The 72,089-nt window shown below is 46.8% G+C and overlaps 1 protein-coding gene and 1 long non-coding RNA gene across 8 annotated transcripts in view; both read right to left on the reverse strand.

Annotated features, from left to right (window-relative positions):
* ppip5k1a (diphosphoinositol pentakisphosphate kinase 1a) overlaps positions 1-11,419 on the reverse strand; it is a 173,860-nt gene extending 162,441 nt beyond the window's left edge. For all 7 annotated transcript variants that reach the window (XM_070864956.1, XM_070864960.1, XM_070864958.1 and 4 more), the window contains exon 1: positions 11,348-11,419. The gene's annotated coding sequence lies outside the window, so the exon portion shown is untranslated. The remainder of the gene's footprint in view (positions 1-11,347) is intronic.
* A 9,835-nt stretch (positions 11,420-21,254) lies between these two features.
* On the reverse strand, positions 21,255-32,961 carry LOC139234064 (uncharacterized). Its single transcript, XR_011588262.1, has 3 exons — positions 32,841-32,961; positions 30,310-30,526; positions 21,255-27,453 (listed from the first exon to the last, which is right to left on the reverse strand). It is a non-coding gene; the product is annotated as an uncharacterized lncRNA (long non-coding RNA).
* Positions 32,962-72,089: the final 39,128 nt, after the last annotated feature.

Raw genomic sequence — 72,089 nt, forward strand, 5'->3', positions numbered from 1 at the left:
TGTTGCGACCAGTGATCAGGATGTCATCTTAAAACACCACGGTGCGCGGAACCGATTTCAGCAGACTCTCCATGTTCCTCTGGAAGATGGCCACAGCCGAGCGAATCCCAAAGGGGCATCTGTGGTATATGAACAATCCTTTGTGCGTATTGATGCACGTCAATTTTTTTGAAGGTTCAGCCAGCTCCTGTGTCATGTAAGCAGAGGTTAGATCCAGCTTGGTGAACGACTTCCCCCCTGCTAGCACTGAGAACAGGTCATCCACTTTGGGTAGTGGGTACTGGTCCTGTAACAAGACTCGGTTGATCATTACCTTGTAGTTGCCACAGATTCTGACCGTTCCATCGCTTTTCAACACCGGAACAATTGGATTGGCCCACTCGTTGAACTCGACTGGCGATATGATCTCCTCTCGTTAAAGTCTGTCCAGCTCGATCGCGACTTTCCCTCGCATCATGTATGGAACTGCTCGGGCCTTGTGACTAGATGGATCTGCACTTTGGTGCCTGTAGGTCTGGCCTCTGCAGGCGTGTAGGCCCTGCCATGTACAGTTCTGCCTGCTGAAGGTGTTATTTTATGCACAGTACTTGCCGGTGAGTTTCGATGCTGCAAAGATATCTGTTTAGTGTTATCGTTCATGGACATGAAAGCCTGGGCTATTGTGATGGCCTTGCTCAGATCTAGGGATTCGTCAGACAGCAGTTTGCGAAGAATGACCTCGTGGCCGATTCCAAGCACGAAAAAGTCCCGCAACATTTCCCCCAAAAATCCAGCAAATGCGCACTGTCCCGCAAGGTGTCTTAGGTCGGCAATATAGCTTGCCACATCCTGGCCCTCGGAGCGACGATGCGTATAAAAGCGATACCTGGCCATTAAGATGCTCTCTTTTGGCTTGAGGTATTCCCGAACCAGAGTGCACAACTCTGCATATGTTTTCTCCGTTGGTTTCGTCGGTGCTAGCAGATATTTGATGAGGCCATATATCGTGGACCCGCAAACGGTGAGGAGAATCTTCTGTATCCAGCTCGTTGGCCACGAAATACTGGTCAAGACGCTCAACGAAGGCTTCCCAATCATCACTCTCAACAAATCTCTCAACAGCCATAACCGCATGAAAGTTCGTGATCTGTTACTCGTCGCCAATTGTTATGTTCAGAATGAATAACTCCACAAGACTGTGTGCTGCAAGCTCAAACCATTGTGACCTTGGTCTCTTTAATGTAACTTCAGAGTGAGGAAGCAGCATGGTAAGACTGCCTTTTATACCTGCTTGCCCGGGGTGTGCAGGTGACCCTTGGGTCTCCCACAGGTGCGCACCCTGGTGGCAAGTCTTACACATTAGTAAAGTTTACATACGTAACAGGAAAATTCTTATAATGGGATATCTAGTTAGTCTAACCATTTGACGGCCTCTCGGAGGAATGAGGTGTCTCTTACCACAGATCTCAGTGGGCAGGTTGATGTGACGTGTTCCATGGTCTGTGGGATTCATGGCCACAGTCGCACTTCGGGTCGTCCCTCACTTTCCACGTGTGGGACAGGTGGCCGCATCGTCCATGCCCTGTGCGGATTGGGTCGAGTGCTCGCTGCCCACGGTCCCCGAGGGAGCTCGAAGCCAGGGACCTCTGCTGTTGGCTCAGTGATGAGGAATTAGTTATTTATGTTGCCTGCATCCCATGATTCCCTCCATCTGGATACCGGGTTGATGCATGAACATTGGCTGCTGTTTCCCAGAATGGTGAAACAGTAAATGGAAGAAAATGGCAGAGAGTATATGCTCACTCAGCCAAAACTGGTGCAGCAGAGTGTAATGGCATCTTTACTTTACACTAACATGAATATACCATACATAGCACAAGCACAGGTTATGAGGTTTTACCTTTAAACTTCGGTAAATGAGGTGAAGGGCCAAGGTCCGTAGTGCAACAATAACAATTTGTATTTATATAGCACCTTTAATAAAGTGAAACATCACAAGGCGCTTCACAGGAATATTATGGGACAAAGAAATGACATGCCACAAAGGAGAAATTAGGGCAGGTGACCAAAAGCTTGGTCAAAGAGGTAGGTTTTAAGGAGCGTCTTGAAGGAGGAAAGAGAGGTAGAGGCCCGGAGAGGTTTAGGGAGGGAATTCCAGAGCTTGGGGCCCAGGCAACAGAAGGCATGGCCACCAATGGTTGAGTGATTATAATCAGGGATGCTCAAGAGGGCAGAATTAGTGGAGCGCCGATATCTCGGGGGGTTGTGGGGCTAGAGGAGATTACAGAGATAGGGAGGGGCGAGGCCATGGAGGGGTTTGAAAACAAGGATGAGAATTTTGAAATCGAGGCTTATACGAAGGCATTGCAGGCTAATACCATGGTTGGAAAGAGTATGATGGCACGGTAAAATGAAGCAGTGATAGCACCAAATTTTGGATTGTAAGAAGAGGGGAAAATGGGAATGTAAAGAGTTCCACAGTTCTGAGATCCTGGGAATGTATAAAGAGCAAAACACGGCAGCTGCTGGAAAACTGAGACAGCCTGAGAAAGTATGAGTCGGGAATAGTTCAAGTCTTGATTTCGAAACAATGAGTATGTCGGGAGGGCAAAAGCATGCAGAGTGATGTACTTGCAGCCTAGGAACGGAAACATTCCAAAGTTCAGAAGACCGCACAGAATAGTGTCAATGAGGGAGAGGATGAAACAGAAAAAGAGAGAAAAAGAAAGGGCAAGTGAGAGAGAAAAAAAGTGAGCGATGAGAGAAATAAAAATAAAGAGAGGGAAAATATGGAGGCTGGAGGTGAGTCACCTATTGGACAAGATTGTTTTTCAGGTGTGAGAAAGGGGTTGGCAGATTGTCCTCAAAAAGCAGGATTAGCCGTTGACAGCGAAGCAAGTGTTTATCGTTGTGACACTCAAGATCTGTCTTGCTTCCAATCATAAAAGACTATTTTTAAATACTTCAATTGCATTTGTAGGTTGAAAATATTGCAACAGGTTTAAAATGTTCCCCATACAGTGTGAAGACAGCCTTTTTTCCGGTATGTGGGGAAATACACACCTCCACTACGGTGTTAATGTCACTTCAAATAGCGTTATCCATCCCAACAATTATTCGTGCTGGCCAGCCCATGAGCGTGGAAGGGCATCGCCCAGTGTTTCAGAAGTGCTGCTCTATAGGTTCAAATATTATAATCGGGTAAACCAGTCAGTCAGTTTCTGTGCTGATCAATTCTAACGGGCAGAACCAGAAACGGAAACCGCTGAAAATAGCCAGCAGTTCAGACAATATCACCGGAGAAAACAGACAAGCTGTTGTTTCGAGTATGGATCCTTCCTCAGAACTCTTAGCGTACTTGGGAAGCGTGCCTTTGTGTTACCTGGTTTGGTCCCAGTCCAGTCTAAAGCAAAGCAAGGATACAACTGCTGCCCTGGCGCATGATTTCCTCTCGGAATATCTACACCACCGGGCCGTTAGCAAACTGGAGCTCGTGGAACACTCCGTGAATTTCTGATTTCACATATAAACTTTGCTCCAGCGTCTGTGATGCAAAGCGTAACACGACAGAGACCGGCCAGGACAGCGAGAGGCTTTATTTGGTGGCAGATTCTGTAAATTAAATGAAAGGCTAAGATTCACCAACCTGACGCCTTTTTTATTATTGCTAACTCGCATCACCCATCACCCCCTGTGCTCGCTGACCTACACTGGCTCCCGGTTACGCAATGCCTCGATTTCAAAATTCTCATCCTCGTTTTCAAATCCCTCCATCACCTCGCCAACCACTGCCGCCCCCACCTCCGCCCCTCCCATCGCTGACCTCCTCTAGCCCTACAACCCCTTCCCACCCCCTCCCGGGATTTCTGCGCTCCCCCAATTCTGGCCTCTCGAGCATCTCTTATTTCAATCACTTAACCATTAGCAGCCATGCGTTCAGCTATCTAGGCCCCAAAGCTCTGGAATTCTCTCTCTCAACCTCTCCACCTCCCTACCTCTCTTTCCTCCTTTAACACGCTCCTTAACACCTACCTTTGTCCAAGCATCTGCCCTAATATCACCTTATGTGGCTCGGTGTCAAATTTTGTTTGATAACGCTCCTGTGAAGCACCTTGGGACGTTTTACTACGTTAAAGGCACTATATAAACGCAAGCTGTTATTGTTGCTGCTAATTTTATTTTCTTAGTAAAACTGATTTGCAGCTTGATACACGGTCTGTTAGCTGTCCAGTCAGAGAGATCGGAAGCGTGCAGTGATAACCTGTACTATTACCAGCGTGTGTCTCATCAGTGAAAGGGTTCACTGCACACAAAGCAGTTTGCTTTCCCACATTACTTTGTGTATAAGGTCATATTTCTGTGTATAGGGATCAGGGCTATGGAGGTAGGTTATCGTGAAGGGCATAAGAAGTAGTATCTGTACAGCACCTGAACTGTAACAACAGCATGGAGTTTGTTAGTTATATTTCTAGCTAGAAGCTGTGTCAGCTGTGGCTCAGTGGGTAGCACACTCGCCTCTGAGTCAAAAGGTTGTGAGGTCAAGTCTTACACCAGAGACTTGAGCACAAAATTCTAGGCTGACACTCCCAGTGCAGTGCTGAAGGGAGTGCCGCACTGTCGGAGGGGTAGTACTGAGGGAGCGCCGCACTGTCGGAGGGGCCGTGTTTTGGATGTGACGTTAAACCGAGGCCCCGTCTGCCCTCAGGTGGACATAAAAGATCCCAGGGCACTATTTCAAAGAAGAGCAGGGGAGTTCTCCCCTGTGTCCTGGTGCCAATGTTTATCCCTCAATCAACGTAACAAAAAGACAGATTATCTGGTCATTATCACATTGCTGTTTGTGAGAGCGTGCTGTGCGCAAATTGGCTGCTGCGTTTCCCACATTACAACAGTGAGAACACTCCAGAAGTACTTCACTGGCTGTAAAGCATGAGACTTCCAGTGTTCGTGAAAGGCGCTATATAAATGCAAGTCTTTCTTTTACTACCATACCTTGTATCGTATTTCATCAATGTAGCTCCAGACACCCTGAGACTTTATTTCTTATCCAGTGTTCCATTGCATCGCACAATGTCAAAAGTGTCAGCCATGGGCTCAGTGGCCGATCTCTCACTTCTTGAATCAGAAGGTCATCGATTCAAGCCTTCCCCATTCCAGTGAGATAATCCAGGCTAGCACGACTGAGCAAGTGCTGCACTGTCGGAGGGGTCATCTTTTGCACAAGACGTTAAACCGAGGCCTCGTCTGCCCTCTCTGGACGTCAAAGGTCCCACGGCACTATCCACAGCAGGGGAGTTATTCCCCGATGTCCCGACTAACACCACTAATACAGATCACCTGGTCATTATCGCATTGCTGTGTGTGGGAGCTTGCTGTGCGCACATTGGCTGCTGCGTTTCCTACCATACAACAGTGACTACACTTCAAAAGTAATTCACTGGCTGTAAAGCACTTCGAGATGCCTCGAGGTTGTTAAAGGAGCTATGGAAATACAAGTTTTCTCTTTCTTTCATCAGATATTGTTCATTTCAATCCCGAAAATACATTGAGAAAAATCAGATGGAAACGTGTGAATACACAGCAGGTCCTTCAACATTGAAAGAAAAGGCAGGTCTGTGTTCAATAGGAGACTGTTTAGCAGCAGAAATCAGGACCAGAGAATCCAGGAAAGGAAAATCAGCATGATCTTAAAATGAGAGCTACGTCATTTAGGAGTAAATTATTTCACACAAAATGTCGTGGAAATCTGGAATAGTCACTGCCAGGCTATGGTTGCCAGGTCAATTGAAATTTTCAAGTCTGAAATCGGTAGTTTTTTCTTGTGTAAGGGATATCAAGAGATCTGGAGAGAAGACGGATAAATGCAGTTGAGGTACAAGTCAGCAACGATCGACTGAAGAGTGGAACAGGCTCGAGGGCTGAATGGCCTCCTCCTGTTCTTGTGTTGTGGTGAAGGGTTCCACCCGAAATGTTAATCTATCTTTAGATTTAGGAGTGACTCAATATCAGAATTTGCAGATGATACCAAACTGGGGGGATAGCGAGGAAGAATGAAATATAATACAAGACAACATTAGTAAACTTGCAGACTGGGTAGTTTACTGTCAAATGAACTTTAACATCGATACGTGATAGGAAAAATACAAAGATCACCTACACCTTAGAAAATAATTACATGGAATATACAGCCCAAAAACAGGCCCTTCATTCCAACCAGTCCATGCGCCTTTCCTCATCTAATTCTAACAACACATGCATACATACATACATACATATATCACCTTTAACTTTAGTGTAGTGAAACATCCCAAGGCGCTTCACAGAAATATTTTGAGACACAAAAATTTACACCGAGCCACATAAGGAGAAACTAAAGCAGGTGACCACAAAGAGGTCGGTCAGTTTTAAGGAGCGTCTTAAAGGAAGAAAGAGAGGGAGAGAGGCAGAGGTTTAGGGAGGGAGTTCCAGAGCTTGGGGCCTAGGCAACTGAAGGCACGGCCACCGATGGTTGAGTGATTATAATCAGAGGTGCTCAAGAGGGCAGAATTAGAGGAGAGCAGATATCTCGGGGGGGGGGGGGGGGGGGGGGGGGGGGGTTGTGGGGCTGGAGGAGATTACAGAGATAGGGAGGGGCGAGGCCATGGAGAGATTTGAAAACAAGGATGAGAAATTGGAAATCGAGGCGTTGCTTAACCGGAAGCCAATGTAGGTCAGCGAGCACAGGGGGGTGTTGGGCGAGGACGCGGGTAGCCGAGTTTTGGATCAATGCTAGTTTCCATAGGGTAGAATGTGGGAGGCCAGCAGGAGTGCGTTGGAATAGTCAAGTCTAGAGGTAACAAAGACATGGATGAGGGTTCCAGCAGCGGATGAGCAGAGGCAGGGGCGGAGACAGGCGATGTTACAGAGGTGGAAATAGGCAGTCTTAGTCATGCTGTGGATATGTGACCTCTAAGATGATAACCAAAAACCTTTGGGTCCAATAGCCTGTTTCTGTACTATGAATACTATGCAACACTATGTTTCACATTCTGATCAACTTCCTGCGCATTTACAGTAATTCCTGAGAGACAAGAGGATGGCTGGTGGAGGAAGTGCAAGAATGTCACACGGGCACAGCAGGGGACCTTCCTTTATGGTTATGGTTGAGCACATTGTTAGGACGAGGTCGGGCCGCAGGAGCGGCGAGAGATTGTAGAGGGACGTGATCGGGGCCCAGGAGAGAGCGCGAGTTTGGACCCAGAAAAGCCTAGGGCCCAGGGGCAGCAAGGGCCAGCCCACCCTACTGCGATATGTGTGCGCACTGGGTCCGTGCAGCAGAGCTGGTCTCCAGTCGTCTTGGGTAATCCTTGCCACTGGATAAAGGCCTAGCTTTGTCAAGCCCGTGTGGTGGCTTGACAAAGCTAGGCCTTTATCCAGTGGCAAGGATTACCCAAGACGACTGGTGTGCAACGGTCACCCCACGTTAAAAAAATCCACGCACAGGCATCTTCCACCCTTCAAGATTTCGTTCGGGACCTGGAATATTAGGTCCTTCATTGAAACACCTGTGAACTCATCCCTTTTTGGCGTGGAAGCAAGTCATCCTCGTTTTGAGGGACCGCCTATGATGATGATGATGAGAGGGAGCTTTACTCTGTATCTAACCCTGTGCTGTACCTGCCCTGGGAGTGTTTGATGGGACAGTGTAGAGGGAGCTTTACTCTGTATCTAACCCCATGCTGTACCTGCCCTGGGAGTGTTTGATGGGACAGTGTAGAGGGAGCTTTACTCTGCATCTAACCCCGTGCTGTACCTGCCCTGGAAGTGTATGATGGGACAGTGTAGAGGGAGCTTTACTCTGTATCTAACCCCCTGTACCTGCCCTGGGAGTGTTTGATGGGACAGTGTAGAGGGAGCTTTACTCTGTATCTAACCCCGTGCTGTACCTGCCCTGGGAGTGTTTGATGGGACAGTGTAAAGGGAGCTTTACTGTGTAAATAATTCTGTTGTACATGAACATGGAATGCTTGATGCTGACGTGGGGTAGCTAAAGTGGAAAGTGCCTCATTCCCTAGCACTAACGTCTCGATGAGCACAAAAATTTTTTTTAAATTCATTAATGTATTTTGACCTAAATTAAGCTGTAATTGTAAAATACAGTAATGCAGCAGTAGAGGTATAAACATTAATATCCAGATTTGAGGAGTTTGTTTAATGCGTCATACCCCGATTGTATTGTCATGGGTTACACAAGGCTGAGTGAAAGTTAGTGCTGTCCACTTTCCCTCAAAAATGCTGCCCTCTTTCAGCCAGGCATTGGGAGCAGGGCTTTTGTGTCAAACAATCGTGGTACTGTGCTGTGGTGTAGCTGGGGCCTAAAGAGCTGCCAAATTTGAAAGATATAATTAAAACTGCAAACGTTTGGAGATTGAAAAAAAAATGTAGGATACCGCTTATAAATTATCTTGATTTAAAGATATCTTCTCCTTAGGCAGTCCCCCAGAGTCAAGGATGACTTGCTTCCACACTAACATGAGTTCTAAGGTGACTGATGAAACCAATGCAGGACCTACAGTCTCTGTCACAGGTGGGACAGACGGTGGTTGGAGGGACGGGTGGGTGGGGGGTTTGGGTTGCCGTGCGCTCCTTCCGCTGTTTGCGCTTGGCTTCCACGTGCTCCCGGCAAAGAGACTCGAAGTTCGGCGCCTTCCCGGATGCTTCTCTTCCACTTTGGGCAGCCTTGAGCCAGGGATTCCCCGAGTCAGTGGGGATGTTGCATTTTTTTCCAAGGAAGCTTTGAGGGTGCCCTTGAAGCATTTCCTCTGCCCTCCTGGGGCTCGCCTGCTGTGACGGAGCTCAGATCAGGGTAGAGCGCTTGTTTCGGGAGTCTTGTAAAAATACCGTACTGATCGATTCACCCTATCCCTCTCTGAACCCGGCAATTTAATTTTGTGCTCGCTGAGTTGAGGGATACGACTGTAGGGTAATGGAATCGTTTTCCACTTCAAGCTCCCTGTGCCTCTATCAAGCAGGTTAAGTTTCACCAAATTCATATTATACAGGCTGTCTAATTTAATACCTTCCAGCACGAGTTGTCGGAGGGCAGTCTGTCATGTAGGGGTACATAAATAATCTAATAGCACTTCAATGTGGTGAAATCAGACCCTCTCCTAAAAAAAGATTTGTTTCACAACTTCAGAACATACCAAAACACTTTACAGCCAATGAAGTACTTTTGAAGTGTAGTCACTGTTGTAATGTAGGAAACGCAGCAGCCAATTTGCACACAGCAAGCTCCCACACACAGCAATGTGATAATGACCAGATAATCAGGTTTTTTGTGTTATGTTGATTGAGGAATAAATATTGGCCAGGACACCGGGGATAACTCCTCTGCTCTTCTTCAAAATAGTGCCCTGGGAGCTTTTACATCCACCCGAGAGGACAGACGGGTCCGCGATTTAACGTCTCATCCGAAAGACAGCACCTCCGACAGTGCAGCAGTCCCTCAGCGCTGCAGTCCCTCAGCGCTGCTCTGGATTGTCAGCCTAGACAATCCAATGTAACCCATTCTTTTCACAGATTTCAAAATGATGGAACTCATTCTCTCCCTCAGTCTTGGCCTCATCACAGCATCTACAGGTTTTTAAAACCAAATCTGTGTGTCACCTAATCATAACTTCTTCATTTGCCTTGCCTCTCTTCAACCTTGACGGTGTCCAGTACAATGGGTTTTAATCCTAAATCTAAATAATAAATAATAAACATGACCTTACCAGTGAATGTGATATCAGGGATGTGTACTGTGGTGTAAAATGGAACTTTTTAGTCAATTAAGATGCCTGCAATCTCATTCAGACTAACTGGATTTGTGAAGTCATTCCTAAGATGATAACCAAAAACTTAAAAAAATTAAGCACACATCAAAATCATCACTACAAAACAATTTATTTTCCTAGCATTAATACTGCGATGTGCAGCACCAAACTGAAGGTCTGGTGAGAGTCTAGCCACCTCCCCTTGACATTCAAAGGCATTACCATCACCGAATCCCCCACCATCAACATCCTGGGGGTCACCACTGACCAGAAACTTAACTGGATAAATACTGTGGGTACAAGAGCAGGTCAGAGGCTGGTTAGTCTGCACCGAGTGAGTCAGCTCCTGGCTCCCCAAAGCCTTTCCACCATCTACAAGGCACAAGTCAGGAGTGTGATGGAATACTCCCCACTTGCCTGGATGAGTGCAGCTCCAACAACACTCAAGAATCTCGACACCTTCCAGGAAAAAGCAGCCCACTTAATGGACACCCCATTCATCACCTTAAACGTTCACTTTCCCAGCATGACTGCTATGTGTACCATCCACAAGATGCACTGTAGCAATTCGCCAAGGCTTCTTCAACAGCATCTCCCAAACCCGCGACCTCTATCGCCGAGAAGGACAAGGGCAGCACCACCTGCAAGTTCCCCTCCAACCTGACTTGGAAATATATCGGCCATTCCTTCAGTGTCACTGGGTCACAATCCTGGAACTCCCTCCCTAACAGCACTGTGGGAGCACCTTCACCACACGGACTGCAGCGGTTCAAGGCGGCGGCTCACCACCACCTTCTCAAGGGGCAATTAGGGATGGGCAAAAAATGCCAGCCTTGCCAGCTATGGCAGTGAACAAATTTTTTTTAAATGCTCACTTACTGTTTATTGTTGAATTGGCAAATTGAAAGCGTCGATAAACAAACATTCAACAGTGCACCTTAAAGAAAAATCAACAAGTGCCCAAAACTTCACAACCGCAGGACATTTACAGACTGAATGTCTCTTTAAAAAAAAAATAAACTCTTTTAAAACAAACAAACGTTATTAAACTATTTGGCAGGGGCACCAGAATGATCGCTTCACTTGCTACGAGACTTCAGGCTGGCACAACCCCAGTGTTGCGAGGACGGACTCGTACCCGGTGCCACCATCATCTCTCCCAGTGCAGGACCCCCAATGGGAAGGGGCTCCGAAGCACAGGGGCACCTGCACCTCCAAATGGGGAAGGCCAACGTGCAGCATTTTGGACAAAGCCCTTCAATGCCAACAACAAAAACCCTGAGGTGTGACAGTGAGCTGGTGACAGTCCCCTCCTCACCCCAACATGGAGAAAGAAAGAATAAGACTTGGATTTATAGAGCAGGTGGGCCCCCCCCCAGCCCCTGACATCAGGGAGCAACATCTCAGCCCCCAGCATTGCACCCACAGACCAGGTGCAAACACTCTCTTTATCCCTTTAGAGAGGTTTAATAAATAACATAAAATGCTAGTTCAAAACAGAGAACACTGAGCCCAGTCATAAAGTCACCTATCAAAGCAAAAGACAGTCATTTTGAATGTGAAATACTCACTGCACGGCCGGGGAGGCTCATTTCCCAGTGAAGTTTGCTTCACTCTGTCTAACCTCCATCTCCCAGGCTTCACTCAGCCTTTAGGCCCCGGTTAGAAACGCCCCTGACAACCGGCCAGCCAACCCGCCCCGCCGCCGGAACTGGGCTGTCTGCTGATTGACAGCCCTAGGGGCGGGGCCCGTGGGGGGGGGGGGGGGGGGGCGGGGCTCGGAGGCCCAGGGGGCGGGGCTCGGGCGTCACCTGCCAATCACAGCGGGCGCTCACCTGCCGGGCAAAATGGGGAAACAGCGCCAACTCAACGTTCGGCGGCGGGCGGCCGTAACTGCACCCACAGGGCAGTGCAGCCAAGGTTCACCAGACTGATTCTGATACGGTGTGCGGAACTGCACAGAGAGAGGGTGCACTCCGCTGCCCTTAACAGGTGTTGCCTCAGGCTCCTTCCAGGGTGCTACATGGGACATCGCCCATATCTCGCCATCTGTAGTGCATCATCATCATCATAGGCAGTCCCGCGGAATTGAGGAAGACTTGCTCCCACTCTTAAACTGAGTCCTTAGGTGGCTGACCAGTCCAATACGAGAGCCACAGTCCCTGTCACAGGTGGGACAGACAGTCGTTGAGGGAAGGGGTGGGTGGGACAGGTTTGCCACACACTCTTTCCGCTGTCTGTGCTTGACTTCTGCACGAGACTCGAAGTGCTCAGCGCCCTCCCGGATGCACTTCCTCCACTTAGGGCGGACTGGTCTTTGGCCAGGGACTCCCAGGTGTCGGTGGGGATGTTGCACTTTATCAGGGAGGCCTTGAGGGTGTCCCTGTAACTTTTTCGCTGCCCACCTTTGGCTCGTTTGCCGTGAAGGAGTTCCGAGTAGAGCGCTTGCTTTGGGAGTCTCGTGTCTGGCATGCGGACAATGTGGCCCGCCCAGCGGAGCTGATCAAGCGTGTTCAGTGCTTCAATGCCTGGTCGAGGATGCTAATGTTGGTGCGTCTGTCCTCCCAGGGGATTTGTAGGATCTTGTATCTGTAGGATTTGTATTGCATCAAGCAGGTTACCAATGCCTATTTGCCCAAGCTTTGTGGTTAATCATTTCGCCACCCAATATTGTGATTTGCATCAACCACACTTCCACAGGAATACTAACCTGGGTTATTGCTTGCCAAGGCTAGCTATGTATCGTTGGTTTATACAAGTAACGGTCTGAGAGTGAGACGCAGAAATCAGACCTAACTGCAGGAATTTTAGCAAAAATACAAAATCAATGATTCTTTGAAATAAAAAAAACACCTGAATTATTGTACAATAAGCAGAACTTTGGCTAAGAAAACATTGAATGTTTGTTCAGTCTGTACCTGAAGGTTTAAAACATGATTTGAACACAAATAACTTGTATTTATATGCACCTTTAAAGCAGTGAAATGTCCCAAGGCGCTTCACAGGAGTATTATGAGATTTCATAATTTGTCACCGACCGCATAAGTAGAAATTAGGGCAGGTGGCTAAAAGCTTGTTCAAAGAGGTATGTTTTAAGAAGCGTCTTGAAAGAGGAGAGAGAGGTGGAGAGGTTTAGGCAGGGAATTCCATAGCTTGAGGCTTAGGCAACAGAAGGTTCAGCCACCAATGGTTGAGCGATTATAATCATTAAGTAATACAGACCAAAAGATCCGAGCTACAATCCCCTGTCTGTACGGAGTTACCATATATCTCTCTCACCACTCATCCGCCCCGACCTTCCCACTCCTTTGCTGTGCCTGGGTCCCGCCGGTGTTCCTGCCCACGCTTTAACCGCCTACCTGGGTCTTGATGACATCACCCAGTCACCCACCTCGAAGTCGTCACACACTTGGGACAACTCGCGCTGGAAGTTGTAGCGGAGGAGCGGTGAGAGATCGCGGCGGAAGTGCGGCGAATGTTTTGTAGTGGAGAAGCGACGAGAGATCATGGCGGAGGAACGGCGAGAGATTGTGGCGGAGGTGTGGCGAATGTTTGTGGCGGAGGAGCGACGAGAGATCATGGCGGAAGAATGACGAAAGATCGTGGCGGTGGTGTAGCAAATGAGGGTTCAGGGCCCAGAAAAGCCGTGGGCCCAGGGGCAGCCCGGGCCAGCCCACACTGCGATTTGTGCGCGCACTAGGTCCGTGCAGCAGAGCAGGTCTCCAGTCGTCCTGGTTAATCCTTGCCACTGGATAAAGACGTAGCCCTGTCAAGCCCGTGTGGTGGCTGGTGTGCAACGGCCATCAGACATTAAAAAAAATTCACGCACAGGCATCTTCCATCCTTCACGATGTAGTTCAGGACTGGAATATCGGGTCCTTCATTGAAACATCTGTGAACTCATCCCTTTTGGTGAGGAAGCAAGTCATCCTCGTTCGAGGGACCGCCTATGATGATGATGAAGCACTGACTAAGCTCAGCCAATTCCGAGTGGGATCGGGATCCTCTTTGGTCTGCACGCCTTCTTGTCTCCATTGATTTAACCGTTGAGAGGTTACCCACTGAACCTTCTCAAAATGGTGGAGAAACTCACCATCACCATGGAAACCAGTTGGCTCCAGGCTACAGATAATAATTATACGCGTTAGTCTGTCAAATTGAGGGAGATCCTGCTATAATTATAGAGCAGTGAAGGTTACAACGCAACACAATGATTGATTCGTTGGCGGATGGGCAGCACAGGCAACTGCTCATAGTTAGGCGGCAGATTTTAAAAGATGTTACAATGATGCTGTGAAATCACAAACCAATGAATGCATGGGTGAATAAATCACCCAGTTTTGTACTGAATCAACAGGGCAGGAAAACCCCAGGGCTAGAATCTTCACAACATAGAACAAGGCCATTCGGCCCACTGTGTCTGTGACGGCTCTCTAAAGCAGATGCCCACATCGTCCCATTACCATGCCCTTTCCTCAAGCCTAGTCATTAACTTATAGAATCTTAGAATAGTGCCGCAGAGAAAGAGGCCATTCGGCCCCTCGAGTCTGCCCCGGCTCTCTCGAAGAGCAATCCCGTTAGTCCCACTCCCCCCGCTCTTTCCCCATATCCCGGCAATTTTTTCTCCTTCAAATATTTATCCAATTCCCTTTTGAAGGCTACTATTGAAGCTGTTCCCACCACCCTATCAGGCAGTGCATTCCAAATCCTAACCACTCGCTGTGTAAAAATGTTTTTCCTCGTCTCGCCTCGGGTTCTTTTGCCAATCACCTTAAATCTGTACCCTCTGGTTATCGCTCCTTCTGTCACTGGAAACAGTTCCTCTTTAATTACTCTATCTGAACCCTTCATGATTTGAAACACCATGATTTGGCCTTAGCTGACCTCGCTCTCTGCTGGTGTGCAGTCCCACGGCCTCCTGGACCTCTCCCGTGTGAGCGTAGATAGTGAATTTCAGCCGTGTGCTTGACCAGTCGGCTACAACTCACTGCCCAGCTCCACATCTGAAGTGCAGCCACTTGGGTGAAGTATGAGAGAGAGAGAGAGAGAGAGAGAGTTGTCCTGTGGAACTGTACCCCAGCAAAGGACAGTAGGGGCAAGAGATTTAGATAGGTTAAGCGAATGGGCTAAGGTTTGGCAGATGGAATACAATGTCGGAAAATGTGAGGTCATCCAGCTTGTAAAAAAAAAAGTAAAAGGGAATATTATTTGAATGGGGAGAAATTACAACATGCTGCGGTGCAGAGGGACCTGGGGGTCCTTGTGCATGAATCCCAAAAAGTTAGTTTGCAGGTGCAGCAGGTAATCAGGAAGGTGAATGGAATGTTGGCCTTCATTGCGAGAGGGACGGAGTACAAAAGCAGGGAGGTCCTGCTGCAACTGTACAGGTATTGGTGAGGCCGCACCTGGAGTACTGCATGCAGTTTTGGTCACCTTACTTAAGGAAGGATATACTAGCTTTGGAGGGGGTACAGAGACGATTCACTAGGCTGATTCCGGAGATGAGGGGGTTACCTTATGATGATAGATTGAGTAGACTGGGTCTTTACTCGTTGGAGTTCAGAAGAATGAGAGGTGATCTTATAGAAACATTTAAAGTAATGAAACGGATAGACAAGATAGAGGCAGAGAGGTTGTTTTCACTGGTCTGGGAGACTAGAACTAGGGGGCACAGCCTCAAAATACGGGGGAGCCAATTTAAAACCGAATTGAGAAGGAATTTCTTCTCCCAGAGGGTTGTGAATCTGTGGAATTCTTTGCCCAAGGAAGCAGTTGAGGCTAGCTCATTGAATGTATTCAAATCACAGATAGATAGATTTTTAACCAATAAGGGAATTAAGGGTTACGGGGAGCGGGCGGGTAAGTGGAGCTGAGTCCATGGCCAGATCAGCCATGATCTTGTTGGGTGGCGGAGCAGGCTCGAGGGGCTAGATGGCCTACTCCTGTTCCTAATTCTTATGTTCTTATGTTCTTATAAGAGAAAACACAGACATAACACACACCTATCATGGATTGCGTTTCCGGTCGTGCATTCCTTGTCCTGACAACCCTCAGCAAAAGGACATTTCTCCGAACCCCTCCTCTTGGTGATGATCTTAAATTTATGCAGTCCAGTTACTGATAGACTGCTGTTAGATCTCTTAATTTCCAATGAAATACGAACTCCGATTGTAGTTTTAACTTCTTTATTTTTTGCAGACAGCAGTAACAAGTTCTTGGCTTTAAGCCAAGTCTTTGTCCTTCTGGGACCACATGGTCAAAATGGCTGTACTTATACCTGGATCAATTTACAGAAAAGAACTCGCCTTCTCTGACCTTATTGGCTCAATTAATAGTCTTTTAACCTTTTAATTGGCTCGCTATCCAAGGTCCTAAAATGTCAAGTTGATTGATGACTTAATGCAACATGCTGAACTGCACGTAGTCATTGGAGTCTGTGTTTTCTCAACTTGTCTAAATGCAGCCTGTTTGAATTCTCTATCAATCCCCCCTTTGATTCTTTCACAAACTGAATCATAAAACATAAGGTATCACTGGTTAAACATTCTACAAAATAATTTCATACATGTTAATAGAGTTTCCTTCTAAAATTTGTTGATGTGTTTCGCCACATGTCCGGACTAGTAGCTTCCACACAAATTTACACCAACCCGAGTTCCATCGTGGCCACAATGGAAGTCTGGTTTTAGTAGGTTAATTAACCTTATTCCAATTTAATCCAAATCAATATCTTAATTCAACCAGTAAACAACCTTCCCTTAAGCATAACATACCCCTGTGCCACGTACAGACGGTCTGCGGGGACCTGCTAGGTGTCTCACCTGCGGGACAGCAGCTACAGCCGCCTGGTCACAACAACATTTAATCAACATAAACAAACAATATAAAAGTAAAACAATTACAACAAATAGAATTAAACCTTCCACCAATGAAGTTCCTATTGAACCTAGCCATCCAGTGGCTCCACTCCACAAAGTGAATGATGGGGGTTGCTTAAGTTTTTCTACCTCCTTTTGGATATGCTCCGCTAAGTGGGTAATTTCTTCGGAGCTATCTGGGATATATGTTCAACACTCAGTTCCGAGTAGGGCGCAAGTACCTCCCTTTTCAGCCAGGATGTAGTCAAGGGCCAGTCTATTCTGTAGGGCTACTGTGCGGATTGCTACCATTTCTGCATTGATTTTAACTAGGGCCTCTGAGGTATCATTGGCTACCCGTTCCACAACGGATGCCATGTTAATGGATTCCCTTGCCAGTCTGGCGGTCCCATACCTGGGGATCAGAATGGCAAAGAACCTCTGTTTCTGTGATAGCTCTCTTAGGACGGTGTAAATGTTCCGACAGTGACTTTATGTGATACATATAAGGCACAATGTAGGCTAAATAGCAGGATCCCATCCAATTCTGGGGCAGCCAAGGATAGGCCTTGTGGCCAAACACCCAATAGGTGCCATTATATGCAATGAAGGTTAGCTGTTTCTTTGACAGCAACACTCTGGGGCCTGTCCAGGCTTTTCCATCTGTTTTATTCAGAATCCCCGTTACGTTAAAAATTCCCACATCGGCCCAGTTTGGACGGTTTCGTGGCTTGATTATATTATAATTCCGGGAGCAGTTACTATACCCCATATTTTGGCCTCCTTTGATGTTTCTAATCAGACAGACCGATTCCCCCGGTTTTCCTATTCCCGTTGTATTAGTGATAACAAAAAATGGGGGCCGTTTGGAATTATTGTAGCACGGTTGGTATCCCCCTTCAAAGGTAGTCAGATTGTAACCTACTGACTTCCATTTACGTGCCCAGTTTTCCGTATCCTGAAACGCATTGTCTGTTTTGTTTTGATTAATTATCCACTCAGCCATTTCCGAGATATTCAAGGGAACTGACCTCAAGGGAATCCCTCCCTTTGAGTGAATAGAAATATGCGCACACACCCAACAACTAGAAATGTTACCTTGTTTGGCATAAATGTATGACATATATAAAAAGGTATTTACATGTAATTCCCTTGCTACCCTACTATTTCCCTTTGGTGCAGAGGGTCGGCTAGTAAGAAGTAGGCCTATGCCTATAATACCTACAATCAGTAAATTTATACATTTTCGCAAAAAGTAATTGTCCTTATTAGATTTCAGCTTCAGTTACGGGTGCTCGTTTAACGTGTGAAGCGTGGATCCAGGCTTTCTTTCCTTGGACTTTAACAGCTGCCTGGGTGGTCAATAACACTTGATAAGGTCCCTCCCACTTGGCACCCAAAGGTTCTTTATGCAACTTTTTCACATACACCCAGACTCCCGGGGTGATGTCGTGTCCTCCTTCGGGTGGATTACCCCAAGCTGCTGATACCTGTCGGGAAACAGAACTACTAGCATTGGTTAAGTTCTGACAGTATGATAAAAAAGTGTCACTCATTAAGTGAACATCAGCTTTCCGTAAATCGATAGTTCCTGGCAGCGACATGGGTCTTCCTGTTATAATTTCAAATGGGCTAAGACCTGTAGTTCTGTTCGGGGTTGCCCTAATGCTACATAGCACTATTGGTAGTGCCTGGGGCCATGGTGTTTCTTCTTGGTGATATTTGGCAAGCTGTTGTTTCAGAGTTCGATTCATTCGCTCTACTTGTCCTGATGATTGTGGATGATAAGGACAGTGTAAATCCCACGTTATGTTCAGTAACCTACAGACTTCTTGGCAGACAGCACCTGTGAAGTGTGTTCCCTGATCTGAGTCAATGCTACTCGGGACTCCCCATCGGGGAATGTAATCCTTACACAAGACCTTTGCAGTGTGATTGGCTATGGCTCTTTTAGTTGGCACAGCTTCTACCCATCTAGAGAATCTGTCGACCATGACAAGAATGTTAGTGTATCCTTGGCATGAAGGAAGAGATATATAATCAACCTACAGATGCTGGAATGGTCCGACAGGGGCAGGGGGCCTCAGTTGGGGCATTACCGTGATGGGTCCAGAATTATTTTTCTGGCAGACCACACCGGTCTGTTACCAGCTGGGCATGTTTTTTAAATCCCCGACCCCACCAACTTTTCTGGAACCGTGCCGTTATCTGTTGTGAGGCCAAGTGTCCCCACGAGTGGATCTGTTGGGCTAAAAAAGGCATAAGCGCTTGTGGTGCGACTGGCTTGTCGGTAACTCTGTCTCCAGACACCATCTTCACATAGCTTAATTCCTGCCTCAATCCATGTCCATTTTTCCTCTCAGGAGCACTCACCTTTCATTGTTTGAAGGTCTCGTGTCAGAGTCCTGAGTGCTTTCAATCTGCACATCTGTGTTGGTTCTTCTGGAGGAATGCCCTGTGAGGTGGCATCTTTAGCTGCCTGGTCGGCTAGGGCATTTCCCTGTGCTTCTGTGGTATTTTCTTTGGTATGGGCTTACACTTCAGGATGGACACTTCCTGAGGTAATTGTATGGCCTCCAGTAAGTCTCGGACTTCTTTTCCATTTCGGATAGGTGTACCAGCAGCAATGAGGAATCCTCTTTTCCGCCATAACAGACCAAAGTCGTGAGCGACTCCAAAAGCATAATGCGAATCTGTGTAGACATTAGCTGCCTGTCCTTCTGCTATTCGACATGCTTCTGACAGGGCCCGTAACTCGGCCTGTTGTGCTGACGTTCCTGAGGGTAAACATCCTTTTGCCACTACCTCATATAAGGTTGTAACTGCCCATCCTGCTTTTCTGGTACCATTGTCAACAAAGGAGGAACCATCTGTAAACAGGATGAGGTCTGGGTTGTGCAGAGGCTCCTCTGCTGCTAAGGCTGCTTCTTCTGTTTCTTTTAAAATCGCCACGCAGTCATGCTCTTCACATTCTCCCCCCTCTTGCTCCCTCGATTCTGACATCGGGAGCATAGTTGCGGGATTAACCGGGCTGGCCCGGACGATATGGAGATTAGGAGCTTCCAAAACTGCTGTCCAGCGGGTCCATCTAGCTGCTGTCACCTGAGACATTCTATTCATAGACAGCAAAGCGTGTACAGTGCGGGGATACTTGACAATCAGCTTTTGGTCAAGGACTAGACCCGCAGTGATCATTACCGCTCGACATGTAGCTTCCATGGCCCTTAGGCAACTTCCCCATCCGAGTGCTACCGCATCCAGTTTTGCCGAATAATAGCCAATAGGTCTTTGCCGATCCCCATGTTCTTGTGTCAGTATAGCTGTCATATATCCTTCTTTCTCATGGACAAGCAGGGTAAATGGCTTACCACTGTCGGGGATTCCCAGAGCCGGTGCCGAACACAAAGCCTTTTTCAAACTCAGGAAGGCCTCTTGCTGTCCCTTAGTGAGGGTGATGGCTTCTTTAGAGGCACGTTTCTCCTTTAAAATATCATTCAATGGCTGAGCAAGCTGTGTGAAGGAGTCAATCCAATTTCTGTTAAAGTTACACAATCCCAAAAAAGACCTTAGTTCCTGAATAGTGGTGGGTTTTTTAGCAGCTCGAATGGCTGCAGTTCTATCCTGGGTAAGTTCTCTCTTTCCTTGTGAAATCTTTTGTCCCAGGTATACAACCTCTTCTTAGGATATTTGTGCTTTGTCGATGCTGGCTTTATGTCCTTTCAGCCAAAGTGATCCAGCAAAGCTCATAAATCTTGTTCATGCTGTTCTTCCGTGTTTGAAGCTAGCAGGATATCGTCTACATATTGGATCACTGTGGATGACAGGGGAGGTAATTCTCGCAAATGGCTTTGTAAAGCCATGTGGAATACCGTAGGGCTGTTGTGGAAACCCTGCGGTAACCGGGTCCAAGTATACTGTTGTCCTTGGACAGTGAAAGCAAACCACTGTCGAACCTCCGGTGCCAGAGGCACCGACCAAAATCCGTTGGCCATATCTATAACCGAGAAATATTTATGTTCCGGTTTGAGGGCATTAAAAATGGTGGAGGGATCTGTGACCAAAGGAGCTTTTTGATCAATACACTGGTTAGCTTTCCTATAATCGACAGTCAAACGCCAAGTCTCATTAGATTTCTGTACCGGCCACACGGGGCTATTGGAGGAGCTATGCGTTTTAATAAGCACCCCTTGTTTCTCCAATTGCTGAATAACCGGTAAGATTCCCGCGATGGCAGTTGGACTGATGGGATACTGTTTGGTGCATGGAGGCTTGGTCCCTGTAAATGACGCAGGCTCCATCTGGAGTAGGCCACAATCGTTCTTATCTTTAGCCCATATCGGGTGTTCCTTCAATTCTTCTTTCTTCAAAGTTCTAATTGACCATGCCACCCGACCATCCTCGAAATGCAACGATGAATCTACTTGGATTAGAACGTCCATTCCCAAAAGGGGTTGATCTACTGGGCCTATCCAGACCGGCGTGGTTAGTTCATGTGGACCCAGCCCTATAAGTACCGGTGTTGTCCTTTTAATTTACATTTTATGGCCTCCAACTCCATAGGCTGTACGTTGTCGAAATCTCGACCTCCGAAAAGAATGACTCCGACACTTACAGCTCCGGCAGAAGTTTCTTTAATTTACTTGCTAGCAAGGGGCAGGTTACACTCAGTCAAGGGCTAAGTGAACACCTCCGAAATGGTACAGTTTCACAAGATATTTATACAGTAAAACCCAAGTTATGGCCTCTCCCTGTGTATTGCTCTGTCTCACAGTCAGTGAATACAGATAAAGAGTTAATTACTATATCCTGGTCCTGACATGGTTTACAGATATTTCCTTTTGTCAGGGTTATCAGTTGGCCAGCCGGCCATTACTCCATGAGTCATAGGTAATGGGCTATCACCTGTCTTGTATTGTGTCAGGATTGTTCAATTTCCTGGTCAGTTTATCGTTTACATCAAAAGGATGAGGTCTCTACAAGAGATGGTGGCTGGTGGAATGGAGTACATAGGAAAGGTGGGGTGACATGGAACTCTTGTCATGTAGACAATAAGAGAGCACCATGGGGGGGGGGGGGGGTACTTGTCTCAGCATGACTTGTCTCCTAGCTGTCTGATGGCCATCAGTCATCTCAGACCAGGTTTAGCTGTTTATGCAAGCTGACTGTTAAAATGCAGAAAGTTCTGGAAAGACCAGGACTCCATTTTGATATATATTGCAAGGGGCACACCAATACCATATGGTATCAGCTTAGATAAAAATACATTTCCACATTCCCCCATTTTGTCCTTAACAAGGACAACTCAATCCATTCTGATCTTGTACAGTCTCTCCATTTCCATTTCCACACAAGAGCCTTCAGCAGTTGTTGCTACCATAACTCTAGCCATGGTCTCAGTAGGTAACATAGTTTCTCCCACCCTGGCACAGCAACACTTAACGACGACAAATAATAGATACAGGGCGAAGGCTATCAGCAGGAATATGATCAAACCCTGTCCCACAGATTTCCCCAGGGATCCTAACCATTCCGATGCCCAACCCCACAAGGTGATACCGTCCTGGCCAACTGTCTGTTTATACTCTATTACCCTTTTCCTGATGTTTTCAGCTAGACTGCCGATTTCTTCTGATTTATCTGAGATATACGTACAGCATTCTTCACCTATTAATGCGCATGTCCCTCCCTCCTTGGCTCGGAGATAATCTAAGGCCATACAATTTTGGAGAGCCACTGTTCGAATAGCTACCATTTCGTCATTTACCCCTTCAAAGGCTTGGGAAGTTGCGTTGGCTACTGTTTCGACTAAGTTAGCCAGTTCCCGTAACTGCCATTCGGTCGATGCTATTCCAGAGGGTGGCACCATTACCTTGAATATTCCGTTTAGCCACGTCAAATCCCGTTTAAATCTGTGACTTCCATAGGCCTCCCTTAGAGTCTTTACTGATCTGATAAGGGGTACCACATATCCTAAGTAACAGGACCCTGTCCAGTTGGCTGGTAACCATGGGTAGGCTTTATAGCCACAAATAAAGTAGGTGCAATTATAGGACGTCAGCTCCTGGTCCTTTCGCACTATCCCTACTCGAGTGGTCTCACCTTCCCACCCTTCACCTGGGGCTTTGTTATGGACCATTGTCCAGCCAACGGTTGCTATCTTTCTCTCAGTGGGATTAGTTGTGGCTTGCCATTTAATCACTTGCTGTGTCCCATTTCTGGTCCTTTAGTTTCATTACTCACTAGGCATATTATACCTTCAGGATTTTCTATTCTGGGAGTAATGCTTAGGAAGAGAGGCTGATGGTTATTATCATAATTGGGCTGGTACCATCCCTGGAAGGCTGTGAGTTTATACCCTGCCGACCTCCATTCTGTTTGCTCCTTCGTTTCTGGCCCCTTAGTTAGGTTTGTCCTATTTTGCACTGTCAACCATTCTACCATTTCTGATTCGTTAAAGGGGACAGATCTCAGGGGAATACCCCCTTCGGAGTGGACAGGTGCATGGGAACATATTCAACAACTCGACAAGTTTCTTTCTCGAGCATACCTATGACTCAGTGCCATAAATACGTTTACGTGCAATTCCCTTCGGTGGCGGGTCTGTACCCCTGGTGTAATCAATAATGCGAAGTAGAACCCTGTCAAGCCCAGCACCATCAGTCCCCATAGTCCATACAGTTCCTTATTCAGTCTTCCTTTTTCTGTTCCTCTGATTCCTTCGTCCCTTCCTCCTGGTCGGGTGCCCGTTTGCAATGGGATGCGTGGCTCTATGTTGGTCTTTCCTTTACCTTGATTGCAGTATTGGTCGCCAGCAAGACCTGGTATGGTCCTTCGAATCTTGGCTGTAGACTGCTTTTTCTTTTAAAAATCTTGATGTAAATGAATTCCCCTGGCTCCAGGTTATGACACTTCCCTTCCGCTGGCTTGACTTGGGCTTCCTTTACCTGTGAATGAAAGCTGGAAATACATTTGGTTAGTGCAATACAATAATTCAACATATTTTCCTCCATTTTGTGGATGTCCATCTGTTTTGCAGTAAATGGTGCTGTAAAAGGTAGTCGTTGGGGACGTCCCATAACTATCTCATGCGGTGACAGGCCTGTTGTTCTGTTGGTTGCAGATCGCATTACCATCAAAGCTAAGGGCAGCAGTTCTGTCCATTTCAGTCCAGTGTCATTGCATAGTTTTGCCAGCTTATTTTTAAGCATTCCATTATATCTTTCAACAAGTCCAGCTGATTGTGGATGATAACTGCAATGAAAACGTTGATTAATCTGCAAAGTTTTACACATTTCTCTTATAACCGTTCCCGTGAAATGTGACCCGTTATCACTAGAAAGCTTAGCAGGAATTCCGAAGCGCGGTACGATTTCCTTTAACAAACATTTAGCAACAGTAGTGGCATCGGCCTTTTTACATGGAAAGGCTTCAATCCATCTAGAGAACACATCTACAATAACTAATACATACTTGAATCCCATACACATAGGTAATTCAATAAAATCCATTTGTAAATGTACAAAAGGCCCCACTGGATTTGGGTGGGAGGCAGATTCTACTCTTTCCGTCTTACCCGGATTCATTGTCTGACAGGTAATACAATTTTCACAGATTTGTTTTGCAATTGCCGAAATACCTGGTGCATACCAAGTTGCCAAAATATAATCTGCCAATCCCCCTTTGCCTGCATGTGTGAATGTATGAACACATCGGGCAATCCATGGAAGTAAGGATCTGGGCGCCACCACACGGCCGTCGTGGTGAACCCATATTCCTTCTGGATTTTTATAACATTGATCCTTCGTCCAGGTCACCACCTCCTCCGTACTGGCCTGTGTCTGAAAGGCCAGCACGTCATTAATAGTGGGTGGCGGGTCTGAGCAATTATTTTTCCTTAGTGGGAACAATGACACCTGCATCCCCCCTTTTCAATGACACCTGCATCCCCCCTTTAACAATGACACCTGCATTCCCCCCTTTTCAATGACACCTGCATCCACCCTTTTGACAGAGCTGCTGATTTAGCTGCATTATCAGCTCTGGCATTCCCAAGTGCCACCTCATTCGACTGGCCTGTATGTGCTTGGCATTTGATAATGGCAAGTTTGAAGGGGCATTGAATGGCTCGCAGGAGATTTTCCACTTGTTCTGCATTTTTGATAGTGATTCCTGAAGAAGTCAGGTACCCGCGAATCTTCCAAATTTGTCCATAGTCATGTGATACCCCAAAAGCATACCTGGAGTCAGTGTAGATATTAACTGTTTGTCCTTCAGCCAGAATACAGGCTCGAGTTAACGCAAACAATTCGGCTTGTTGGGCTGAAAAGGAGTCTGGAAGAGAGGCTGTTTCGACAACATTAAACTGGGTTACAATTGCATAAGCCGCTCTAGGTTGGCCCCTATCATTTCGTAGGGCTGATCCGTCAACATAGTACACGAGATCAGGGTTACACATTGGTACATCTGTTAGATTGATACGTGGTTTAGTCACTAATTCGGTTACCATTTCACATGAATGGGGTTCGCCGTCGTCTTCCGTGGGGAGTAGAGTGGCTGGATTTAAGGTAGTGCATCTTTTGATGATAAGGTTCGGATTTGATAACAGTTCGACCTCGTATTTAGTGGTTCTTGCGGAGGTTAGGTGTTGGGTGGCACATTTAGTAAGTAAAATCTCGACAGAGTGTGGGATATACAAAATGGTCTGATGATTTAGAGTTATTGTCTGAGCCTGTTGCATAGCATAATAAGCTGCTGCCAATGAAGGAAGACATCCTGGTAATCCGCGTGCCACTGGGTCTAGTTGGGTACTGAAATATGCTACCGGTCGCTGCCTGTCCCCATGTAACTGAGTCAAAACAGATTGTGCAAAACCCGACTTGTGATGCACAAATAAGTTGAATAGCTTAGTGTAATCTGGTAATCCCAAGGCTGGTGCTGAAGTGAGGGGCTGCTTAAGACTCTGGAAAGCATTCCGGGATACTTCATTCCACATCCTTTAAGCATTGTGAGAATATAGTAGATTCATTCACAGCTCGTAGGTCATGGACAAACCTCCATTTGTGTGGGCTTCTGAACTGGACGAATCTGTGTGTTACACGGACTTCTCATTTATGCTTATAGTGATTCCCAGATCACAGAATGTAAAGTACTTGTTTTCTAATTTTATTAAAAGGCTTCCAAACCCAAGATTTTTCCAATATACCCAAAATGTTGATTAAGGAGATCACCTGAAATATCTCAAAATCCCAATTCAAATATTGTACTGCCATTCTTTATCTAAAAAAAATCCTCTTACTGAGCTAGAAGCTTTTGTACCAAGATTTTACACCAAGGACAATGAGAGTGTACTCCCCCAGCCTGCACCTCGAGAGACCCACAAAGGCTTTTTTTTAAAAAAAGGCATTACTACTTTTAACCACCGGGACCATGTCTCAACAAACCTATCCTTTGTGCATTTCCTAGCTCCGTAACCTCTCATCCGAATAAATCCACACCTACGCTTCTAACTTAAAATGTCTTAAACTTCCCACATGCGGGACAACACTATGAAGGGTTAAAAAACTTCACTTTGTTTGAAAAAGTGAGTGGAGCTAAAACAAACAGGCAGCTCCACAACCTTTCCAAACAGGTTTCCAGACACAAGAAAAAACAGAAGCACTCTCATTCAAAGACAAGACATTCACAAAAGTCTCTCTCCATTCAATAAAGCTTTTTTTTTGCTAGCTTTATTTTTTTTTTTGAATCCATAAGTCACTATCAGGTTCTCTTTTTTTTTTACATTTGATTTACTTCCTCTGTTAATTTTACATGGGCTTGAAGAATCGGAACCCAGGCCTTTTCTATTACTTTCCTTTTTTTTTCTACCTGGATCTCTGTTTATAAGACACTCCTCTAGACATGTTGTTCTCTCTAAATTAAATGAACCATCGGGTGGAAATGGCCTGTTTTCACCCTTAGTCCACTTTACCGGTTTTTGTTTCTTTGGTCAATTGAAGACTGACCACAATTCTGGAGCATGACATAGGCTGGTGTGCCTTTTGTGGTGTTTTAACTTGCTCTGGCACCCATTCTGGATGATTAAGATTTTCCAGTTTCTGATCTCACAATCCTTTCGGCCAACCGAGTTCTCTACGCCCACTTCTCCTGGCCTTAACGTGGCCTGAAAAGGCTCTTAATTCGGGCTCAGTCTGGGTGTGTGAGATATGTTGGCACGAACCAACCGTAGTTGATCAATCAGTTACTGTTTCTTTTCTTAATCAATCCTTGTGGTTTTTTTTTCCGAATCACAATTTTCCCGAGTGACTCTTCCCGTTTCTCTAATGGCAATCTCTCACAAAGGTATTGCACACAACAGTATAACAAGGACAACAAACAATATTCCCGCGAGTACACAAATCATAACCTTACACCTTATCTAAACAAATTCTCAGTCTGCGTTGTACGCCACTACAGATCGAGTCCTTAACTTATCCTAATAAAAAAACTGATAAAACTTATGGTTCCATACCCAAACTCTTATCACATAAGAACCTTTGATCGATTGCGCTTTCTTTTTTTTTTCTCTACTCTTATCACATAAGAACCCCTTCCGAATTAAAAATAATAAAAATCTTATCACATAAGAACCTTCGATCGATTAGCGCTTTCTTTTTTTTTTCTACTCTTATCACATAAGAACCCCTTCTGAATTAAAAACAATAAAAATCTTATCACATAAGAACCAGGAACCCTTTTCGATCGACTAGCGCTCCCTTACCTACTGAAACCTTCCCCGGGCTGTTTCGAGATTTTTCCAGAACCTGTTCTCTTCTGCTGGCGAGCTGAGAAAGAAATGGTTATAAAAAATACCTTTAGCTTTTAAATGTCGAGGCTTGTAGATTGTAGTATCTCCCCTGTGGACAACAGATTACATATGCGATTCAACAGTGAAGAAACCTCTTGTGAGCAAAAGGCTCACCTTGTTTGGCCACTGAAGCCTTTCACTGGAGAGGCACTATGCCTGTATCCATTTTACTCACAGGACAGAGAGTATGCATCTCGGTGGAACCTCCAAGAAGTAACTGTCGAAATCTCGACCTCCGAAAAGAATGACTCCGACACTTACAGCTCCGGCAGAAGTTTCTTTAATTTACTTGCTAGCAAGGGGTAGGTTACACTCAGTCAAGGGCTAAGTGAACACCTCCGAAATGGTAGTTTCACAAGATATTTATACAGTAAAACCCAAGTTATGGCCTCTCCCTGTGTATTGCTCTGTCTCACAGTCAGTGAATACAGATAAAGAGTTAATTACTATATCCTGGTCCTGACATGGTTTACAGATATTTCCTTTTGTCAGGGTTATCAGTTGGCCAGCCGGCCATTACTCCATGAGTCATAGGTAATGGGCTATCACCTGTCTTGTATTGTGTCAGGATTGTTCAATTTCCTGGTCAGTTTATCGTTTACATCAAAAGGATGAGGTCTCTACAAGAGATGGTGGCTGGTGGAATGGAGTACATAGGAAAGGTGGGGTGACATGGAACTCTTGTCATGTAGACAATAAGAGAGCACCATGGGGGGGGGGTACTTGTCTCAGCATGACTTGTCTCCTAGCTGTCTGATGGCCATCAGTCATCTCAGACCAGGTTTAGCTGTTTATGCAAGCTGACTGCTAAAATGCAGAAAGTTCTGGAAAGACCAGGACTCCATTTTGATATATATTGCAAGGGGCACACAAATACCGTATGGTATCAGCTTAGATAAAAATACATTTCCACAACGTGTCCTACCATCCAATGGCAAAAAGTCTCCATATTGTAGGGGTAAGCATGTTAATTCCGCCCCTGTGTCTAAAAGACAGTCCACATCCTTATCGCCCACCCTCACAGTTATATATAGACCATCTCCCCTTTGTTGTATTAGTGCGAGGAGGTGGACTCTAATCGTTTTTTGCTTTCCCAAGTAACTACTTCTGTTGTTGTATTGTCAGTCGCTTAAATGCTTCTATGAGGTCGGTATCTTGTGACGAGCCTGGTTTGTTGACTGAATTGTATCCCTGGCTGCGTCCTCTTCCCCAGCCACGACCTTGCCCTGCACATCTAGGTCCAGTGACCTTCTTTCCCACAATAATGACATTTTCCGGGTAATTTTCCTAATAACTGTTTATCGGAATCCTGGGATTTCCATCCCATAGCCTGTACAGCTCGGACTTTAGCTCCCATATCCCGATCTAATTGGTTACATCGATCCACCAATGCTGCAAAGGTAGTTCCTCTACCTTCCCAGTCCGGTAACACTACCTTAAGCATTTTGGACAGTTCTGGCTTTAGACCTGCCACGAAAGCTGCTTTCAGGGGTCCAAACGCTTGTTCATCTATTTCCTCATCCGTATTATTCATACCCGAATGTTCTAGCCACGTGCATCTAAACCGCTCGTCATACTCCAGGACCTCTGTTCCTTTCTGTTGGCAGGCTGCAATTTGTCCCCAGTCTGTCTTAGCTGGATTGAAGGCTTGCAGCCAGTGTTTAATCGCCTCCCATCCTGCGTCTAATTCTTGCTCATCCTGCCCCAAAGCTTCATCTACCTTGTCGTGCAATTTTCTTCCCTGTGTTTTTGGCACCATTATGGTCAAAATTTGCACTCCGTCCCAGGGATGAAGTTGATATATATTTCTTAAGCGGTCCAATTGGTCCCACGTTTTTACTCCCCCTTTCTTTGGATTGGGCAATTCCTTGGACCATTTATCAATTTTCTCTGGGTCTGCCGGATCATGAACTAAGTATTCTGCATACACCCTTCTCTTTGTTTTTTTGGTTCCGCCCTCATCTGCAGTCTCTTCTGATTTGACTACAACTCGTCTTTTTTTAAACGGGGCAAAGCGCACCCCTAATTCTTCATCCTCCGACCCTGTATCGTCGGAGGATTCGGAATCCGTATCTCTTCCTCGGTCGTGTCCTCAGGTTTGCGCTTTTAATTTATCCAAACATGGGTACCCTGGGAATTGACCAATACATTTTCCTTTTCCTATTACTGTCTCTTGACCTAATGATTTTTTCCATTCTTTAATTTCACCTTTAAGATCTTTAACTTCCGCTTCCAGCTTTTCAAGTTCAAGTTTTTTCTGTCGCAGCTGCGCACAAACAGCTTGCAATTGGTCCTTTGTACTGGTCAGTTCTCGATCATGTTGGGAACGCATTATAATTTCATTCCGCTTTCGAATCTGGCCCATAACCGCTAGGGACCATCTAGTTCGCTCTTTATTTTTCATACGGGTCGTTTTTCCCCAGACCCTTTTAATCTCGTCCAAGGACCATTGTCCTTTGGAGGTTCCGTACTTTTGTTCGATCTTAATACAGGTTTTAGATAAGTTGAATTGTTGCTCTATGTATTCTTTCAACTGTTCGAGAATTAAATCTAGCGAAACCTCAGGTGGTGCCCGCCCACCTTTAACAGTTGTAGGCAATTCTTTGCTCTTATCACCTGCTACCATAATACTGGGGTCTCGAGTCGTAGGCTTTCCAGCCGATCAATAGGTCGGTGATTAATTAACTAACACACCGCCGAAGTTTAGACGTCTATGGGACCTCGAGCCGACTACCAACCGGAGGGTTCGCAAACCGGAGGCTTTCGGAATCGCGTAGAAGGAGAGGCGAATTTAGACTTTTGACCGAGGACTTTTATAAAGAGGAGTCCTTACCTCAGTATGTAGGTCCGATGTCCAAAATTTAGTTTCTTTCCTCAGCGATCGTGTTCGTGACGCCAAAATTGTTAGATCTCTTAATTTCCAATGAAATACGAACTCCGATTGTAGTTTTAACTTCTTTATTTTTTGCAGACAGCAGTAACAAGTTCTTGGCTTTAAGCCAGGTCTTTGTCCTTCTGGGACCACATGGTCAAAATGGCTGTACTTATACCTGGATCAATTTACAGAAAAGAACTCGTCTTCTTTGACCTTATTGGCTCAATTAATAGTCTTTTAACCTTTTAATTGGCTCGCTACCCAAGGTCCTAAAATGTCAAGTTGATTGATGACTTAATGCAACATGCTGAACTGCACGTAGTCATTGGAGTCTGTGTTTTCTCAACTTGTCTAAATGCAGCCTGTTTGAATTCTCTATCAACTGCCCCCCTCCCCTCTCCCTCTCTCCTCCCCTCCCCTCTTCTCCCTTCCCCCTCCCACATCCTCCCCTCCCCTCCTCCCCCTCCTCTCCCTGCCTCCTCTCCCCTCCCCCCTCCCCTCCCCCTCCTCCTCTCCCCCTCTCTCCCTTCCCCCTCCCCTCCCCTCTCCTCCTCTCCCCCTCCTCATCTCCCTTCCCCATCCCTTCCCCTCCCCCCATGCTCATCTCCCCCTCCTCTTCCTTCCCCCTCCCATCACCTCCAACTCCCCTCCCCTCTCCCTCCCCCCCATCTCTCCCCTCTCCCTCCCCCTTCCCTCCCCTCCTCTCCCTTCCCCCTCCCTTCCCCTCCCCCATGCTCATCTTCCCCTCCTCTCCCTTCCCCCTCACATCACCTCCAACTCCCCTCTCCCTCTCCCTCCCCCACCTCTCCCCTCTCCCTCCCCCTACCCCTACCCTCTTCCCCCGCCTCTCCCCCTCCCACCTCCCCTCCTCTCCCTTTCCCCCTCCCACTCCTCCCTTCTCCCTATTCCCCTCCACCCCTCCCTCCTCCACCCGAGGAGATCACATGGACCGTGAAATATCTCACCTTGGAAAGACAGCAGTATATTACATGCTCTTTAGCCTCCTCCTGTCTTTCCTCATCTAACTCTATCAGCATAACCCTCTATTCCCTTCTCTCTCGTATGATTGTCTAGCCTCCCCTTAAATGCATCGATACTATTCGCCTCAACCACTCCCTGTGGCAGCGAGTTCCACATTACTCTCTGGGTAAAGAAGTTTCCCTATTGGATTTCTTGGTGACTATCTTATATTGATGGCCTCTAGTTATGCTCTTCCCCACAAGTGGAAACACTCTCTCTGTATCCACTCTATCAAAATCAAATCATTTTAAAGACCTCTATTAGGTCACCCCTCAGCCTCCTTTCCTGATATGTATACCCTCACATTTCTGGTATCATCCTTGTAAATCTTCTCTGCACCCTCTCCAGTGCCTCTATATCGTTTTTATAATATGGCGACCGGAACTGCACACAGTGCTCTAAGCATGGTCTAACCAAGGTTGATACAGGTTTAGCATAACTTCCCTACTTTTCAATTCTATACCTCTAGAAATAAACCCTAGTGCTTGGTTTGCTTATTTTTAACCTTGTTAACTTTAAGCGATTTGTGTGTTTGTACTCCGAGATCGCTTTGCTCCTCTACCCCACCCAGACTCACACCTTCCAAGTAATAAGTAATAAAGGTGTAATACTCCTTATTGACGGCCTCTTGAAGTTCCTCCCTCCAGCTAAGAAGATTCTTCACGATATAAAAACATCAGAAAAATGGCTTCCACCGAGGGTGAAGCTGTGCCTGTTTGCCTGCTGCTGCTATGCTCTGTGTAAGTCTCGGAGACAAGAGAGTTTGTTTGGTGCGTTGTACTTAGGAAAGGAGAGAAAGATCCTTTAGCGAGTATTACACTCTCAGTTGGTGCACATACAGGACTACCGTAGATATCATAAAGGCTCAAACAAGTTCATAATTGGCAAGATATTATGATATGTCAGTTTGCGTGTATAAGCTGTTCCAGTGAATTGGAGACAGGACTGGGTTAATGGTGCTCAAGGACTCAGTCAAGCAATTCATTTGGAAAGTACTTTTTTCTTCCAGTTCTTGCATCTGCCCTCTCCCTTGCCCTCGCCCCTCTCCCTTACCCTGTCCCCTCCCCTCACCCTCTCCGCCTCTCCCTTACCCTCTCTCCTCTCCCTCTACTCTCTCCCCTCTCTCCTCCCCCTTTTCCTGTCCCCTCTCCCCGCTCCCTTACCCTCTCCCCTCTCGTTTATTCTCTCTCCTACCCTCCCCCTCTCCCTTACCCACCCCCTCTATTGATCTCTATTTAGATGAGGGAACCAAATGTAATATATCCAAGTTTGATTATGATACAAAGCGAGGTGGGAATGTAAGTTGTGAAGAGGGTGCAAAGAGACCTCAAGGGGTTATAGACAGGCTCAGTGAGTGGGAAAGAACATAACAAGTGGAATATAATGTGGAGAAATGTGAAGTTACCTGGGCAAGGTGTGCCTCTGGTTTGTTTGCAGAGCAGCAGGAGGCACAGCCCGAATGTACTGACCTTTGTAACTGACTACGTGCACAGTGTTCCTGTCTCCTGTTCCTGTCCCCGTGTTCCTGTCTCCTGTTCCTGTCCCCGTGTTCCTGTCTCCTGTTCCCGTCCCCGTGTTTCTGTCACCGTGTTTCACTCAAACTGGTGGTTCAGAATTTGCTCTCAAACTATCTGGGTGTGTTGAGTTTGCTAATATCTGCTAGGTGTGACGTGTTGCAATTAGCCCTGTTATCCCTTGGCTACAAAAGCCGAAAGCAAAGTTTGGAAATTGTGATCTTTGTGTGTGTTACATCTGTTGAATGAAGGGTTTACAGTTTTCACTGTGCACGTAGTCAGTTACAAAGGTCAGTACATTCGGGCTGTGTCTCCTGCTGCTCTGCAAACAAACCAGAGGCACACCTTGCCCAGGTAACAAGGAAACAGGTTAGAATCTGATAAGAGCTGGTTAAAGTGGACAAGCTGCATAACATTTAAATGCATCATTCAGCTGCCTGATATCCCACTGCACGAGGTAGAAAAAGCCATAAGACAGCTCAAAAATAACAAGGCTGTGGGTGTGGATGGAATCGCTGCTAAGGCACTAAAGTATGGCGGAGAGGCGCTGTTGGCGTGGATACATGACCTCATCTCTCTCATCAGGAGGGAGGAGAGTATGCAGGGGGTCTCAGAGATGCAGTGATCGTGACCATCTTTTAAATAGGGGACAAGTCCGACTGCGGCAATTACAGGGGAGTCTCCCTGCTATCAGCCACTGGGAAAGTTGTCACTAGAGTTCTCCTCAATCATCTTCTCCCTGTGGCCGAGGAGCTCCTCCCGGAGTCAAAGTGCGGATTTCGTCCCCTACGGGGCACAATGGACATGATCTTTGCAGCGCGACAGCTGCAGGAAAAATGCAGGGAGCAGCGCCAGCCCTTATACATGGCCTTCTTCAACCTTACAAAGGCCTTTGACACTGTCAACCGCGAGGGTCTATGGAGCATCCTCCTCCGTTTCGGATGTCCCCAAAAGTTCGTCACCATCCTCCACCTGCTCCACGACGACATGTAAGCCGTGATCCTTACAAACAGATCCATTACAGACCCATTCCACGTCCGGACTGGGGTCAAACAGGGGTGTGTCATCGCCCCAACCTTCTTCTCAATCTTCCTCGCTGCCATGCTCCACCTCACATTCAACAAGCTCCCCGCTGGAGTGGAACTAAACTACAGAACCAGTGGGAAGCTGTTCAACCTTCGCCGCCTCCAGGCTAGGTCCAAGACCACCCCAACCTCTCTCGTCGAGCTAAAGTATGCAGACGACGCCGGCTGAATTCCAGGGCATAGTTGACGTATTTACTGAGGCGTATGTAAGCATGGGCCTTACGCTAAAAATCCCGAAGACAAAGGTCCTCCACCAGCCTGTCCTCACCGCACAGCACTGCCCCCCAATCATCAAGATCCGCGGCACATCCCTGGACACCGTGGACCATTTCCCATACCTCGGGAGCCTCTTATCAACAAGAGCAGACATTGATGACGAGATTCAACACCACCTCCAGTTCGCCAGTGCAGCCTTCGGCCGCCTGAGGAAAAGAGTGTTTGAAGACCATGCTCTCAAATTTACCACCAAGCTCATGGTCTACAGGGCGGTAGTAATACTCACCCTTTTGTATGGTTCAGAGACATGGACCATGTACAGTAGACACCACAAGTCGCTGGAAAAATACCATCAACGATGTCTCTGCAAGATCCTGCAAATCCCCTGGGAGGACAGATGCACCAATGTTAGCATCCTTGACCAGGCCAACATCCCCAGCATTGAAGCACGGTCCACACTTGATCAGCTCCGCTGGGCGGGCTACATAGTTCGCAAGCCAGACACGAGACTCCCAAAGCAAGCGCTCTACCCGAAATTCCTTCACGGCAAACGAGCCAAAAGTGAGCAGAGGAAACGTTACAAGGACACCCTCAAAACCTCCCTGATAAAGTGCAACATCCCCACTGACACCTGGGAGTCCCTGGCCAAAGACCACCCTAAGTGGAGGAAGTGCATCTGGGAGGGCGCTGAGCACCTCGAGTCTCATCGCCGAGAGCGTGCAGAAACCAAGCGCAGGCAGCGGAAAGAGCGTGCGGCAAACCTGTCTCACCCTCCCCTTCCCTCAACGACTATCTGTCCCACCTGTGACAGGGTCTGTGGCTCTCGTATTGGACTGTTCAGCCACCTAAGGACTCAGTTTAGGAGTGGAAGCAAGTCTTCCTCGATTCCCAGGGACTGCCTATGATGATGATGATGATGATGATCCCACTTGGGGAAGGGCTTCCTGGTCTCACTAAGGTGGTGGTTTGGGCATCATCACTGTGCTCAACTCCCCAGGGCTAGTGAGAGGGGAAACAAATCAGAGAAAGTTACAGCATGGAAGTAGGCCATTCGGCCCATCGCGTCCGTGCCAGCCGACAAAGAGCTACCCAGCCTAATCCCATTTTCCAGCTCTTGATTCGAAGCCTTGTAGGTTACGGCACTTCAAGGGCACATCCAAGTACTTTTTAAATGTGGTGGGGGTTTCTGCCTCTACCACCCTTTCAGGCAGTGAGTTCCACACCCCCACCCCCCTCTGGGTGAAGAAATTTCCCCCACAAATCCCTTCAAAACCTCCCCCCAAATATTTTAGATCTTTGCCCCCTGGTTGTTGACCCCTCTGCTAAGGGAAATAGGTCCTTCCTATCCACTCTATCTATGCCCCTCATAATTTTATGCACCTCAATAAGGTCTCCCCTCAGCCTCCTCTGTTCCAAGAAAACAACCCCAGCCTATCCAATCTTTCCTCATCGCCAAAATTCTCCAGTCCCGGCAACATCCTCGTAATTCTCCTCTGTACCCTTTCCAGTGCAATCACATCTTTCCTGTAATGCGGTGACCAGAACTGCACGCAGTACTCCAGCTGGGCCAGGGTTCCTACTTTGATATCTGTCCATTAACTGCTACAGGAAAGGGTGCCCTATGGGGATGTCGGGTGAGGAAGGATTTGATGCCCTCACATCGAATGCCCCACTGACATTTAGGGGACCGGTTTTAACCTAACCCACCCGTCAGAGAAATTGACGAGATCGGGGCATCGCGGGTTTGACGCACCCCCCTCCCCCCCCCAGCCCCCTCCCCATTCTACTCCCCATTGAAGTCAACAGAGTCCAATATTGGGCAGGGTGTAAAACCGGCTACCCATGGGATTCCCACGCGGTGAGTTCCGTTGATATTACCCCTCAGTCGCTAGGTTTATATTTAATGGATGCCCACTTGGACAAGATAGTGGAGCACCTGTGGAACGGGACTCCATTGGGCGTCAGCACCTTCCGGAGAGAGGGGGAGAAATCTGGATGGGAAAAGGCACAACACAAATCTTGTCCAGAGTAGAAAGCGCGATCATTATCAAGGGAATTAAACTCATTATTTAAACAGCCTTTTGGATTTAATGGGTCGGAGAGGAATTTCCCAGATTTTTCCCCCCAAATTGGCCTGGGGTTTTTTATCTGTTTTTTTTGCCTCTCCCAGGAGATCACATGGTTTCGGGTAGGGTGGCGAGTATAAGAACATAAGAACATAAGAAATAGGAGCAAGAGTAGGCCATACGGCCCCTCGAGCCTGCTCCGCCATTTAACACGATCATGGCTGATCTGATCATGGACCCTACCTGCTCCCCATAACCCCTTATCCTCTTATTGTTTAAGAAACTGTCTATTTCTGTCTTAAATTTATTCAATGACCCAGCTTCCACAGCTCTCTGAGGCAGTGAATTCCACAGATTTACAACCCTCTGAGAGAAGAAATTCCTCCTCATCTCTGTTTTAAATGGGCAGCCCCTTATTCTAAGATCGTGCCCTCTAGTTCTAGTCTCCCCTCTCAGTGGAAACATCCTCTCTGCATCCACCTTGTCAAGCCCCCTCATAATCTTAAACGTTTTGATAAGGTCACTTCTCATTCTTCTGAATTCCAATGAGTAGAGGCCCAACCTACTCAACCTTTCCTCATAAGTCAACCCCCTCATCCCCGGAATCAACCTTGTGAACCTTCTCTGAACTGCCTCCAAAGCAAGTACATCCTTTCGGAAACCAAAACTGCACGCAGTATTCCAGGTGTGGCCTCACCAATACCTTTATATAGCTGTAGTAAGACTTCCCTGCTTTTATAATTCATCCCCTTCGCTATAAACTGATCACTTGCTGTACCTGCATACTATCCTATTGTGTTTCATGCACAAGTACCCCACGTCCCACTGTACTGCAGCACTTTGCAATCTTTCTCCATTTAAATAATAACTTGCTCTTTGATTTTTTTTCTGCCAAAGTACATGACATCACACTTTCCAACATTATACTCCATCTGCCAAATTTTTGCCCACTCACTTAGCCTGTCTATGTCCTTTTGCAGATTTGTTGTGTCCTCCTCACACATTGCTTTTCCTCCCATCTTTGTATCATCAGCAAACTTGGCTACGTTACACTCAGTCCCTTCTTCCAAGTCGTTAATATAGATTGTAAATAGTTGGGGTCCCAGCACTGATCCCTGCGGCACCCCACTAGTTACTGATTGCCAACCAGAGAATGAACCATTTATCCCTACTCTCTGTTCTCTGTTAGTTAGCCAATCCTCTATCCATGCTAATATATTACCCCCCATCCTGTGAACTTTTATCTTGTGCAGTAACCTTTAATGTGGCACCTTGTCAAATGCCTTCTGGAAGTCCAAATACACCAAATCCACTGGTTCCCCTTTATCCACCCTGTTTGTTACATCCTCAAAGAATTCCAGCAAATTTGTCAAACATGACCTCCCTTTCATAAATCCATGCTGACTCTGCCTGACACTATTTTGCTTTTCCAAATGTCCTGCTACTGCTTCTTTAGTAATGGACTCCAACATTTTCCCAACCACAGATGTTAGGCTAACTGGTCTATAGTTTCCTGCTTTTTGTCTGCCTCCTTTTTTAAATAGGGGCGTTACATTTTCAGTTTTCCAATCTGCTGGGACCTCCCCAGAATCCAGAGAATTTTGGTAAATTACAACCAATTACTATCCCTGCCACTACTTCTCTTAAGACCCTAGGATGCAACCCATCAGGACCAGGGGATTTATCTGCCTTTAGTCCCATTATCTTACTGAGTACCACCTCCTTAGTGATTGTGATTGTGTTAAGTTCCTCCCCCCACCCCCCCTTCCCCCCCATAGCCCCTTGACTATCCACTGTTGGGATATTGTTAGTGTGCTCCACTGTAAAGACTGATACAAAATATTTGTTCAGAGTTTCTGCCATCTCCATGTTCCCCATTACTAATTTCACGGTCTTGTCTTCTAAGGGACTAACATTTACTTTAGCCACTTTTTAGCTTTTTATATACCTATAGAAACTCTTGCTATCTGTTTTTATATTTCGGGCTAGTTTACTTTCATAATCTATCTTCCCTTTCTTAATCATTTTTTTAGTCATTCTTTGCTGGCTTTTGAAAGCTTCCCAATCTTCTGTCTTACCACTAGTTTTTGCCACTTTGTATGCCCTTTTTTTAATTGGATATTGTCCTTTATTTCTTTAGTTAGCCATGGATGGCTATCTTTTCTCTTACACCCTTTCCTCCTCACTGGAATATATTTTCCTTGACAGTTGTGAAATATCTCCTTAAATGTACACCACTGTTCATCAACCGTCCTACACTTTAATCTATTTTCCCAGTCCACTTTAGCCAACTCTGCCCTCATACCTTCATAGTCTCCTTTATTTAAGCTTAGTAGGCTGGTTAGAGATCCAACCTTCTCACCCTCCATCTGAATTTGAAATTGTTTATTAATCTTGTCTCATTACACAGGACCAGATCTAAGATAGCCTTCCCCCTGGTTCCTACTGTTCAAGGAACCCGTCCCTTATGCACTCTATGAACTCTTCCTCAAGGTTACCCTGACCAATTTGATTTGTCCAATCAATATGGAGATTAAAATCACCCATGATTATTGCTATTCCCCTTTTACAAGCCCCCACTATTTCCTGGTTTATGCTCCGACCAACAGAGTTGCAACTGTTAGTAGAGGGGTGTGATCGGGGCCCAGGGTAGGCGAGAGTTCTGGGCCCAGAAGAGGCGAGGGCCTTGGGGCAGCATGAGCCAGCCCACACTGAGATATGTGGGCGCACTAGGTCCGTGCAGCAGAGCAGGTCTCCAGTCATCTTGGTTAACCCTTGCCACTGGACCAAGACCGAGCTCCGTCAAGCCCCGTGTGGTGGCTGGTGTGCAACGGTCACCCCACGTTAAAAAAATCCACGCACAGGCATCTTCCACCCTTCAGGATGTAGTTCGGGATCTGGAATATTAGATCCTTCATTGAAACACCTGTGAACACATCCCTTTTCGGCGTGGAAGCAAGTCGTTTCGAGGGACTGCCTATGATGATGATGAGACTACGCCCACCAGTGACTCTTTCCCCTTATTGTTCCTTATCTCCACCCAAACTGTTTCAACATCCTCTTCATTTGAGCCAATATCGTTTCTCACTATTGCAGTGATTCCATCCTTTATCATAGAGCTACCCCACTTCCTTTTCCTTTCTGTCTGTCCTTCCGGATTGACAAATACCCCTGAATATTTAATTCCCAGACCTGGTCACCTTGCAACCACGTCTCTGTAACGACCAGACCATACCCATTTGTATCAATTTGTGCCGTCAACTCATCTATTTTGTTACAAATACTACATGCATTTAGACAAAGACCCTTTAAGTTTGTTTTTTCACCCTTTTTTCCTATTTGTTCCTCTTTCCTTCAAACTCACTTTCTTTATTTTTGCTTTCTAATTCCAGCTTTACTCCCCTCCCTACTGAATCTATTCTCCGGTTCCAATCCCCTTGCCAAGCTAGGGGGATGGGAACCCTCCCCAACAGCACTAGCAAACCCCCCGCCCCGCGAGGATATTGGTCCCGGCTCTGTTGAGGTGCAACCCGTCCTGGTGGTCTTCGTACCTGGCTGCACCGACAGGTTTGATCTGCCAGTGTGGGGGAGGGTGAAGGTATCGCAATCGTTGCGTGGCGTTTCAAGACGGCGCACCTCTCTCCGGCGGCACGTGGACGCAGCAACGCAAAAACGTGCCCAAAGATCCCGCCAACCGGGTTTTTGCCGTTGGGGGGTCAAATCGCGGCGAAAACCTGGTCGCAAAGTCAGCGAAAATCTCGGACTGGAACACCTTTTCTAAATGCACTGTGGGAGTACCTTCAGCACAAACATAAGAACATCAGAAACAGGAGCAGGAGTCGGCCATTCGGCCCCTCGAGCCTGCACCTCCATTCAATAAGATCACGGCTGATCTGATCATGGACTCAGTTCCACTTCCCCTTATTCCCTTGTCATTTAAGAAACTGTCTATTTCTGTCATAAATTTATTCAATGTCCCGGCTTCCACAGATCTCTGAAGCAGCGAATTGCACAGATTTACAACCCTCTGAGAGAAGAAATTTCTCCTCATCCCTGTTTTAAATGGGCGGCCCCTTATTCTAAGATCACAAGGATTGCAGCCATTCAAGATGGCGGCTCGCCACCACCTTCTCAAGGGGCACTTAGGGATGGGCAATAAATGCCAGCCTTGCCAGCGACGCTGCATTCTTCAACTCTCCCCTTTCCAAAGCTTTCTTTTTTTTATAAAAAAAGAGTCAAAAACAAAGGGTAATAAAGGGGCTGAAATGGCACTTAAAAGGCTGCTGGCCAGGCCCGGGAGGTCGGCTGGTTGTTAAGGGAGGTATCCAGGAGGTTTTTCAGGCGCTCTGGATATATCCGGTCGGGAATGCGGGATGGAAATAAGAAAAAAGGGAGACGGCGGCTTTATCTCTGCAGACTTTTGTGGAAGCTTTGCACAGAGACACAGAGAGAGAGAGGAGGGCAAGAGAGAGAGAAAAAAACCTGCAGCTGAAAATACCCGGTGCCGGTTGTGATACACGAAGTATCGCAATTGTGTGGGGCAGGCTCGATGGGCCAGATGGCCTTCACCTGTCCGTCATTGTTCATATGTTCATTCCTGTAACCTGGCCTCTTCAGAAGATGCCAATAATTACAAGTGAGGAAGGGTCATCTTAGTCCCTCCATCCAGAAAGATCCCAGTGTTCTACCCATAGCAGCATTCAATTGTTTTGTAAATGATTCCAGGATTTTTGCCTGTGTTACTTTTCCTGGGTTGACCACTCTTGGTGTAAGGATGAACATCAGTCCCAAAATTATCTTCTATGGTAGTCCTCACAGACTTCTCTCCCTATTTAGTGAGTGGCGGCTGAGTAATGTCAGTAGTGGGGGTAATGGAATATTTATGAACAAACGAACAATGACAGACAGGTAAAGAAAGAAAGACTTGCATTTATATAGCGCCTTTCATCACCACCGGACGTCCCAAAGCACTTTACAGCCAATGAAGTACTTTTGGAGTGTAGTCACTTTCGTAATGTGGGAAACGCGGCAGCCAATTTGCGCACAGCAAGCTCCCACACACAGCAATGTGATAATGACCAGATAATCTGTTTTTTTGTTATATTGATTGAGGGATAAATGTTGGCCAGGGCATCGGGGAGAACTCCCCTGCTCTTCTTTGAAATAGTGCGATTGCATCTTTTACGTCCACCTGAGAAAACAGACCAGGCCTCGGTTTAATGTCTCTTCTGAAAAACAGCGTTCTCTCGACACTGCACTGGAGTGTCAGCCTAGATTTTTTTGTGCTCACAACCCACAACCTTCTGGCTCAGATGCTGCCCACTGAGCCACAGCTGAAAAGACCCTCTGGTCCGTCGAGCCTATCTCACACAATTACAATACCGTGTTGTATCATAACATATACTCTCCACCCCACCCTAAACCATGTGATCTCCTGGGAGAGGAAAAAAACAGGCAAAAAAAACCCAGACCAATTTGAGGGAAAAAAAAATCTGTGAAATTCCTCTCCGACCCATCTCGGCGATCGACACTAGTCCAGGAGATCACTCTGGCCATTAAATTCCCTGCAGTACCTACCTTCTGTAAGAGGTGATCTCTGCCTCAGCCAGAAACAAATACAGCTTTCACTTGAAGGAATTCAGCGAGTCTGCATCCACCACATGTTCGAGAGGTCGTCTATTCTCTGGGAAAAAACCCACCTCTTGACGTCTTTTTTGAAGGATGAGGGAGTCGAGGTTTAAGGGGAGCGGGCAGGGAAATGGAGTTGAGGTCAAGATCAGATCGGCCATGATCTTATTGAATGGCGGAGCAGGCTCGAGGGGCTGAATGGCCGACTCCTGCTCCTATTTATTATGTTCTTATGTCTAACCTAGATCTCCCCACTTGTTTTACCCACCATCACCATCAAATCCTCCCGGGCCAAGTACATGAAGTGGCAGACAACCTTGCAGAGAGCCAGCACGGGCTCGACGGGCCGAATGGCCTCCTTCTGTGCTGTAACCATTCTATGATTCTACATCTTAGATTTGTTGCACTTTAGCTGGGAGATTGGTACCTGTCACTTGAGCTAGCAATGGGGTTGATGGCTAATCATCATCATTGTTCACAGCTCACTAACAAAATGGCACAAATCTATATCTATTGGAGAGTCCAGGGTTCTGGGGAGCAGGCAGGGAAGTGGAGTTGAGGCCAAGATTAGATCAGCCATGATCTTATTGAATGGCGGAGCAGGCTCGAGGGACCGAATGGCCGACTCCTGCTCCTATTTCTTATGTTCTTATGTCCAAATGCACAGTTTGGAAATCAAATGGTAGATTGCTCTCAAACACATCACCTCAGTCACAGCCCCTCTCCTGAGATCCTACCCATGCGCTATACCTCCATCACGCTGAAGGAGCTGGCTCTATCGCTGTTGGCCCATTTCCTGCTGTGGTGCCCGTTGCATGTCACGTGCCTCCTGCGCCCACCTACACATTCCTGGCCCAGCATCACCTCCTCCCCATAGCATCCTGGGGGCCGAGCTGCCAATGGTTGCCACGCCCAACCTGCAAGGCAGGAAACTTCACTCTATCCTTCACTCTGTCACTGCTGTAGTGATACTGTGAAATCTGATCCCGAGCTCTCGGTCTGTCCTGGAGTTTAAACAAATCCCTTTCTCGGTTATCATTCATGCTGCAGAATTCTGCACAAATTTATTTTTTACATGCTGCATTGTGGACAAGTCGAATTGTACTTTTTGTTCAGTTACATAAAGCCATTTTTTGGATTGGAGGAATCCTTGGAAAAGTGCTGGCAACGGACTTTATGGAGTAAATAACGAGAAGCTGTTCCCAATGGCTGAAGAGTCATTAATCAGAGGGCACAGATTTAAGGTGATTGGCAAAAGAACCAGAGGCGATGTGAGGAAAAACTCTTTTATGCAGTGAGTGGTTAGGATTTGGAATGCACTGCCTGATAGGGTGCAGATTCATAAGAACATAAGAATTAGGAGCAGGAGTCGGCCATTTGGCCCCTTGAGCCTGCTCCGCCATTTAATAAGATCACGGCGGATCCGATCCTAGGCTCAGCTCCACTTCCCCGCTCGCTCTCCATAACCCTTCACTCCCTTACCATTCAACAGTAGCCTTCAAAAGGGAATTGGATAAATACTTGGAGGATAATAAATTGCCGGGATACGAGGAAAGAGGGGGGAGAGCGGAACTAACTGGATTACTCTTCGAAAGAGCCGGGGCAGACTCGATGGGCCGAATGGCCTCCTTCTGTGTGGCCTCCTTCTATGATTCTGTAATTCTATGTATCACTGTTGCTATAATTAGCATACAAAACACAATATGGTCCTTCGATTATATTTAAAAAAAAAGGTATTTTGAGTTACTTTAGAGTGCCAGAAATAACAAGGACCCTCCAAACATAAAACTTCCAATTCAGTATGATAGGCCAATGCAAACCCCCACAGGCAGCTGAAGTGATTGTGAGCCGTTTCAGGTGTACAATGATCATTTATGATTCACAGCCTGTGTTACAGAGCTTGGAACACGAAGCATCTTGATAGGAAAATTGTCTCACTCTTTGAAGGGAAAATATGTCCAACCCTCAAAACAAATATGTTGCCCATGTTTACACAGGGCGTAGCTGCAGTACTGCTGACATAAAAGTATTTTTCTCTCACCTCCCACACAATCCAAAAGAACCAAATTGCTGGAGATGATCTGAGGTTTGAAGAACATAAGAACATAAGAATTAGGAGTAGGAGTAGGCTGATCTTCTAAAAAGAAAAGAAAGACTTGCATTTATATAGCAACTTTCATGACCACGAGACGTCTCAATGCGCGTTAGAGCTGGGGATAACTCCTCTGCTCTTCTTCGAAATAGTACCATGGGATCTTTTACATCCACCTGAGAGAGCAGATGGGGCCTCGGTTTAACGTCTCATCCGAAAGGCTAGAGTAGACTGGCGAGTGATACTTAAAGGGTTGACGGTAGATAGGCAATGGCAAACATTTAAAGATCACATGGATGAACTTCAACAATTGTACATCCCTGTCTGAAGTAAAAATAAAACGGGGAAGGTGGCTCAACGATGGCTAACAAGGGAAATTAAGGATAGGGTTAAATCCAAGGAAAAGGCATATAAATTGGCCAGAAAAAGCAGCAAACCTGAGGATTGGGAGAATTTTATAATACAGCAGAGGAGGACAAAGGGTTTAATTAGGAGGGGGAAAATAGAGTATGAGAAGAAGCTTTCTGGGAACATAAAAACTGACTGCAAAAGCTTCTATAGATATGTGAAGAGAAAAAGATTAGTGAAAACAAATGTAGGTCCCTTGCAGTCAGATTCAGGTGAATTTATAATGGGGAATAAAGAAATGGCGGACCAGTTAAACAAATACTTTGTTCACGAAGGAAGACACAAATAACCTTCCGGAAATACTAGGGGACCGAGGGTCTAGTGAGAAGGAGGAACTGAAGGAAATCTTTATTAGGCGGGAAATTGTGTTAGGGAAATTGATGGGATTGAAGGCCGATAAATCCCCGGGGCCTGATAGTCTGCATCCCAGAGTACTTAAGGAAGTGGCCCTAGAAATAGTGGATGCATTGGTGATCATTTTCCAACAGTCTATCAACTCTGGATCAGTTCCTATGGATTGGAGGGTAGCTAATGTAACACCACTTTTTAAGAAAGGAGGGAGAGAGAAAACAGGTAATTATAGACCGGTTAACCTGACATCAGTAGTGGGGAAAATGTTGGAATCAATTATTAAAGATGAAATGGCAGCACATTTGAAAAGCAGTGACAGGATCGGTCCAAGTCAGCATGGATTTAGGAAAGGGAAATCCTGCTTGACAAATCTAGAATTTTTTGAGGATGTAACTGGTAAAGTGGACAAGGGAGAATCAGTGGATATGATGTATTTGGACTTTCAAAAGGCTTTTGACAAGATCCCACATAAGATATTAGTGTGCAAAATCAAAGCGCATGGTATTGGGGGTAATATACTGACGTGGATAGAGAACTGGTTGGCAGACAGGAAGCAGAGAGTCAGGATAAACGGGTCCTTTTCAGAATGGCAGGCAGTGACTAGTGGAGTGCCGCAGGGCTCAATGCTGCAACCCCAGCTATTTACAATATACATTAATGATTTAGATAAAGGAATTGAGTGTAATATCTCCAAGTTTCAAGTTTGCAGATGACACTAAGCTGGGTGGCGGTGTGAGCTGTGAGGAGGACGCTAAGAGGCTGCAGAGTGACTTGGACAGGTTAGGTGAGTGGGCAAATACATGGCAGATGCAGTATAATGTGGATAAATGTGAGGTTATCCACTTTGGGGGCAAAAACACAAAGGCAGATTATTATCTGAATGGCGGCAGATTAGGAAAAGCGGAGGTGCAACGAGACCTGGGTGTCATGGTATATCAGTCATCGAAAGTTGGCATGCAGGTAGTGAAGAAGGCAAATGGTATGTTGGCCTTCAAAGCTAGGGGATTTGAGTATATAGGAACAGGGAGATCTTACTGCAGTTGTACAGGGCCTTAGTGAGGCTTCACCTGGAATACTGTGTTCAGTTTTGGTCTCCTAATCTGAGGAAGGACGTACTTGCTATTGAGGGAGTGCAGCAAAGGTTCAGCAGACTGATTCCCGGGATGGCAGGACTGACATATGAGGAGAGACTGGATCGACTGGGCCTCTATTCACTGGAGTTTAGAAGGATGAGAGGAGATCTCATAGAAACATATACATTTCTGACAGGACTGGACAGGTTAGATGCAGGAAGAATGTTCCCAATGTTGGGGAAGTCCAGAACTAGGGGACATAGTCTAAGGATAAGGGGTAAGCCATTTAAGACTGAGATGAGGAGAAACATCTTCACTCTTAACCTTGGAATTCCCTACTGCAGAGAGTTGTTGATGCCAGTTCATTGGATATATTCAAGAGGGAGTTAGATATGGCCCTTATGGCTAAAGGGGTATGGAGAGAAAGCAGGAAAGGGGTACTGAGGTGAATGATCAGCCATGATCTTATTGAATGGTGGTGCAGGCTCGAAGGGCCGAATGGCCTACTCCTGCACCTATTTTTTACGTTTCGACAGCACGGCATTCCCTCAGCACGGCACTGGAGGGTCAGCTGAGATTTTTTTTTTTATGTGCTCAAATTCCTGGTGTGGGATTTGAACCCACAACCTTCTGACCCAGAGGCAAGTGTGCTACCCACTGAGCCACAGCTGACAGTTCTACCTCAACTCCACTTTCCTGCACTATCCCCATATCCCTTGATTCCCTTAATATCCAAAAATCTATCTATCTCTGTCTTGAATATACTCAAGACAGCCTCCACAGCCCTCTGGGGCAGAGAATTCCAAAGATTCACCACCCTCTGAGTGAAGAAATTCCTCCTCATCTCAGTCCTAAATGGCTGACCCCTTATCCTGAGACTGTGTGACCCCAGGTTCTAGACTCCCCAGCCTGGGGGAAACATCCTCTCTGCATTTACCCTGTCAAGCCCTGTAAGAATGGTGTATGTTTCGGCAGGAAACAGTGAGAGGCCAAGATTTAAGAGTATGGGTAACTGAGAAGCAGTAAATTCAGACCTACACAAGGAGGCATGGTCAGAATAAAATGAGTGACTCAGTATAAACCTGACACACAGCCAGTGTCAAGGCTCAGGTAAAGGGCATTAATAATGAGAAACAGCTTCAGCTGCTCTGCCAAAATAAATTATGAAACCAGAATAAAAGAAAACTTGTTTCAATTCTGACCGAAACTGTAACAGGTGGGGTAAGGAGCTTAAAGGCACAATTCAAAGCCAGGGTGGCTTCTGTGAGTACCTACAATGCTAATTGTGGTGCTGAGGCACATAGACCAAGGTGTTTCCAAGTTCAATCCCTGATCCGTGTTGGTAATTCAGGTACTACAATTGCGCTCTGTATCCCTGAGTATAGAAAGAAAGACAGACTTAGAATCATAGAATCGCACAGCACAGGAGGTGGCCATTCGGCCCATCGTGCCTGTGCCGGCTCTGTGAAAGAGCGATCCCATTAGTCCCACTCCCCCTGCTCTTTCCCCACAGCCCTGCAAATGTTTCCATTTCAAGTATTTATCTGATTCTCTTTTGAAAGTTACGATTGAATCTGCTCCCACCGCCCTTCCAGGCAGCACGTTCCCGATCACAACAACTCGGTGGGTAAGGGGAGGGCAGGAAAATATTCGGTACAAATCTTTGTCAAGGTTAGAAATGAAGAGAATATACTTATTCAAATGCAAACAAATTTAAAGTGTTTTTTTAATGCAAGCTTTTGTCACGTCCCATATTTTGGGGGGTGGGAAAGGGCGGTGAAGGATGTAATTGCTGGGGAATGGAATATTTGACCACTTCTTATACCCAGTATCTCCAGATCAACCTATTGAGCTCCCAAAAATACCACCCTCTGAGGTGTACAGAAAAACATAAGAAATAGGAGCAGGAGTAGGCCACCTGGCCCCTCGAGCCTGCTCCGCCATTCTGTATCATGGCTGATCTGATCATGGACTCAGCTCCACTTCCCTGTCCGCTCCCATTAACCCTTTACTCCCTTATCGCTCAAAATTCTGTCTATCTCCGCCTTAAATATATTCAATGACCCAGCCTCCACAGCTCTCTGGGGCAGCGAATTCCACAGATTTACAACCCTCTGAGAGAAAGAATTCCTCCTCATCTCAGTTTTAAATGGGCGGCCCCTTATTCTAAGACGATGTCCCCTAGTTTTAATTTTCTCTATGAGTGGAAATATCCTCTGCATCCACCTTGTCAAGTCCTCTCATTTTCTTATAAAGTCCAATAAGATCACCTCTCATTCTTCTGAACAATGAGTATAGGCCTAACCTACTCAACCTATCTTCATAAGTCAACCCCCTCATCTCTGGAATCAACCTAGTGAACCTTCTCTGAACAGCCTCCAATGCAAGTATATCCTTCCTTAAATACGGAGACCAAAACTGTACGCAGTACTCCAGGTGTGGCCTCACCAATACCCTGTACAGTTGTAGCAGGACTTCTCTGCTTTTATACTCTATCCCCCTTGCAATAAAGGCCAACATTCCATTTGCCTTCCTGATTACTTGCTGTACCTGCAGACTAACTTTTTGTGTTTCATGCACAAGGACCCCCAGGTCCCTCTGTACTGCAGCACTTTGCAATTTTTTTCCATTTAAATTATAATTTGCTTTTCTATTATTTCTGCCAAAGTGGATAACCTCACATTTTCCCACATTATACTCCATCTGCCAAATTTTTGCCCACTCACTTAGCCTGTCTATATCCCTTTGCAGATTTGTTGTGTCCTCCTCACAATTTGCTTTCCCACCCATCTTTGTATCATCAGCAAACTTGGCTACATTACACTCGGTCCCTTCATCCAAGTCATTAATATAGATTGTAAATAGTTGGTGACCCAGCACCGATCCCTGCGGCATCCCACTAGTCACTGTTTGCCAACCGGAAAGTGACCCATTTATCCCGGTTTTCTGTTAGCCAATCCTCTATCCGTGCTAATATATTACCCCCAACCCCGTGAACTTTTATCTTGTGCAGTAACCTCTTATGTGCACCTTATCGAATGCCTTCTGAAAATCCAAATACACCACATCCACTGGTTCCCCCTTATCCACCCTGCTCGCTACAGCCTCAAAGAACTCCAGCAAATTTGTCAAATATGATTTCCCTTTCATAAGACCATGCTGGCTCTGCTTGATTGAATCATGCTTTTCCAAATGTCCCACTATTGCTTCCTTAATAATGGACTTCATATCAGCTTGGTGAACTGGCTTGTTCCAAGGGAATACCTGTATGAGGGGAGCTGAGGAGATTTACAAAATGAAAGTTCAGAGGAGCAATGACCAAAGCTGTGTCAGCAGAATGGAGAATGGCACAAGGGATTGCAGCAGGGAGAGATTGGTATCTAGAGCTGCAACGGTGAGGATCGGAAAGGCTGTTGTGACAATATCCTTATTGGAAGAAAATTCATCTTCAAACTTCCCCGCAGCCACAAAGAACAGCCCAGTGAGGGAGGAGACACTGACGAAAGACAGGAATGTGATTACTGCAGTGATCCGCTCTTATCAAAGCAGATCTGGCTACCTTTCGTAACAAGTCGGTCATCCCATCTCCAATCAGATTGCAGCAATAGCACACTTCTCTGCCTGTTCCCCTTTCTCTCCATTCTTTCGACACTCACGCTCAATCACCGCAGACAGTTCAGCGTGCTGGGCGCTCATAGTTCTGGGGAGTTTAATCGCCAGGGCAATGCCTGCCTCGGGGTCATAAACTCCGCAGCCTGTGAGTCGTTCACCCGCAGATACCGTGCTTGAACCGTCCACATAGTTCTCTCGGCCTGAGTGGTGTAACCCAGCCCGAAAGCCTATGTTAATTTCCCATACCCCTTCTACGGAACACCAGTGGGCTGTCCCTGAATAAATCATGTTGGCTGCGAGTCTTGGCTCGCAGAAACCCTTTACCCTTAGGTCTATTTGAGAGAAGAGCAGGGTCCAGCGAGCAATGCGGGCACTGCTCACAGACCCGTCCTTGATTCTCCCGTCCAGGAGCATTTAGGTGGGCGTATGGTGGGTAAGGGGTGTGATAGGGGATCCCCCTGTGAAGATCAGTGATCTTTTCACAGCCCAGTGAGTGGCTAGGAGGTGCCGCTCACAGTTGGAATATCCCTTCTCCACATCCGTGAGTATCCTGGAAGAGTAGACCATTGGCCTCAGCTGGCCATGCTGCTCTTGGAGCAGTACTGCGCTCAGGCTGTCCCCACTGGCTGCTACCTCCAGGAAAAACTCTTTACCCCCATCTGTGGCCCCTAGAGCTGGCGCGGTCTGCAGGTCTTTCTTGAGTTGGATAAATGCTGCCTCCCAATCTTTGTCCCATTCCCACTCCACTCCCTTGTGCAGGAGTCGGAGCAGAGGGGCTGCGGTGGTTGCATAATCCTCAATGAAATCTCTGCTGTACCTGGTTAGCCCTAGAAAAGATCTTACTCCTGTCACTGTGTTGGGGGCAGGTAACTTCTGCACTGCTTCCCTTCTAGCTTTGTCTATGGCTCTTTCCCCAGCGCGCACAGCCAGTCCCAGGAATTTTACTTCCTTCAGGCCGATCTGTGCCTTCTTAGGGATTACTTTAAACTCTTCTTTCAGCAGATCCAGCAGTTCAGCCAGCAGTCGGCCATGCTTCTCCCCCTCATTGGTGAACAGGAGCAGGTCATCCACATACTGTACTAATTGCTGGGGTCTGCTGAAACTCTTTAAACAGTTGGCCATACACTGATGGAAAATAATGGGGCTGTTGTGGAAGCCCTGATGGAGTCAGTTCCAAGTATATTGCTGCCCTTTAAAGGTAAAAGCAAACTTGTACTGATCTTCCCTTCTTAAAGGTATGGACCAGAACCCGTTGGAAATATTCAGCACCGTGAAGGTGGTCGCGGAGGCTGGGATACTTCCAATGAGGTCGGCGACAGCAGCAACGATGGGTGCACAGGCGGGGATGTTACGGTTGAATACCGCGATAGTCCACCGTGGCTCTCCAGGAGTTGTTCGGTTTCTTAACCGGCCACAATGGAGAGTTCACATGGATAGCTATTGGTCTCAATACCCCCTGTTTAACCAGAAAACCCAAGGCTGTTTCCATGTCTGTTTCCGCCTCCCTGGGGAAGTTGTACTGTTTCTGTGGTCGGGTCATGGGGTCCCCATCTATGCTTAACTCGACCCCATTTATTCTCCCACAGTCGTGTTTGTGAGTGGCAAAAGCTGCAAGGTTTTTCCTCACATATTCTTGGTACTCTATCGGAGTGTTACTGACCAGCGATTCAAGGTCGTAACCCTCCTTTGGTTTCATGGTGCACACCGTCCCTTTGCCCTGTTTTCCTAGGATAACCATCACCTCACTCTCTTGACCCGTACAGACTGACCCCCAAAGACAGTGGTTTCTTAAATCCACTAGGATCCCATGGCCTAGGATGAAGTCAGCCCCTTGGATCCCTCTCCCTTCCTGCTCCCACTTCATCAGGGCACAAGTCCACTGAATGTGGAGTGCACCTAAATGAATGGAGAGCGGAACGGTGAATGAGCCTGTCTGTTCAGTGCCCGTGAAACCCACCAAGACAGAGGTGAGGTGGCGGGTTTAGCTGCATAGACAAGGATGCTTGAGGCACCGGTGTCCAGTAGGTAAGTCCCTTTCACCTTTTCCACCTCCATCTGAACGGTCAGTCTCCCCCACGTATCATACTCAAGGGCACACAGGTGGACAGGTTGCGCCTGTCCTAGTCACGGTTTTGGTTGGGAGGGGGCAGGTGGGATCTCGGTATCGGTGGCAGTGGCTACCCTTCCAGGACATCTAACATGGCTCGGAGTGTGGTTGCAAGGTATCGAATGAATGGGGAGGGACTGGCTTATCGGTCTCGGCCCTTTTGGCCGGGGCTGGAAAACTCTTTCCTGCACTATCCTTCCAAGGATTTCAACAATCCTTTCTCCAGTGCCCACTTTTTCTGCACCCAAAGCAGGTACGTTTTGTATCAGAGGGGTTGCCCCCCTCGTGGCACCATTCCCTCTTATCCTGGCTAGGTCGGATTTCGTGGACCCTTCCCTTTTGTGGGAACTCTTCCGTCCCTCTGCTAGGGTCAGCTGCCGAACCACTCCCTGTTCGGTGGCTTGGGGATCTCTTTGGCCGAACCAGGCCTCAGCCTTGGTTTTTATTCGGGGTAAACTGTTAGCTACTAGGCTTCGGAGCCAGTGGGCTAACTCGTCCGGACTTAAGTTATCTCGGTCAATGTCCCCAATACAGGCGCTCTGGTACACAGGCCACAGTCGGTCTGCGAACGCCTGTGGGGTTTCCCCTGTGAGCTGCACTGTTTTCTCTACTCTGGAGAAGGGACTCCCGTCATTGCAGCCCATGGTTCTAAAATGTCTTTCTGGACAATGGAAAGTGTTCTCCGTCCCCTTTTGCTCTCAGTAGAGAGGGACTGGTACAGCTTGCTGTCCAGGGATAGGAGGAGCATCTTTGCCATTTCTGCATGATCGCACCCATTAATATCCCCTGCTTGTTCCACCTCCATAAAGTGGACTGAGGGGTCTCCCTTTTGAGTTAGCTTTCCCAAGTGGCTTATCATAGCCCTAAGCTGTTGGGGAGTATGGGGGATCACAAACTGACTTTCCAGGGGCCCTGGACCCCCGGCACTGGCGGGCGGGCCAAACTTCTGTTGCCGGACCGGGCACATTGGCCCTGGTTCTGGCTGTCCCTGTTCTGGCTCGCCTCCCTCTCCTCCCTGCGGCCAAGCCGAGCTGAAACTCAGCACCACAGGTGGTGGTGGTTCGCTATCCCTGTCTGCCTCACAGCTCGTTCGCCCCTCCTGCTGCTGTACCGGTGTAGTCACCGGTGCCACAGGTGGTGGCTGAACAGTTTCTTCCTTCTCTTCCAGGCTTACCTGGGGCGTACCCGGGCTTATTAGGCATACCATGCCTTTTGCCTTGGACAGAGCAAGGTTTAAACTTTTGATTTGTTGCTGGCAGGGACAAACCCATTAGTGCTAGCTACTTTATACGCTGCTCGCACATCTTTTAATCTTTCCTGGAGCTCTTTTACTTGTAGGGTGAGGCGAGTGCTTTCCTCCCGCAGTAACTTTTCATTATTTTTGGCCTCGGTAACCTGACATTGAAAATAGTCCTGACTGTTTTTAAACCTTTCCATTATCTGGGTCCTTTCCTGTTTTAGCTTACAGAGTTCTCCCCATAACCTTTCTTCTGCCATAGCCCTCTCCTGATAGTTCTCTGCGCATTCCCATAACTCTGCCTGTAGTGTCTCATTGGTTTTGTCTAGGGGTTGGACCTGTCGATGTAGACAGACCAACCAAATTGCCTTCTCTACTGCTTCTTTGTGATCCTTGCTTGCTGTCCACTGGGCTGCAGCATCAGCTGGACGCTCAACACGCAGTAGACCAAGCACCCATTCTTTAGTGACATTGACCTTCTTACACACATAGGAGGAAATCCTCTCTTCCATTTTGGTTCTTTGCCCCAAACCAGCACTCTCCGCATCACACCCCTTGTACCAGAGTCCTGCCGCGGTCATCATTTTGTAACGGGTGGTCCCGGGGGTCAGGTTTACCTCTGACCTACTTGAGCGGCTCCCTCTCCCTTGGGTTCTAGACTCTGGGTTTATTTGGGGGTGTGATAAAGTGCAAAGGACAACTGGTTTGATGCAAAAGAACTTTGATTTTATTACAGACAAGAAAATACAATGTCAAACTTATAATCACTCGAATAAGGAACAATACATTACACATTCAAAGGGGGGTACAGTAAAATTTATCCCTCCCACCTCCCAATACCTAATCCTAGCTAAGTTAGACCCCAGGGCAATCAGGGACTATGCTTACCAATCCTTTCTGGTTAGTTAGCGGTAGTTCGCGATTTCGGGGTTTGTTGAATTCTGTAGGTTCTGCTTGCCGTACCCCAAACATCGGAGAAGACTTCTTACGGCGCAATCTTCAGTTAGGTTGAGTCCGCTGATGCGGTAAGGCGCGTCTTGGATCTATGGGGTAAGTACCCAGTTTCCTTCGTTAGAAATAGGTTCAAAGTCTCTTTAGGTAATGTTTTCACCTGTTGGTAGTCAGGACTTAGATTGTAGAGTGGAAACTTTTGATTCTTCGGTTTCTCTCTGTTGGAGTTTTGTTTTGAGCTTGGTCGATCGCGGTGGTTTTTCGTTGGTACCACGTTGGCTGTGGTCGGTTGCTGCCGCGATGGCGATGTTCTTCCTTCCTTCAGGACTTCAGGACTTCGAGGCTGGAGAAGTTAGTTTACAACTGTCGCGTTGCTTTCTCTCCCTTCTGATGATATACTCTCGGTTGTATGGCAAAGCGTGTCATGAGGTAGTAGCAAACTAGCCTCTGTTAAAACAGGGGGCCAGTTATACGGTTGGAGTTGTCCTAATCTTCACGCCAAATCAGTCCAAAATTCTTTGTTTAAATTTGACGGGCTGACATTTCTTTGTAATATTTTGGCGAGCTCGTTAAAAGTTAATATGTCTTGGGTGGGTTGCATTTCTAAGTCTGTTTCCTGATAGAAATATTAGCTTGGTAATCACAATGTCCTTTTGTGCTTGGTTTTTTGCATACAGGCTGTAGTGGGCCCTTTGTTCTTATTCATGTTGAAGATGGCTTTTCTCAGTTTAGTTTGATGACTGGCCATCTCTGAGTTATTGTTGTAATGTAAATGTCTCTTGTTGAGAGGAGGGCAAGAGAGAGAGAAAAAAACCTGCAGCTGAAAATACCCAGTGCCGGTTGTGATACACGAAGTATCGCAATTGTGTGGGGCAGGCTCGATGGGCCAGATGGCCTTCACCTGTCCGTCATTGTTCATATGTTCATTCCTGTAACCTGGCCTCTTCAGAAGATGCCAATAATTACAAGTGAGGAAGGGTCATCTTAGTCCCTCCATCCAGAAAGATCCCAGTGTTCTACCCATAGCAGCATTCAATTGTTTTGTAAACGATTCCAGGATTTTTGCCTGTGTTACTCTTCCTGGGTTGACCACTCTTGGTGTAAGGATGAACATCAGTCCCAAAATGATCTTCTATGGTAGTCCTCACAGACTTCTCTCCCTATTTAGTGAGTGGCGGCTGAGTAATGTCAGTAGTGGGGGTAATGGAATATTTACGAACAAACGAACAATGACAGACAGGTAAAGAAAGAAAGACTTGCATTTATATAGCGCCTTTCATCACCACCGGACGTCCCAAAGCACTTTACAGCCAATGAAGTACTTTTGGAGTGTAGTCACTGTCGTAATGTGGGAAACGCGGCAGCCAATTTGCGCACAGCAAGCTCCCACACACAGCAATGTGATAATGACCAGATAATCTGTTTTTTTGTTATATTGATTGAGGGATAAATGTTGGCCAGGGCATCGGGGAGAACTCCCCTGCTCTTCTTTGAAATAGTGCGATTGCATCTTTTACGTCCACCTGAGAAAACAGACCAGGCCTCGGTTTAATGTCTCTTCTGAAAAACAGCGTTCTCTCGACACTGCACTGGAGTGTCAGGCTAGATTTTTTTGTGCTCACAACCCACAACCTTCTGGCTCAGATGCTGCCCACTGAGCCACAGCTGAAAAGACCCTCTGGTCCGTCGAGCCTATCTCACACAATTACAATACCGTGTTGTATCATAACATATACTCTCCACCCCACCCCAAACCATGTGATCTCCTGGGAGAGGAAAAAAACAGGCAAAAAAAACCCAGACCAATTTGAGGGAAAAAAAATCTGTGAAATTCCTCTCCGACCCATCTCGGCGATCGACACTAGTCCAGGAGATCACTCTGGCCATTAAATTCCCTGCAGTACCTACCTTCTGTAAGAGGTGATCTCTGCCTCAGCCAGAAACAAATACAGCTTTCACTTGAAGGAATTCAGCGAGTCTGCATCCACCACATGTTCGAGAGGTCGTCTATTCTCTGGGAAAAAACCCACCTCCTGACGTCTTTTTTGAAGGATGAGGGAGTCGAGGTTTAAGGGGAGCGGGCAGGGAAATGGAGTTGAGGTCAAGATCAGATCGGCCATGATCTTATTGAATGGCGGAGCAGGCTCGAGGGGCTGAATGGCCGACTCCTGATCCTATTTATTATGTTCTTATGTCTAACCTAGATCTCCCCACTTGTTTTACCCACCATCACCATCAAATCCTCCCGGGCCAAGTACATGAAGTGGCAGACAACCTTGCAGAGAGCCAGCACGGGCTCGACGGGCCGAATGGCCTCCTTCTGTGCTGTAACCATTCTATGATTCTACATCTTAGATTTGTTGCACTTTAGCTGGGAGATTGGTACCTGTCACTTGAGCTAGCAATGGGGTTGATGGTTAATCATCACCATTGTTCACAGCTCACTAACAAAATGGCACAAATCTATATCTATTGGAGAGTCCAGGGTTCTGGGGAGCAGGCAGGGAAGTGGAGTTGAGGCCAAGATTAGATCAGCCATGATCTTATTGAATGGCGGAGCAGGCTCGAGGGACCGAATGGCCGACTCCTGCTCCTATTTCTTATGTTCTTATGTCCAAATGCACAGTTTGGAAATCAAATGGTAGATTGCTCTCAAACACATCACCTCAGTCACAGCCCCTCTCCTGAGATCCTACCCATGCGCTATACCTCCATCACGCTGAAGGAGCTGGCTCTATCGCTGTTGGCCCATTTCCTGCTGTGGTGCCCGTTGCATGTCACGTGCCTCCTGCGCCCACCTACACATTCCTGGCCCAGCATCACCTCCTCCCCATAGCATCCTGGGGGCCGAGCTGCCAATGGTTGCCACGCCCAACCTGCAAGGCAGGAAACTTCACTCTATCCTTCACTCTGTCACTGCTGTAGTGATACTGTGAAATCTGATCCCGAGCTCTCGGTCTGTCCTGGAGTTTAAACAAATCCCTTTCTCGGTTATCATTCATGCTGCAGAATTCTGCACAAATTTATTTTTTACATGCTGCATTGTGGACAAGTCGAATTGTACTTTTTGTTCAGTTACATAAAGCCATTTTTTGGATTGGAGGAATCCTTGGAAAAGTGCTGGCAACGGACTTTATGGAGTAAATAACGAGAAGCTGTTCCCAATGGCTGAAGAGTCATTAATCAGAGGGCACAGATTTAAGGTGATTGGCAAAAGAACCAGAGGCGATGTGAGGAAAAACTCTTTTATGCAGTGAGTGGTTAGGATTTGGAATGCACTGCCTGATAGGGTGCAGATTCATAAGAACATAAGAATTAGGAGCAGGAGTCGGCCATTTGGCCCCTTGAGCCTGCTCCGCCATTTAATAAGATCACGGCGGATCCGATCCTAGGCTCAGCTCCACTTCCCCGCTCGCTCTCCATAACCCTTCACTCCCTTACCATTCAACAGTAGCCTTCAAAAGGGAATTGGATAAATACTTGGAGGATAATAAATTGCCGGGATACGAGGAAAGAGGGGGGAGAGCGGAACTAACTGGATTACTCTTCGAAAGAGCCGGGGCAGACTCGATGGGCCGAATGGCCTCCTTCTGTGTGGCCTCCTTCTATGATTCTGTAATTCTATGTATCACTGGTGCTAAAATTAGCATACAAAACACAATATGGTCCTTCGATTATATTTAAAAAAAAAGGTATTTTGAGTTACTTTAGAGTGCCAGAAATAACAAGGACCCTCCAAACATAAAACTTCCAATTCAGTATGATAGGCCAATGCAAACCCCCACAGGCAGCTGAAGTGATTGTGAGCCGTTTCAGGTGTACAATGATCATTTATGATTCACAGCCTGTGTTACAGAGCTTGGAACACGAGGCATCTTGATAGGAAAATTGTCTCAATCTTTGAAGGGAAAATATGTCCAACCCTCAAAACAAATATGTTGCCCATGTTTACACAGGGCGTAGCTGCAGTACTGCTGACATAAAAGTATTTTTCTCTCACCTCCCACACAATCCAAAAGAACCAAATTGCTGGAGATGATCTGAGGTTTGAAGAACATAAGAACATAAGAATTAGGAGTAGGAGTAGGCTGATCTTCTAAAAAGAAAAGAAAGACTTGCATTTATATAGCAACTTTCATGACCACGAGACGTCTCAATGCGCGTTAGAGCTGAGGATAACTCCTCTGCTCTTCTTCGAAATAGTACCATGGGATCTTTTACATCCACCTGAGAGAGCAGATGGGGCCTCGGTTTAACGTCTCATCCGAAAGGCTAGAGTAGACTGGCGAGTGATACTTAAAGGGTTGACGGTAGATAGGCAATGGCAAACATTTAAAGATCACATGGATGAACTTCAACAATTGTACATCCCTGTCTGAAGTAAAAATAAAACGGGGAAGGTGGCTCAACGATGGCTAACAAGGGAAATTAAGGATAGGGTTAAATCCAAGGAAAAGGCATATAAATTGGCCAGAAAAAGCAGCAAACCTGAGGATTGGGAGAATTTTATAATACAGCAGAGGAGGACAAAGGGTTTAATTAGGAGGGGGAAAATAGAGTATGAGAGGAAGCTTTCTGGGAACATAAAAACTGACTGCAAAAGCTTCTATAGATATGTGAAGAGAAAAAGATTAGTGAAAACAAATGTAGGTCCCTTGCAGTCAGATTCAGGTGAATTTATAATGGGGAATAAAGAAATGGCGGACCAGTTAAACAAATACTTTGTTCACGAAGGAAGACACAAATAACCTTCCGGAAATACTAGGGGACCGAGGGTCTAGTGAGAAGGAGGAACTGAAGGAAATCTTTATTAGGCGGGAAATTGTGTTAGGGAAATTGATGGGATTGAAGGCCGATAAATCCCCGGGGCCTGATAGTCTGCATCCCAGAGTACTTAAGGAAGTGGCCCTAGAAATAGTGGATGCATTGGTGATCATTTTCCAACAGTCTATCAACTCTGGATCAGTTCCTATGGATTGGAGGGTAGCTAATGTAACACCACTTTTTAAGAAAGGAGGGAGAGAGAAAACAGGTAATTATAGACCGGTTAGCCTGACATCAGTAGTGGGGAAAATGTTGGAATCAATTAATAAAGATGAAATGGCAGCACATTTGGAAAGCAGTGACAGGATCGGTCCAAGTCAGTATGGATTTAGGAAAGGGAAATCCTGCTTGACAAATCTAGAATTTTTTGAGGATGTAACTGGTAAAGTGGACAAGGGAGAATCAGTGGATATGATGTATTTGGACTTTCAAAAGGCTTTTGACAAGAGCCCACATAAGATATTAGTGTGCAAAATCAAAGCGCATGGTATTGGGGGTAATATACTGACGTGGATAGAGAACTGGTTGGCAGACAGGAAGCAGAGAATCAGGATAAACGGGTCCTTTTCAGAATGGCAGGCAGTGACTAGTGGAGTGCCGCAGGGCTCAATGCTGCAACCCCAGCTATTTACAATATACATTAATGATTTAGATAAAGGAATTGAGTGTAATATCTCCAAGTTTCAAGTTTGCAGATGACACTAAGCTGGGTGGCGGTGTGAGCTGTGAGGAGGACGCTAAGAGGCTGCAGGGTGACTTGGACAGGTTAGATGAGTGGGCAAATACATGGCAGATGCAGTATAATGTGGATAAATGTGAGGTTATCCACTTTGGGGGCAAAAACACAAAGGCAGATTATTATCTGAATGGCGGCAGATTAGGAAAAGCGGAGGTGCAACGAGACCTGGGTGTCATCGAAAGTTGGCATGCAGGTAGTGAAGAAGGCAAATGGTATGTTGGCCTTCAAAGCTAGGGGATTTGAGTATATAGGAACAGGGAGGTCTTACTGCAGTTGTACAGGGCCTTAGTGAGGCTTCACCTGGAATACTGTGTTCAGTTTTGGTCTCCTAATCTGAGGAAGGACGTACTTGCTATTGAGGGAGTGCAGCAAAGGTTCAGCAGACTGATTCCCGGGATGGCAGGACTGACATATGAGGAGAGACTGGATCGACTGGGCCTCTATTCACTGGAGTTTAGAAGGATGAGAGGGGATCTCATAGAAACATATACATTTCTGACAGGACTGGACAGGTTAGATGCAGGAAGAATGTTCCCAATGTTGGGGAAGTCCAGAACTAGGGGACATAGTCTAAGGATAAGGGGTAAGCCATTTAAGACTGAGATGAGGAGAAACATCTTCACTCTTAACCTTGGAATTCCCTACCGCAGAGAGTTGTTGATGCCAGTTCATTGGATATATTCAAGAGGGAGTTAGATATGGCCCTTATGGCTAAAGGGGTATGGAGAGAAAGCAGGAAAGGGGTACTGAGGTGAATGATCAGCCATGATCTTATTGAATGGTGGTGCAGGCTCGAAGGGCCGAATGGCCTACTCCTGCACCTATTTTTTACGTTTCGACAGCACGGCATTCCCTCAGCACGGCACTGGAGGGTCAGCTGAGATTTTTTTTTAATGTGCTCAAATTCCTGGTGTGGGCTTTGAACCCACAACCTTCTGACCCAGAGGCAAGTGTGCTACCCACTGAGCCACAGCTGACAGTTCTACCTCAACTCCACTTTCCTGCACTATCCCCATATCCCTTGATTCCCTTAATATCCAAAAATCTATCTATCTCTGTCTTGAATATACTCAAGACAGCCTCCACAGCCCTCTGGGGCAGAGAATTCCAAAGATTCACCACCCTCTGAGTGAAGAAATTCCTCCTCATCTCAGTCCTAAATGGCTGACCCCTTATCCTGAGACTGTGACCCCTGGTTCTAGACTCCCCAGCCTGGGGGAAACATCCTCCCTGCATTTACCCTGTCAAGCCCTGTAAGAATGGTGTATGTTTCGGCAGGAAACAGTGAGAGGCCAAGATTTAAGAGTATGGGTAACTGAGAAGCAGTAAATTCAGACCTACACAAGGAGGCATGGTCAGAATAAAATGAGTGACTCAGTATAAACCTGACACACAGCCAGTGTCAAGGCTCAGGTAAAGGGCATTAATAATGAGAAACAGCTTCAGCTGCTCTGCCAAAATAAATTATGAAACCAGAATAAAAGAAAACTTGTTTCAATTCTGACCGAAACTGTAACAGGTGGGGTAAGGAGCTTAAAGGCACAATTCAAAGCCAGGGTGGCTTCTGTGAGTACCTACAATGCTAATTGTGGTGCTGAGGCACATAGACCAAGGTGTTTCCAAGTTCAATCCCTGATCCGTGTTGGTAATTCAGGTACTACAATTGCGCTCTGTATCCCTGAGTATAGAAAGAAAGACAGACTTAGAATCATAGAATCGCACAGCACAGGAGGTGGCCATTCGGCCCATCGTGCCTGTGCCGGCTCTGTGAAAGAGCGATCCCATTAGTCCCACTCCCCCTGCTCTTTCCCCACAGCCCTGCAAATGTTTCCATTTCAAGTATTTATCTGATTCTCTTTTGAAAGTTACGATTGAATCTGCTCCCACCGCCCTTCCAGGCAGCACGTTCCCGATCACAACAACTCGGTGGGTAAGGGGAGGGCAGGAAAATATTCGGTACAAATCTTTGTCAAGGTTAGAAATGAAGAGAATATACTCATTCAAATGCAAACAAATTTAAAGTGTTTTTTTAATGCAAGCTTTTGTCACGTCCCATATTTTGGGGGGTGGGAAAGGGCGGTGAAGGATGTAATTGCTGGGGAATGGAATATTTGACCACTTCTTATACCCAGTATCTCCAGATCAACCTATTGAGCTCCCAAAAATACCACCCTCTGAGGTGTACAGAAAAACATAAGAAATAGGAGCAGGAGTAGGCCACCTGGCCCCTCGAGCCTGCTCCGCCATTCTGTATCATGGCTGATCTGATCATGGACTCAGCTCCACTTCCCTGTCCGCTCCCATTAACCCTTTACTCCCTTATCGCTCAAAATTCTGTCTATCTCCGCCTTAAATATATTCAATGACCCAGCCTCCACAGCTCTCTGGGGCAGCGAATTCCACAGATTTACAACCCTCTGAGAGAAAGAATTCCTCCTCATCTCAGTTTTAAATGGGCGGCCCCTTATTCTAAGACGATGTCCCCTAGTTTTAATTTTCTCTATGAGTGGAAATATCCTCTGCATCCACCTTGTCAAGTCCTCTCATTTTCTTATAAAGTCCAATAAGATCACCTCTCATTCTTCTGAACAATGAGTATAGGCCTAACCTACTCAACCTATCTTCATAAGTCAACCCCCTCATCTCTGGAATCAACCTAGTGAACCTTCTCTGAACAGCCTCCAATGCAAGTATATCCTTCCTTAAATACGGAGACCAAAACTGTACACAGTACTCCAGGTGTGGCCTCACCAATACCCTGTACAGTTGTAGCAGGACTTCTCTGCTTTTATACTCTATCCCCCTTGCAATAAAGGCCAACATTCCATTTACCTTCCTGATTACTTGCTGTACCTGCAGACTAACTTTTTGTGTTTCATGCACAAGGACCCCCAGGTCCCTCTGTACTGCAGCACTTTGCAATTTTTTTCCATTTAAATTATAATTTGCTTTTCTATTATTTCTGCCAAAGTGGATAACCTCACATTTTCCCACATTATACTCCATCTGCCAAATTTTTGCCCACTCACTTAGCCTGTCTATATCCCTTTGCAGATTTGTTGTGTCCTCCTCACAATTTGCTTTCCCACCCATCTTTGTATCATCAGCAAACTTGGCTACATTACACTCGGTCCCTTCATCCAAGTCATTAATATAGATTGTAAATAGTTGGTGACCCAGCACCGATCCCTGCGGCATCCCACTAGTCACTGTTTGCCAACCGGAAAGTGACCCATTTATCCCGGTTTTCTGTTAGCCAATCCTCTATCCATGCTAATATATTACCCCCAACCCCGTGAACTTTTATCTTGTGCAGTAACCTCTTATGTGCACCTTATCGAATGCCTTCTGAAAATCCAAATACACCACATCCACTGGTTCCCCCTTATCCACCCTGCTCGCTACAGCCTCAAAGAACTCCAGCAAATTTGTCAAATATGATTTCCCTTTCATAAGACCATGCTGGCTCTGCTTGATTGAATCATGCTTTTCCAAATGTCCCACTATTGCTTCCTTAATAATGGACTTCATATCAGCTTGGTGAACTGGCTTGTTCCAAGGGAATACCTGTATGAGGGGAGCTGAGGAGATTTACAAAATGAAAGTTCAGAGGAGCAATGACCAAAGCTGTGTCAGCAGAATGGAGAATGGCACAAGGGATTGCAGCAGGGAGAGATTGGTATCTAGAGCTGCAACGGTGAGGATCGGAAAGGCTGTTGTGACAATATCCTTATTGGAAGAAAATTCATCTTCAAACTTCCCCGCAGCCACAAAGAACAGCCCAGTGAGGGAGGAGACACTGACGAAAGACAGGAATGTGATTACTGCAGTGATCCGCTCTTATCAAAGCAGATCTGGCTACCTTTCGTAACAAGTCGGTCATCCCATCTCCAATCAGATTGCAGCAATAGCACACTTCTCTGCCTGTTCCCCTTTCTCTCCATTCTTTCGACACTCACGCTCAATCACCGCAGACAGTTCAGCGTGCTGGGCGCTTATAGTTCTGGGGAGTTTATTCGCCAGGGCAATGCCTGCCTCGGGGTCATAAACTCCGCAGCCTGTGAGTCGTTCACCCGCAGATACCGTGCTTGAACCGTCCACATAGTTCTCAAGGCCTGAGTGGTGTAACCCAGCCCGAAAGCCTATGTTAATTTCCCATACCCCTTCTACGGAACACCAGTGGGCTGTCCCTGAATAAATCATGTTGGCTGCGAGTCTTGGCTCGCAGAAACCCTTTACCCTTAGGTCTATTTGAGAGAGGAGCAGGGTCCAGCGAGCAATGCGGGCACTGCTCACAGACCCGTCCTTGATTCTCCCATCCAGGAGCATTTAGGTGGGCGTATGGTGGGTAAGGGGTCTGATAGGGGATCCCCCTGTGAAGATCAGTGATCTTTTCACAGCCCAGTGAGTGGCTAGGAGGTGCCGCTCACAGTTGGAATATCCCTTCTCCACATCCGTGAGTATCCTGGAGGAGTAGACCATTGGCCTCAGCTGGCCATGCTGCTCTTGGAGCAGTACTGCGCTCAGGCTGTCCCCACTGGCTGCTACCTCCAGGAAAAACTCTTTACCCCCATCTGTGGCCCCTAGAGCTGGCGCGGTCTGCAGGTCTTTCTTGAGTTGGATAAATGCTGCCTCCCAATCTTTGTCCCATTCCCACTCCACTCCCTTGTGCAGGAGTCGGAGCAGAGGGGCTGCGGTGGTTGCATAATCCTCAATGAAATCTCTGCTGTACCTGGTTAGCCCTAGAAAAGATCTTACTCCTGTCACTGTGTTGGGGGCAGGTAACTTCTGCACTGCTTCCCTTCTAGCTTTGTCTATGGCTCTTTCCCCAGCGCGCACAGCCAGTCCCAGGAATTTTACTTCCTTCAGGCCGATCTGTGCCTTCTTAGGGATTACTTTAAACTCTTCTTTCAGCAGATCCAGCAGTTCAGCCAGCAGTCGGCCATGCTTCTCCCCCTCATTGGTGAACAGGAGCAGGTCATCCACATACTGTACTAATTGCTGGGGTCTGCTGAAACTCTTTAAACAGTTGGCCATACACTGATGGAAAATAATGGGGCTGTTGTGGAAGCCCTGAGGGAGACAGTTCCAAGTATATTGCTGCCCTTTAAAGGTAAAAGCAAACTTGTACTGATCTTCCCTTCTTAAAGGTATGGACCAGAACCCGTTGGAAATATTCAGCACCGTGAAGGTGGTCGCGGAGGCTGGGATACTTCCAATGAGGTCGGCGACAGCAGCAACGATGGGTGCGCAGGCGGGGATGTTACGGTTGAATACCGCGATAGTCCACCGTGGCTCTCCAGGAGTTGTTCGGTTTCTTAACCGGCCACAATGGAGAGTTCACATGGATAGCTATTGGTCTCAATACCCCCTGTTTAACCAGAAAACCCAAGGCTGTTTCCATGTCTGTTTCCGCCTCCCTGGGGAAGTTGTACTGTTTCTGTGGTCGGGTCATGGGGTCCCCATCTATGCTTAACTCGACCCCATTTATTCTCCCACAGTCGTGTTTGTGAGTGGCAAAAGCTGCAAGGTTTTTCCTCACATATTCTTGGTACTCTATCGGAGTGTTACTGACCAGCGATTCAAGGTCGTAACCCTCCTTTGGTTTCATGGTGCACACCGTCCCTTTGCCCTGTTTTCCTAGGATAACCATCACCTCACTCTCTTGACCCGTACAGACTGACCCCCAAAGACAGTGGTTTCTTAAATCCACTAGGATCCCATGGCCTAGGATGAAGTCAGCCCCTTGGATCCCTCTCCCTTCCTGCTCCCACTTCATCAGGACACAAGTCCACTTAATGTGGAGTGCACCTAAATGAATGGAGAGCGGAACGGTGAATGAGCCTGTCTGTTCAGTGCCCGTGAAACCCACCAAGACAGAGGTGAGGTGGCGGGTTTAGCTGCATAGACAAGGATGCTTGAGGCACCGGTGTCCAGTAGGTAAGTCCCTTTCACCTTTTCCACCTCCATCTGAACGGTCAGTCTCCCCCACGTATCATACTCAAGGGCACACAGGTGGACAGGTTGCGCCTGTCCTAGTCACGGTTTTGGTTGGGAGGGGGCAGGTGGGATCTCGGTATCGGTGGCAGTGGCTACCCTTCCAGGCCATCTAACATGGCTCGGAGTGTGGTTGCAAGGTATCGAATGAATGGGGAGGGACTGGCTTATCGGTCTCGGCCCTTTTGGCCGGGGCTGGAAAACTCTTTCCTGCGCTATCCTTCCAAGGATTTCAACAATCCTTTCTCCAGTGCCCACTTTTTCTGCACCCAAAGCAGGTACGTTTTGTATCGGAGGGGTTGCCCCCCTCGTGGCACCATTCCCTCTTATCCTGGCTAGGTCGGATTCCGTGGACCCTTCCCTTTTGTGGGAACTCTTCCGTCCCTCTGCTAGGGTCAGCTGCCGAACCACTCCCTGTTCGGTGGCTTGGGGATCTCTTTGGTCGAACCAGGCCTCAGCCTTGGTTTTTATTCGGGGTAAACTGTTAGCTACTAGGCTTCGGAGCCAGTGGGCTAACTCGTCCGGACTTAAGTTATCTCGGTCAATGTCCCCAATACAGGCGCTCTGGTACACAGGCCACAGTCGGTCTGCGAACGCCTGTGGGGTTTCCCCTGTGAGCTGCGCTGTTTTCTCTACTCTGGAGAAGGGACTCTTGTCATTGCAGCCCATGGCTTCTAAAATGTCTTTCTGGACAATGGCAAGTGTTCTCCGTCCCCTTTTGCTCTCAGTAGAGAGGGACTGGTACAGCTTGCTGTCCAGGGATAGGAGGAGCATCTTTGCCATTTCTGCATGATCGCACCCATTAATATCCCCTGCTTTTTCCACCTCCATAAAGTGGCCTGAGGGGTCTCCCTTTTGAGTTAGCTTTCCCAAGTGGCTTATCATAGCCCTAAGCTGTTGGGGAGTATGGGGGATCACAAACTGACTTTCCAGGGGCCCTGGACCCCCGGCACTGGCGGGCGGGCCAAACTTCTGTTGCCGGACCGGGCACATTGGCCCTGGTTCTGGCTGTCCCTGTTCTGGCTCGCCTCCCTCTCCTCCCTGCGGCCAAGCCGAGCTGAAACTCAGCACCACAGGTGGTGGTGGTTCGCTATCCCTGTCTGCCTCACAGCTCGTTCGCCCCTCCTGCTGCTGTACCGGTGTAGTCACCGGTGCCACAGGTGGTGGCTGAACAGTTTCTTCCTTCTCTTCCAGGCTTACCTGGGGCGTACCCGGGCTTATTAGGCATACCATGCCATTTGCCTTGGACAGAGCAAGGTTTAAACTTTTGATTTGTTGCTGGCAGGGACAAACCCATTAGTGCTAGCTACTTTATACGCTGCTCGCACATCTTTTAATCTTTCCTGGAGCTCTTTTACTTGTAGGGTGAGGCGAGTGCTTTCCTCCCGCAGTAACTTTTCATTATTTTTGGCCTCGGTAACCTGACATTGAAAATAGTCCATTATCTGGGTCCTTTCCTGTTTTAGCTTACAGAGTTCTCCCCATAACCTTTCTTCTGCCATAGCCCTCTCCTGATAGTTCTCTGCGCATTCCCATAACTCTGCCTGTAGTGTCTCATTGGTTTTGTCTAGGGGTTGGACCTGTCGATGTAGACAGACCAACCAAATTGCCTTCTCTACTGCTTCTTTGTGATCCTTGCTTGCTGTCCACTGGGCTGCAGCATCAGCTGGACGCTCAACACGCAGTAGACCAAGCACCCATTCTTTAGTGACATTGACCTTCTTACACACATAGGAGGAAATCCTCTCTTCCATTTTGGTTCTTTGCCCCAAACCAGCACTCTCCGCATCACACCCCTTGTACCAGAGTCCTGCCGCGGTCATCATTTTGTAACGGGTGGTCCCGGGGGTCAGGTTTACCTCTGACCTACTTGAGCGGCTCCCTCTCCCTTGGGTTCTAGACTCTGGGTTTATTTGGGGGTGTGATAAAGTGCAAAGGACAACTGGTTTGATGCAAAAGAACTTTGATTTTATTACAGACAAGAAAATACAATGTCAAACTTATAATCACTCGAATAAGGAACAATACATTACACATTCAAAGGGGGGTACAGTAAAATTTATCCCTCCCACCTCCCAATACCTAATCCTAGCTAAGTTAGACCCCAGGGCAGTCAGGGACTATGCTTACCAATCCTTTCTGGTTAGTTAGCGGTAGTTCGCGATTTCGGGGTTTGTTGAATTCTGTAGGTTCTGCTTGCCGTACCCCGAACATCGGAGAAGACTTCTTACGGCGCAATCTTCAGTTAGGTTGAGTCCGCTGATGCGGTAAGGCGCGTCTTGGATCTATGGGGTAAGTACCCAGTTTCCTTCGTTAGAAATAGGTTCAAAGTCTCTTTAGGTAATGTTTTCACCTGTTGGTAGTCAGGACTTAGATTGTAGAGTGGAAACTTTCGATTCTTCGGTTTCTCTCTGTTGGAGTTTTGTTTTGAGCTTGGTCGATCGCGGTGGTTTTTCGTTGGTACCACGTTGGCTGTGGTCGGTTGCTGCCGCGATGGTGATGTTCTTCCTTCCTTCAGGACTTCAGGACTTCGAGGCTGGAGAAGTTAGTTTACAACTGTCGCGTTGCTTTCTCTCCCTTCTGATGATATACTCTCGGTTGTATGGCAAAGCGTGTCATGAGGTAGTAGCAAACTAGCCTCTGTTAAAACAGGGGGCCAGTTATACGGTTGGAGTTGTCCTAATCTTCACGCCAAATCAGTCCAAAATTCTTTGTTTAAATTTGACGGGCTTGACATTTCTTTGTAATATTTTGGCGAGCTCGTTAAAAGTTAATATGTCTTGGGTGGGTTGCATTTCTAAGTCTGTTTCCTGATAGAAATATTAGCTTGGTAATCACAATGTCCTTTTGTGCTTGGTTTTTTGCATACAGGCTGTAGTGGGCCCTTTGTTCTTATTCATGTTGAAGATGGCTTTTCTCAGTTTAGTTTGATGACTGGCCATCTCTGAGTTCTTGTTGTAATGTAAATGTCTCTTGTTGAGAGGAGGGCAAGAGAGAGAGAAAAAAACCTGCAGCTGAAAATACCCGGTGCCGGTTGTGATACACGAAGTATCGCAATTGTGTGGGGCAGGCTCGATGGGCCAGATGGCCTTCACCTGTCCGTCATTGTTCATATGTTCATTCCTGTAACCTGGCCTCTTCAGAAGATGCCAATAATTACAAGTGAGGAAGGGTCATCTTAGTCCCTCCATCCAGAAAGATCCCAGTGTTCTACCCATAGCAGCATTCAATTGTTTTGTAAATGATTCCAGGATTTTTGCCTGTGTTACTCTTCCTGGGTTGACCACTCTTGGTGTGAGGATGAACATCAGTCCCAAAATGATCTTCTATGGTAGTCCTCACAGACTTCTCTCCCTATTTAGTGAGTGGCGGCTGAGTAATGTCAGTAGTGGGGGTAATGGAATATTTATGAACAAACGAACAATGACAGACAGGTAAAGAAAGAAAGACTTGCATTTATATAGCGCCTTTCATCACCACCGGACGTCCCAAAGCACTTTACAGCCAATGAAGTACTTTTGGAGTGTAGTCACTGTCGTAATGTGGGAAACGCGGCAGCCAATTTGCGCACAGCAAGCTCCCACACACAGCAATGTGATAATGACCAGATAATCTGTTTTTTTGTTATATTGATTGAGGGATAAATGTTGGCCAGGGCATCGGGGAGAACTCCCCTGCTCTTCTTTGAAATAGTGCGATTGCATCTTTTATGTCCACCTGAGAAAAGAGACCAGGCCTCGGTTTAATGTCTCTTCTGAAAAACAGCGTTCTCTCGACACTGCACTGGAGTGTCAGCCTAGATTTTTTTGTGCTCACAACCCACAACCTTCTGGCTCAGATGCTGCCCACTGAGCCACAGCTGAAAAGGCCCTCTGGTCCGTCGAGCCTATCTCACACAATTACAATACCGTGTTGTATCATAACATATACTCTCCACCCCACCCCAAACCATGTGATCTCCTGGGAGAGGAAAAAAACAGGCAAAAAAAACCCAGACCAATTTGAGGGAAAAAAAAATCTGTGAAATTCCTCTCCGACCCATCTCGGCGATCGACACTAGTCCAGGAGATCACTCTGGCCATTAAATTCCCTGCAGTACCTACCTTCTGTAAGAGGTGATCTCTGCCTCAGCCAGAAACAAATACAGCTTTCACTTGAAGGAATTCAGCGAGTCTGCATCCACCACATGTTCGAGAGGTCGTCTATTCTCTGGGAAAAAACCCACCTCCTGACGTCTTTTTTGAAGGATGAGGGAGTCGAGGTTTAAGGGGAGCGGGCAGGGAAATGGAGTTGAGGTCAAGATCAGATCGGCCATGATCTTATTGAATGGCGGAGCAGGCTCGAGGGGCTGAATGGCCGACTCCTGCTCCTATTTATTATGTTCTTATGTCTAATCTAGATCTCCCCACTTGTTTTACCCACCATCACCATCAAATCCTCCCGGGCCAAGTACATGAAGTGGCAGACAACCTTGCAGAGAGCCAGCACGGGCTCGACGGGCCGAATGGCCTCCTTCTGTGCTGTAACCATTCTATGATTCTACATCTTAGATTTGTTGCACTTTAGCTGGGAGATTGGTACCTGTCACTTGAGCTAGCAATGGGGTTGATGGCTAATCATCATCATTGTTCACAGCTCACTAACAAAATGGCACAAATCTATATCTATTGGAGAGTCCAGGGTTCTGGGGAGCAGGCAGGGAAGTGGAGTTGAGGCCAAGATTAGATCAGCCATGATCTTATTGAATGGCGGAGCAGGCTCGAGGGACCGAATGGCCGACTCCTGCTCCTATTTCTTATGTTCTTATGTCTAAATGCACAGTTTGGAAATCAAATGGTAGATTGCTCTCAAACACATCACCTCAGTCACAGCCCCTCTCCTGAGATCCTACCCATGCGCTATACCTCCATCACGCTGAAGGAGCTGGCTCTATCGCTGTTGGCCCATTTCTTGCTGTGGTGCCCGTTGCATGTCACGTGCCTCCTGCGCCCACCTACACATTCCTGGCCCAGCATCACCTCCTCCCCATAGCATCCTGGGGGCCGAGCTGCCAATGGTTGCCACGCCCAACCTGCAAGGCAGGAAACTTCACTCTATCCTTCACTCTGTCACTGCTGTAGTGATACTGTGAAATCTGATCCCGAGCTCTCGGTCTGTCCTGGAGTTTAAACAAATCCCTTTCTCGGTTATCATTCATGCTGCAGAATTCTGCACAAATTTATTTTTTACATGCTGCATTGTGGACAAGTCGAATTGTACTTTTTGTTCAGTTACATAAAGCCATTTTTTGGATTGGAGGAATCCTTGGAAAAGTGCTGGCAACGGACTTTATGGAGTAAATAACGAGAAGCTGTTCCCAATGGCTGAAGAGTCGTTAATCAGAGGGCACAGATTTAAGGTGATTGGCAAAAGAACCAGAGGCGATGTGAGGAAAAACTCTTTTATGCAGTGAGTGGTTAGGATTTGGAATGCACTGCCTGATAGGGTGCAGATTCATAAGAACATAAGAATTAGGAGCAGGAGTCGGCCATTTGGCCCCTTGAGCCTGCTCCGCCATTTAATAAGATCACGGCGGATCCGATCCTAGGCTCAGCTCCACTTCCCCGCTCGCTCTCCATAACCCTTCACTCCCTTACCATTCAACAGTAGCCTTCAAAAGGGAATTGGATAAATACTTGGAGGATAATAAATTGCCGGGATACGAGGAAAGAGGGGGGAGAGCGGAACTAACTGGATTACTCTTCGAAAGAGCCGGGGCAGACTCGATGGGCCGAATGGCCTCCTTCTGTGTGGCCTCCTTCTATGATTCTGTAATTCTATGTATCACTGTTGCTAAAATTAGCATACAAAACACAATATGGTCCTTCGATTATATTTAAAAAAAAAGGTATTTTGAGTTACTTTAGAGTGCCAGAAATAACAAGGACCCTCCAAACATAAAACTTCCAATTCAGTATGATAGGCCAATGCAAACCCCCACAGGCAGCTGAAGTGATTGTGAGCCGTTTCAGGTGTACAATGATCATTTATGATTCACAGCCTGTGTTACAGAGCTTGGAACACGAGGCATCTTGATAGGAAAATTGTCTCACTCTTTGAAGGGAAAATATGTCCAACCCTCAAAACAAATATGTTGCCCATGTTTACACAGGGCGTAGCTGCAGTACTGCTGACATAAAAGTATTTTTCTCTCACCTCCCACACAATCCAAAAGAACCAAATTGCTGGAGATGATCTGAGGTTTGAAGAACATAAGAACATAAGAATTAAGAGTAGGAGTAGGCTGATCTTCTAAAAAGAAAAGAAAGACTTGCATTTATATAGCAACTTTCATGACCACGAGACGTCTCAATGCGCGTTAGAGCTGGGGATAACTCCTCTGCTCTTCTTCGAAATAGTACCATGGGATCTTTTACATCCACCTGAGAGAGCAGATGGGGCCTCGGTTTAACGTCTCATCCGAAAGGCTAGAGTAGACTGGCGAGTGATACTTAAAGGGTTGACGGTAGATAGGCAATGGCAAACATTTAAAGATCACATGGATGAACTTCAACAATTGTACATCCCTGTCTGAAGTAAAAATAAAACGGGGAAGGTGGCTCAACGATGGCTAACAAGGGAAATTAAGGATAGGGTTAAATCCAAGGAAAAGGCATATAAATTGGCCAGAAAAAGCAGCAAACCTGAGGATTGGGAGAATTTTATAATACAGCAGAGGAGGACAAAGGGTTTAATTAGGAGGGGGAAAATAGAGTATGAGAGGAAGCTTTCTGGGAACATAAAAACTGATTGCAAAAGCTTCTATAGATATGTGAAGA

The sequence above is a fragment of the Pristiophorus japonicus genome, chromosome 21, assembly GCF_044704955.1.
Source record: "Pristiophorus japonicus isolate sPriJap1 chromosome 21, sPriJap1.hap1, whole genome shotgun sequence".
Lineage (NCBI taxonomy): Eukaryota > Metazoa > Chordata > Chondrichthyes > Pristiophoridae > Pristiophorus > Pristiophorus japonicus.